This window comes from Alosa alosa, chromosome 3, assembly GCF_017589495.1.
Source record: "Alosa alosa isolate M-15738 ecotype Scorff River chromosome 3, AALO_Geno_1.1, whole genome shotgun sequence".
Lineage (NCBI taxonomy): Eukaryota > Metazoa > Chordata > Actinopteri > Clupeiformes > Clupeidae > Alosa > Alosa alosa.
In genome coordinates, this window is record NC_063191.1 from 9967684 (window position 1) to 10039067 (window position 71384).

General features: G+C 40.8%; 4 protein-coding genes and 1 pseudogene across 8 annotated transcripts; all 5 read right to left on the bottom strand.

Annotated features, from left to right (window-relative positions):
- Window positions 1-1968: 1968 nt before the first annotated feature.
- LOC125292389 (E3 ubiquitin/ISG15 ligase TRIM25-like) lies at window positions 1969-17721 on the bottom strand. 3 transcript variants are annotated; one of them, XM_048239651.1, is made up of 7 exons: window positions 17099-17721; window positions 16749-16844; window positions 11297-11530; window positions 10192-10336; window positions 9252-9392; window positions 9092-9109; window positions 1969-2447 (listed from the first exon to the last, which is right to left on the bottom strand). In XM_048239651.1, exons 1-7 carry the CDS (start codon window positions 17678-17680, stop codon window positions 2371-2373), a joined length of 1293 nt encoding a protein of 430 aa, XP_048095608.1. In that variant the 5' UTR covers window positions 17681-17721; the 3' UTR covers window positions 1969-2370. The 3 variants fall into 3 exon arrangements, with proteins under 3 accessions (XP_048095608.1, XP_048095609.1, XP_048095607.1); XM_048239652.1 differs by lacking the exons at window positions 9092-9109; window positions 9252-9392; window positions 10192-10336 and adding exons at window positions 2616-2769; window positions 3132-3276 and having other exon boundaries at window positions 1969-2468; XM_048239650.1 differs by lacking the exon at window positions 1969-2447 and having other exon boundaries at window positions 8506-9109.
- On the bottom strand, window positions 4348-7661 carry LOC125291829 (annotated as a pseudogene).
- Window positions 17722-22600: 4879 nt separating the features above from the next.
- LOC125292386 (E3 ubiquitin/ISG15 ligase TRIM25-like) lies at window positions 22601-28776 on the bottom strand. 3 transcript variants are annotated; one of them, XM_048239642.1, is made up of 7 exons: window positions 28105-28776; window positions 27616-27711; window positions 25859-26092; window positions 24665-24794; window positions 24035-24136; window positions 22979-23161; window positions 22601-22846 (listed from the first exon to the last, which is right to left on the bottom strand). In XM_048239642.1, the coding sequence occupies exons 1-7, from the start codon at window positions 28687-28689 to the stop codon at window positions 22758-22760; spliced, it is 1419 nt and encodes a 472-aa protein (XP_048095599.1). In that variant the 5' UTR covers window positions 28690-28776; the 3' UTR covers window positions 22601-22757. The 3 variants fall into 3 exon arrangements, 2 of the variants coding, with proteins under 2 accessions (XP_048095599.1, XP_048095600.1); XR_007193172.1 differs by lacking the exons at window positions 22601-22846; window positions 22979-23161 and adding an exon at window positions 24247-24420 and having other exon boundaries at window positions 24052-24136; XM_048239643.1 differs by lacking the exons at window positions 22601-22846; window positions 22979-23161 and having other exon boundaries at window positions 24046-24420.
- A 12965-nt stretch (window positions 28777-41741) lies between these two features.
- On the bottom strand, window positions 41742-44865 carry LOC125292390 (E3 ubiquitin/ISG15 ligase TRIM25-like). Its single transcript, XM_048239653.1, has 6 exons — window positions 44023-44865; window positions 43772-43867; window positions 43204-43437; window positions 42789-42939; window positions 42365-42490; window positions 41742-42184 (listed from the first exon to the last, which is right to left on the bottom strand). Exons 1-6 carry the CDS (start codon window positions 44602-44604, stop codon window positions 42087-42089), a joined length of 1287 nt encoding a protein of 428 aa, XP_048095610.1. The 5' UTR covers window positions 44605-44865; the 3' UTR covers window positions 41742-42086.
- An 8723-nt stretch (window positions 44866-53588) lies between these two features.
- LOC125292396 (E3 ubiquitin/ISG15 ligase TRIM25-like) lies at window positions 53589-57687 on the bottom strand. The gene is made up of 5 exons (XM_048239669.1): window positions 57072-57687; window positions 56651-56746; window positions 56189-56422; window positions 54000-54098; window positions 53589-53879 (listed from the first exon to the last, which is right to left on the bottom strand). Exons 1-4 carry the CDS (start codon window positions 57651-57653, stop codon window positions 54069-54071), a joined length of 942 nt encoding a protein of 313 aa, XP_048095626.1. The 5' UTR covers window positions 57654-57687; the 3' UTR covers window positions 53589-53879; window positions 54000-54068.
- Between the last annotated feature and the right edge of the window lie 13697 nt (window positions 57688-71384).

Here is a 71384-nt window from a genome sequence, read left to right on the forward strand (position 1 = left end):
ATTTATTTTACATGTCTTACAAACATATATACATGCATTCAGTTGAGTGAAATCAGATATAAGCACACAAAGGCGGATTTTAGAACTCACGTTAAGCCGATGGTAGCACACTGAATGCAAATGCGCCGATTTGATGCAGGCAAACTATTTGACTGTTACTAACGAAGGTTTTATAGCAATATTATAAATGTGGCGACAGAATAGCCTAGAACTTGGGTAAGCCTTTGCGTTTAGTAGCCCTAATTGTGGTGATAGCCTAAACTGATGTGAATCACGGACTATCCTACAACCAAAGAAAGTAAAAGGTGATTAGTAGGCCTACCTCGTTAGCAAAACAAAGGCGGGACTGCACCCTTCACAAACCGTAAAATAAAGTTTATTAGTTTTACAGTTGACTACAGTTGACAGTTCCCCATCAGTCCACACAAACAATTCTGGTTTCCTTTACACTAGCCATTTCGTCATAGCCTATTCTGTCTGTTTGTAAAGCACAAACTTTGGTCAATTTCTGTAAAAAGAAACAGTGCCACCTATAGGCCTGGGGTATGAAGTAACGCGGTTGAGTCGTGTTGAGATGGATCCGTTTGGACTAAAATATTCTTGATGCGGTTTCAGGGAAGACGGAGGAAAAAAAGATCGGTTTCGTATGTGTGGACTAGCCCTAAGATCAAATGAAGGATGGTTTCTACGCAACACTTTTATAAATGAGGCCCCAGGAACCTACTCTTTCTAGGCTCCCTGTTCAAACAAGGCGACCTTGTAACTTTGGACCTCACTTAATCCTTGCCTTGCAAGGTTAACTTTACACTTAAACAAACATTACACTCTACGACTTCCCTGATTTCTGGACCTCAAGCTCTTCTGTGTGTCTTCCTGGTTCTGCTGTTTCCTGTCTATCGTGTCTCTCTTGTGTGAAATAAGCCTGCCTTTTAAATAGACTAGGCAATTACCCCAATCAGTATGTTGGGCTAAACCATTGTAGAGGGATGAAGGTCTTATGCCCACACAGCTAAAATCTCCCAGTATAGACACATACATACACAGCAATAAAACAAACTGAGTGCAGGTGAGTGTGTTTCACTGCAGTCCACGTATGGCACAAGGCAGTTTTTCAAACGTTTGTCATAGGGGAAAAGGAGAGGACTACTTTTTCACAGTGCTATAATGTACTACATGTTGAATTATATTTGTAATCCTTCCTGGTTCTATGTGGTTAAGTTTAATACACTCTATCTAAGTCAGTTTCAGAAAACTATCGTGTCATAAAAAGAAAGAAAATGTGTCCACTGCCAGACCATTAAAAAAAAAAACTTCCAAAGTAAGAAGCCATGGTTAGTTATGCAAAGCACTACCAAGACCACTAATTGACTGGAGAAGTATTCTGTTAGTGGGCCTCTACCTCAGTATGTGCTGTAAGTCATGTGATGACTGATCCCTAACCACCACACTACATCCTGTTTAGGGTTGGATGGATGAGTTGACTAAAATGGCTGCTGGGGCTAACAGGATGAGCCAACAGTATGGAATCTATTGTCACAATTACTCCTCAGTGTGATCAGATACATTAAATCACTATAGTGCATATTAAGAATTTGGGATTTTATTATTGTAAATGTAAATGCAAAATCACCATTACAAGGGACTGTTTTGCATTCAATAATTTTATTAGGAATGTTTCATAAAGCAAGTAGCCTGGAAAATCCAGACCCTGATAATCTAGAAAGATTAAGGGTCTGGCAAAAAGCAATGTAATGGCCCAACTCGAGGGGCGGCAACAAGCATGCATTTAAAAATCTCACTGCACGCAATTGGATAACACTAGACCATGTTTACTCTGAATGATTTGGGACTTGACGCGAACCGATAACACTCGACCAATGTGTACTGTCCTCCACCGTTGCAGCGCTGTCTTCATCAGCTTAGCTGGTTCCCGAATGCAAGGGGAAAAAAAATGCGTGCATCATTGCTCTTTGCCAGAGTGTCTCGCAGAGACAATTCCATTGTGCTCTCGCGAGAACTCTGGATTTCCAGGGTATAAAGCAAGAGCAATAATATGGAAAGCCTATGCTTATTTGACTGATAAACACCAAGAATAGCAAATGGTTACATATACAGTAAAATGCATTCTTTTTTACCTTCCCTTGCAATACACATCACATGAAAATAAATTCAAGAGCAACTTAAACAAAATCAACTAAAAAAGACTAGAGATTTCTACAACTGTTTCACATTACATTAATAAATGAGGATGGTTTGTAACAAAAGGTACATAAAGTACTAGTAAAGCATTTGCCCAGGGATGCTGTGGTTTTGTCAAAAATAAATGTCATTGTAGAACATATGCAACTATACTGTAAGTGATTCTGATTTTTAATGTATTGCTAATACCAGTTCCAGCTCAGATGAACTTCCCTTCCAGCCAGAGTGGTCAGGGAAGTTAACAGTCATCGAATCTGTCCCTGTCAAATCTGAAAGGATCAATGAGTCATTGGAATTGCACATTATCTACTTCCTCTGCATTAAGATAACATATGGAATGTTAAAACGGAAGCCTTGTGGGGCCAACTATGATGCTGATAATGGAACTCTCTTGAAAGGGTCCATAAGGGCCTTACCTGATACCACACCCACACCACCAACACGCAACACCCATGTGACAACTGTGGCTGTACCCACATGTGCTTGTGAAAGAGCCGACATATGAACAATTCTTCATAATAGTCTCAGGAGTCTTCAGTTTGACCATGTCTCCCTTTATGAAGCCTGTGACTAAAAAAGGAACAGAGACATTCATGTGTGAATAAGGTCTGATTAACAGAGACCTTCTCTGCTGCTGTCTCCTGCTACTGGGACGTTGCTAATCCGCATGTCAAACAAGTTCCTCATCACCTGCAGTTACCTACAGTTACAAGCCATACCATGCTAAGCCATCCTGACCATACTATCTCTTCAGATACCTACAACTGAAGACACAAATTAATTTCAAGTGTAAACAGCCCCTGAGGGGCTAAACTGGATTGTTTTTGCTCATATCCTCCTCCTGCCAATACGTCAACCATCTGACCATGGATTACTTGCTCGTCTTTTTTTATAGTGCCTCTTGGGACCAGGAGGGCCTTGCCCACACCTACCTTTAAGTACTTCCTGGTGGAACTCTTTTCTTTTCTCCCTTAGAGATGGGATAACTGCTTTCATTATTTCACTGAAGGAGAACCCTGATTCAAAAGTGACCTCAGGAAAATCCTCAGATGTAGAAGCGAGATGTAATTTGAAACTCTGCAGGAAAACAAAGGGACAGAAATTAGACCATAAGGATCACACTCCCAGGCCAAATCTGATGTTTTTGACTTGATTTTTTGACTTGATCGAATGGTGTTAAAATAGTGTGAACAGTGAAAGTCACATGAAATCTGCCATTTTCAATTCTGATTTAGGCCACTTTCATATGTGGTTTGATGTTGGCAATACAACATGCAAACTGAACAATTATTGGAATTCATGCAACTTTAATTTTCTCGATTGACATTCATCAGAATTTTGCGCTGGTAGAATTCCAAACATTTCACTGGAGCACCAAAGAAGTTTGGAGCTCGCTCTACGATGCATGTTATCACTCTGTCAGTCAGTCATTTTTGGGGCAGCCGTGGCCTACTGGTTAGCGCTTCGGACTTGTAACCGGAGGGTTGCCGATTCGAACCCCGACCAGTAGGCACGGCTGAAGTGCCCTTGAGCAAGGCACCTAACCCCTCACTGCTCTCCGAGCACCGCTGTTGTTGCAGGCAGCTCGCTGCGCCGGGACAAGTGTGTGCTTCACCTCACTGTGTGCTGAGTGTGTTTCACTAATTCACGGATTGGAATAAATGCAGAGACCAAATTTCCCTAATGGGATCAAAAGAGTATATATACTTATACTTAGTTGGGTTGGGTGCATGTTGTATGTGTGTTAGTTTGTTATTGCTTTGCACATACGGATCAGTTCAGGATCTATCACCAGTCCTCACTGGGGTAGGAATCTGACATTCGCTAAATTTAATTAAAAAAATGTGAACCACAGCAAAAAATGGATTTGAGCAACAAAAAAATAAAAAACAGAATTGAGCGGTGTGAACCTAGCCTTATTGAGGACAGAGGGCGGTGGTAGCGTAGTGGTTAAGGAGCTGGGCTAGCCTATAGTAGCCTAAAAAGTTGTGGGTTCAATTCCCAGATCTCACCTGGGAAATCCTTGAGCGAGGCACTTTAACCCCAAGTTGCTCTGGGGACAATGGCTTTTGTAATATAATTGACAAATGTAAGTTCAGAAGAGAAGTGTCTGCTAAATTAATGAAATGTAAATATAAAAAGGTGCCGTCAACATCTGGGACTTTCGACCAGTGGTCCATCCATTGCAGCTACCTGTAGGAAATCAACGGGGTCCTCTATTGGCTGAAGTTTCTCCATCTCAGCATCTCTGCTCTTCAGTTTGCTCCAACTGCAGCTCCTGCAGCTGCTCCAGGAGTCCTTCAGCTCGACTCACCTCTGCCCTCTCCTGAGCTCTGATCGACTTCATCACCTCAGAGTGCTTTTGCTCCATGAAGCTGATCAGCTCAATGAACATCCTCTCAGTGTTCTTAACAGCTTTCTGTGCAGAGGCCTGATGGGGGATACAGAGACTTGTGTCAGCTAATTTCCAGTTATTTTCAAGGGGGGATGGGAGAATGCCTGCTTGAGGATGAATGTTTGTTCATCCACTCCTCCCGCACAGTTCGGGACTACTTCAAGAATCTCCATAGAGTGCTGCTGTTCACTGAGTGTTTGACTAGGATCCTTATCACTGAATTACACATTTTTGAAACTGGGAAAGTCTTTCAGCTAAAACTCTTATCTTTTTTCTGACCCATGGGTTATATGTAAGTGTGTCATGTCATCCTGGATGAGATTTTGAACTGCTTTGCAATTGTCTATTAAAGGCAATCTTTGTAAACATGTCTGAGTGCAGTTTGTGGAAAGATCCTCATTACTCTAGCCTGACGAGCCAGACCCACATTAAAATGTAGGGTCTGGGCACTCCACCGTTCGCAGTGCTCAGTCGAGGTAGGGATAATCGGTTGTCTTTCAAATTCCCTCTGCCGCAATAGGACAGCGCTATGAGTCCCATGCGTTTCCCACCAGCCGAGCTAGATGACTAGTTCAAACTTTTGCCAACTTAATAAAAGCTTAACTCGTGTCACACTGTTCGCCAACAGCAACATCCATCTTATTTGTTTTCAAGTAGCAGGGAATTCAAGCCAAACCGTTGCAACTCTGCCATCAATCATTATGTTTAGTCCACCTAACGACTCTATACACGATTTGATTGGCCTGATAGAAGTTTAATTTTTCGAGCTCACAAGCCAACGGAGAGTTGCTAGACTAGCCCTGGCAGCAAATGTAATTTGCTGCCGCTAGGGTGCGTCTAGATTTCTAGGCTATCATTACTCAGTTCACAGAGCACTCCTCGGGGTAAGTGCTATTGTTCCTCGTAATACTATTGCTGTCCTTAGTTGGGCAAAGGGGGATTCTGTGAAGTAGTTGTCCTGTCATTCTGACAGAATAGACAGATCAGGCATAGTCAGAGTGTAACAGCTTGTTCTTTACGGCTCGAGAGTTACATCTCTAGTGGGTTTCTCTGAAAAGGTGAATGTTAACTATATTTGGGTGTTAAATCGAGGGGGACTATCGAGCCCTGTGGTCGGGCATTTTGGCCCGGAAAGGAAATAAATGTGTGCGTGCAAAGTTTAGGACGAGGACAAGAATCTCCGCCATAGAGTGCTGCTGTTCACTGGGCGCTTGACTAGTATAATCATTCTACCTTAATTTCCCAACTAAGCCACCGCTTATACATTGATTTTGCAAAATTTCTTCAGCTACATGTATGAGGTTAATACACAGGGGCAGTTAATATGGCATTAATATGGTTTTGTTTCTTTGTGTTTTAATGTGTTAAAACACCTTTAGACTATTACCTTTTTTATGTGTTTTTATTGTTCTTTTTTAAACACTTTTAAACTATTGCCCTTTTATGCTTTTATGTAATACAATACAAATCCATTTTTTCTTGTGTGTTTTATGTTTTCTCTTTTTTAAACTTCACTTTGACTATCATCTATGCTTTTATTTGCTATTCCTGTTTCCTTGTGTTTATGTAATGCCCATTGAATGACCTTTGTGTATGAAATGCGCTATATAAATAGTTGCTTTGACCTAATTTTCTTTACCATAGTATAATGATTAAACAGCTCTTGCAAACAAATAAACACACTGCTAAACATTTAGCCATGTTGAACAACAGTTAATGAGCCATGTTGAAAAGTAAATAAGTGGTTGAACAGTAATGACCTTTAGAGTTAGCAGGGCCTGATGGACCTCTTGCAGCTCCTTCATTCTCTGCTGAATCTGTGTCTGATTCTCCACCTTCATCCCTAGCAACTCTGTCTATGGATAGAGGCACACAGACCAACACAATGTACTGTAGGTTATTGTGTTCTGCATTCATCATTTGGGTTATGGTCAATACAACTATCCAGAGGCATCAACCCTAAACTTTAATATTACTTTTAATTTATTCTCTGAATAAAGGTGTGTGTGTGTGTGTGGGGGACTTACCTGCTTCTCGGTCCGTTCAGCGGTAGCTGGGACAGTTTTATGCCCATTGTGGTCGTCCATCAAACACAGCAGACAGATTAACTGCTGGTCTGTACGACAAAACACCTCAATAATCCTGTCGTGCTGAGAGCAGATCTTCTCCTGTAGCTGTGAGGTGGCATTCACCAGCTTGTGCTTGCTAAAGCGAGACACTTCATAGTGAGGCTGAATATGAGCTTCACAATAGGAAACCAGGCATGTTAGACACGACTTGATGGCTTTATGTTTTCTCCCAGTGCAGAAATCACACTCCACATCGCCTGGTCCGGCATAGGTAGGAGCCTTAGCATCAGACTGCAGTTCAGACTTCTTCAGCTTCTCTATAACTTCAGTCAGCATTGTGTTTCTGCGTAGAACAGGCCTTGGAGTGAAGGTCTCTCTGCACTGGGGGCAGCTGTAAACACCCTTCTGGTCTTCTTGGTCCCAGCAGCCTGTAATGCAGTTCAAACAGAAACTGTGTCCACAGGGAACAGTTACCGGGTCCTTCAGTAGATCCAGGCAAATTGGGCAGCTTAACTCATCCTGAGACACTGAAGCAAAGATTGTTAAATGGAGCAAGATACTTCGTCGTAGTTCATGTCTATGGCGCCGAAATGGGGATCCCGAATCCTGTCTGCATAAAGAGGCGTGTCGATGGCGATTGATGGCGTGCGTTGCAACCGACCCAACAGCAGCTGCATAAATAACGGGCGCGACACCTGATATAAGGTTGATTTTCTCCAGACTGGAATGCTCAAAAATGCTAAAAATGTACCTGAAATGTTCAGAAGGGTTTGAGGATCATGAAAGCGTGCCGAAATTCACATTCCTAACTCTATAGAACCAAGACCTTAGCATATGTGGTGAAATTCTGAGCTATGCCCATAGACTTCAATGGAGCAGTCGCTGCCTCTGCTCTGCATAAAGGGGGATTTTGACCCCCCCTCGTGCGGTTCCCGGAAGTGGCTCCTGATGAAACATCTTGCTCCGCCTTAACAATCTTTGACTGAAGCACTCGCCATTTCTCCTTAGAAACACACACTTGTGCTGGCTACAAGCAAAGCTAAATAGATTTCGTTTCACCAGAAGTGGGAGTTAGTGTTTCATCCTTGCTCTGTGTGGGCACAAACCTTAAAGGTACAGAGCTAAATAGCAGAAGTCTACAGAGAAAAGATACATTTTTTAAATGAATCACAGTAAAAAAAAAAATCAGCATACATCAGTAGGAAACATTTTGAAATTCCTTTGAATATAACAACAAAAATAATACAGTGTTTCCATTTAATCATCTAGTGTTTTGTTGCTATTATGGTGCAAATTATTATTTTGCAAATGATGTCTGTGATTTTCCCTAGTTCTATGTAGTTGTTTGTTTTATCCAAGACCATTTCAGAAAGCTATTGTGTCATAAAAAGAAAAAAAATCCCTTGCCAGACCTTAAAAGCAACTGAATTAAAACAAGTAAGCAAACATCCAAATAATAATTCAAGTAGAATTCTGATAACTTGCCTTCAGGCACCCGTATAGCCGAGTATAAGAACTATGACAAGATTTTTAGGCTAAGCTCTGATGAATATGCTTCTTCTTCTGATATGCCTTTGGGTAGTCATGAGTAGAATGGAAAATCTTTTTTTTTTTTTCAAAAAACTTCCCAAGTAAGAAGCCATGGTTAGTCCTGTAAGTCATGTGATGACTGATCCCTAATCACCACACTACATCCAGTTTAGAGTTGAAAGGATGAGTTCACTCAAATGACACAGGATGCGCCAACAGTATGGAATCTATTGTCACAATTACTCCTCCATGTTATCTGACACAATAAAATCACTATAAATGTAAATGTAAAATCACCATTACAAGGGAAAATTTAGTGTTCAATAATTTATTAGGAATGTTTCATAAAGCAAGGAGATGTCCGTTTAGAGTTATATTGAAAGCTTTTGCTTACTTGACTGGTAAACACCAACAATAGCACTTAATAAACACTGGAACTAATAAATCTGTTACATATAAATGTATTATTTTTTACCTTCCCTTACAATACACATCACATAAAAATAAATTCCAGAGTCTTACTGATTTAGAAGCAAAGAGTCCACAAATACAACTCCATGACTAGGGTACAAGGACAATTAATTTCAACATTACAAATGTTAACAAACTGCAAAAATGGCATGCACTAAGACTATATTCAGATTGTTGTACTTTATGGGATGTAAGAGCAACACAATCAACTAAAAATTCTACAATGGTTTTACATTACATTAATAAATGAGGTACCAGTACCAGTAAGTAAAGCATTTACCAGGGATACTGTGGTTTGGTCAAAAATAAATGTCACTGTAAGTACACGTGATAAGGGTTTCTGAATTTTAATGTATTGCTAAAACCAGTTCCAACTTAGATGATAACCCCTTCCAGCCAGAGTGATCAGGGAAGTCAACAACAGTCAAACAAGTCCCGGTCAAAGCTGAAAGGATCAATGTGTCATTGGAAATGCACATTATTATAATATGTACACTTGGTAATGTTAACATTTTAAATAGTCACCACTTAATCATTTCCATCCATTATAGTGTAAAGTGATGTAAGGGTAAATATAAGGGCCTCACCTGATACCACACCCACACCACCAACAGTGATGTCATAACGGTGCTTGTACCCACAGGTGTTGTACGTAATGCGTGGACAAGTCTTGTTAATGGTCTCAGGAGTCTTCAGTTTGACCATGTCCCCCTTCATGAAGCCTGAGACTAGAAAAGGAGCAGAGACAGTCATGTGTGAATAATGTCTGACTGAATTCACACCAAGAACTATAACTATAACCATAATAATAACGATAAAAGCGTTCACACCGAACAACGATAAACAAAGTCTCTCCTTGTGTTAATGAATGTGACGGTTAAAATTTGGTGGGTTCTGATTGGCTATTAGCTTTTTATCGTTCTAAAAATCGCTCTGAAAGTGATCCCCGACGATATCGTTCTTAATGTCCTTATCGTTATCCTTATGTGTGAACGTCGTCATTCATAATAATGAGAACGATATTTGTTTATAGTTATCGTTGTCGTTCTTGGTGTGAATGGGCCTTAACAGAGACCTTATCTGCTGCTCTAGTTAGTTAGTTAGTTCGTTTTATTAGTTGTCCCCTTAGGGAAATTCTTTTTCATATTTTTCCATACCACTTTTCATCCTGCATGGTCCCAAGCACAGAATGGCACATACATGGTCACAGACATAGGAATGACACATACAGACATACACCTTACATACATCATAGGCATTTGACACAGACTTTTACATAAATTATTGGGGGTTTCATGGGAAAAACATACATTATTGCACTGCATATATTTATCTGTGGGGCTTTGTGTTGTTGAGTGTTTGGATTCCTAAGGGGATTAGGCTTCTGCTGAAGCGGGCTTTATTGCACCTTATCCTTCTTAAATGGTTAAAGTATGTGAAAGGTGCCTTCTCAAGAAAAGTGCCTTCTAGAGCCAAGCTTAGGTCTGGCCTTATGGGCCTATGATGCATCCTTCTGAAGACACCTACCTTCATGTATTTCCTGGAGGAACTCTATTGTTTTCTCCCTCAGATATGGGGAAACTTCTTTCAATATTTTACTGAAGGAGAACTCTGGTTCAAAAGTGACCTTGGGAAAATCCTCAGATGTAGAAGTGAGATGTAATTTGAAACTCTGCAGGAAAACAAAAGGGACAAGTAATAGACCATGAGGACTTCAAGGTTAGGTTCACACTCCCAGGCCAAATCCTATTTTTTTACTCGATGTGACACATATCTAATGGTGAAAAAAGTGAACCAAAAAAAAGCTAAAACAGCTAAAAACAGTGCAAGTCACATGAAATATGACATTTTCAATTCTGATTTAGGCCACTTTCATATGTGGTTTGATGTTTTGCAATAGAACATGCAAACTGGACAGTAGAGATGCACCGATATGGAATTTTAGGGCCGATAACGAAATTAGGGCTTTAAAAAATATCGGCGCAAATTATTGCCTGAAATTCTGTTATCGAAACAATAATATTTTATTTTTTTCACTTATCAGCCAATAACATATTGGCCACCTATATTTTGTGCATCCCTATTGGACAGTTATTGGAATTCATGCAACTTTCACGTCCTTGATTGACATTCATCAGAATTCTGGTGTAACATTTCACTGGAGCACCAAAGAGGTTTGGAGCTCATTCTATGATGTGTGTTATCCCATCACTAAGTCAGTTGGGTTTGGTCCATGCTGTGCGTTAGTTTGTTTGTTGTTGCTTTGCACATGCGAGTCAGTTAAGGATATATCACCAGTCCTCACTGGGGTAGGAATCTGATATTGGCTAAATTGACTAAAACAATGTGAACCACAGAAAAAAAAATGGATTTGAGCAACAACAAAAAAAATTAATTGAGCGGTGTGAACCTAGCCTTATTGAGGATAGGGGCTGGTGGTAGCATAGTGGTTAAGGAGCTGGGCTAGCATGTAGTAGCCTGAAAAGTTGTGGGTTCAATACACAGCTTTCACCATTGTGCCCCTTGAGCAAGGCACTTAACCCCAAGTTGCTCCAGGGATAATATATTTGACAAAGGTGCCATCAACATCTGGGACTTTCAACCAGTGGTCCATCTACAGTATTACAAATACCTGTAGGAAATCAACAGGGTCCTCTATTGGCTGAAGTTTCTCCATCTCAGCATCTCGGCTCTTCAGTTTAGTGATCTCCAGCTCCAGCTGCTCCAGGAGTCCTTCAGCTCGACTCACCTCTGCCCTCTCTTGAGCTCTGATCGACTCGGTCACCTCAGAGCGCTTTTGCTCCATGAAGCTGATCAGCTCAGTGAAGATCCTATCAGTCTCCTCAACAGCTGCCTGTGCGGAGACCTGTTAACAAGACATAAAGACTCATTGCATGTCAATTCAAAGCATTTCCTCAAATGCTTAGTGACGACAAAGTCCTTTTAGGCAAGTCCCTCCACTCGGTGGCCATATTGTAATGCTTTTTGGGCACTTATCGGGCATCTATTTCGGGCAGAACTGCGCATGCGCAAGGCTTCATGAATCACAAACCTCGCTCCAGCTGCAAGGTCACTACACATGACTGGCACGATGCATTCACAACACACCACATGATTGGCACAATGCATTCACAACACACCACATGATTGGCACAATGTATTAACATGGGAATTTTTGTCGGCGAAAGGGGCGGAATATGTGTAGACAACGGCCGTGTTTGTGTTACGAACTAACCCCATGCATTTCTAAGGGAGTGCGGTGTCTCCTCATTAGAAAGTAAAATGTAAATCAGGTTTATAGGCCAAGTGTACTTGCGTATACAAGGAATTTGCTCTCTGCATTTATCCCATCATTGAATTAGTGAACACACAGAGTACACAGTGAACACACAGTGAGGTGAAGCACACATTAAAGGAGAGTGTGAACGTACTGTATGTCTCCTAGCTCATCTCGGCTTGTCCCCTTCCAGTAACTGAAATTGATGTATTTCCACTGAATTATTTTTGGAATCTGATCCCTTATCATACCGGTGTTGTCCTTTAACCTGGAGCAGTGAGCTGCCTTGCTACAGTGGCGATCGGGGAGCAGTGAGGGGTTAGGTGCCTTGCTCAAGGACATTTCAGCCGTGGATGTGGACATGAGAGAGCAGTAAACAGAGTTCCCACTCTAAGAGAAATGTAAAATTCCATGACTTTTCCCTGAGTTTCCCTGACAAAAAACTGAATTTCCATGACCTACTATATATAATGAAAAGTATACCAACCAAAGATTTGAGAACTGTTGCGTAGCGTTCAAGAATCAGATGAATAAATGGGCATTGAACAGGGTTCATACTCTAAGTCAAATATAACATTCCATGACTTTTCCCTGACAAAAAAAACGAATTTCCATGACTTATTAAATAAGGACTGTTACAATGTACTCACCGCTGATTTCAGAGCAGTCGTGTAGCATTCAAGAATCTTTAACTTTTTTGGAGCGGGTATTGATTAAACAAAGTTAGGCTACTCAAGCAAGCAGCAATGCTAATATCCAGACATACATGCATGGAAATATTTGTATTCATATATTTTGTTAAGTACATTTTAAACAGTTACAACAATATTCCCTGATATTCCATGACTTTGACCCTAAAATTCTAAAATTCCCTGACTTTCCATGTCTGGAATAGATTTTCCAAAATTCCATGATATTCTAGAAATTCCATGACCCGTGGGAACCCTGATTGAATAAAAAAGTTGGACTAACCACAACTACTCAAGCAAGCAGTAAAGCTAATAATCATATATACACCAATTCTGAGTGGAAATATTTATTTGCATTAATGTATTTTGGCAAGTAGGCTACATATTAAACTGCTAGAACAAATTCCATGATATTCCATGACCCCAAAATGATAATATTCCCTGATTTTCCATGTCTGGAATCAGGGGCGCAGGAGGGGACGTGGGGGATGTGTCCCACACAGTGCTGAAGAGACAGCCGTCCCCCCCCCTCACTTTTGATAAGGAAAAAAAGCCTTATATACGCTAAATAAATAATAACCTATAGGGTTTGCGCTAACTATGTAAAACTCCCCATTAACAGCATCACATCACTAACCACAGCCATATACAGTACTGTAAGACTGCACAATCTCATATTCACTCTGTTGGATATCTGAAGCCAGTTTGTCTACTAACAACCATCATTAGAGATGCTTTTCGTTTGGAGCGGCATACTGGTAGGCCATCAAAAGCATAACATTTTCGGTTTGGTTTGGGATCTAATTTACTTTTGGACTGTTTGATTATATTGCTAAATGTTGGGACTGATGGGCACTGAACTCTGGGAGATATTTGACGGTTCACTGTTATGTTTCATGCAGTTGAAAAAGTGTCGGATTTCCACCGCTGTTTATTGCGAGATAAGGTAGCCATTCATTGAATAGGGTTGTGCTGTAATAGAAACCTTTTGCGTAGCCAAGTAGCCTAAATTGAGTTATTGTTTAATTATGCATGATTTAGTAGGCTACTTTTTATTAAATTCGTAGGCTGGAATGCCTTGAGTCATAACAATTAAATGTAGTAGGCTTCAGCCTCTGGCAATTAGCTCGAAGGGTGCAAGACAATGAGCTTGAGAACGCGTGTGTTGGAGACCCATGGTAGGAAAAACGACTTTATTAATCCAACCAACAATATAATAAAATATTAAGAAGAGGTGTTATTTCATTGACTTAAATCGAAGCAATGTCTTCTAGTGCTGGTGGACTGATGGCAATTGCTGGTATGGTATAGGCAAATATGGGAACCTGCCTTTATTTGTCCGCCAGGGGCTCGAATTACGTGGGAGCCAGAGGGAGCCGAGCTCCCATAGAGTGACGACTGGCACCCATGAAAGCAACAAAGTCAAAAACCTGAGGGGGTCTCTCATATCTGAAGGTGTCTGGCATTGTAATTTAATCTTAAACAACCGCTCATTATCCATCCCTGTGCGATGTCTTACCATTAAAGACGTTAAATTAAAATATAGGCTACTACGGGACCTACACTACGCTCTTGAACGCAGCATGACACTTCACCACCACACCACTAGACTATATGAGCAAATCGTATCGATTTGACAGCACTCGCAAATCTGAAGAAGTCACCCTGCTTTGATGTGAGTGTTTTGTCTATTTGCATAGGCGTTCATTGGGCTAGCCTACGTGGTTTGATACGTGCTGAAAAGTCCTGTTTGCTGTTGAACTTGCGCTTTACCTATTCTATGTTGATTGACAAAGCCATACATTATGGCCCATAATGCAGCCTATTGTGTTGTTGTCTGATGATCTAGCTATCCTCTGCCATTCAGAGCTCCGAAAGTTCCCATTTTGAAACACCTGTTAGCAATCTCTGATGTCGGAATATTCAATGGCTACCCGACAATATCTCAGTGCAAACTCCAAAATTGTTCGTCTATTCATTTTCCACGGTTCAACACATTAGCCTACTAGAACATAGTTTGGCTGGCTTTATTCATTTCTGCCAGTTAGTGCTTTTTCCCCTGTGTATAAGTTACACTACATGCATTATTGTGTTTGACACTGAGGATAGCCTATCTGAGACGGTGGTCTGGTTTAAATGAGTTACGTTGTGAAATTGACACAGTGGCACAGACTAAATCGTTTAGTCTATTTCTTTGTATTGTGAAATTTAATTGAGATATGGACTATTATAATCAATAATATGTTGAAATTAATTAAAAGTAATCAATTTCTATGAAAAATCTATGTCTGTTGTATGCTTGTGTCAAGGTAAAGCCTAGGCCTACCGATGCGATATACTGTACTGCGCCAAAAGCCACTTCTATGCTATTTCATTGTATCGCCTTTGTTAGGCTATCTTGGCGGGGTGTGTCTCTCTATCTCAAACTTTTTATGAGATAGAGAGACCCCTTTAAAGACAAAAAGATAATTAGAGCCCTGTGTCCGCTATAAATAGAATCAATCCGGGCATAATTTGAGGATTTATGGTAGCCTATCTCCTGCTCAACATGACATTAGCTGTTATGTTTATTGATAACAAACTCAACTAGCCTACTGATCAACTTCGTTTTTCACTAGCCTAACTATAAAATACAAGTATATAGGCCTACCCAAAGTTTTTGTTCTAAGACATTTATTTCAAACATAATTTCAAGACACAAATTGGATACTTCAGTTACCTTGGTGCATAAATCCCAGAGAGTAGGTGACCACACCCCAGAGTGATGGGCCTTTCTTTACGCTGTTCAGTGTGGGGTATAAACAAGCTGAGAATTTAGCGTGTTGTCGCCTGGCTGTCACAGACATGGGGAGCTCTTTAAAGCTTGGGATAATGTGGTACAGTTACTACAGTAACAGTATTTTATTTTACTTCTTATGTAATATTTTTTTTTTTTTTTTTTCAATTTTATAAATGCTTTCTTTAAATGCTGTTGGAACAAATAGTTGATTATAAAGGCAACTTTCTGTTGCAATTTTCTGTGTGTTCTAGACTGGTAACTTGTTAAGCCAACATGTTCTAACATTGCATAAATATTAACTGCAGACACATAGTGGAGAGTTGATTTGGTTTATACCAGACAATTTAGGTACTTTAGGCCTAACTAGGCTATTTGATCATGTAGTCTATGTTTGGATCATAGGCATGATGATTCATTCATGGCTTCATAAAATATCAACATCATGTTGCTTTTAGAGTATTCTACCATTGGCCCAAGTAGTGTAAAATAAATCTAAAAAAATTAGTAGAATTGCACATAGCACATATCAAGAAGCTGGTCTGAGGGCAGATCTGGCATTGTGCTCATCTCACAGTTTTGACAATTTTAATCAAACAATATTTTGAAAACAATCAATGGTATTATCTTAATATTCTGGCAAGTTTAACATATGATGGTCGAAAGTGGGCCAGAGGTGGCGATCCGATATCTGGAAATCTGATTTCACTATGGGTTTGTGTTCACAATTTGGTCCCCCTCACTTTCAAAATATCTCCCTGCGCCCCTGTCTGGAATAGACTTTCCAAAATTCTATGATATTCCAGAAATTCCATGACCCCTGAGAACCATGACTCAACCACTTCCCCCGCCCACATTTTTCCTACTGGTTCTATTCCAAGTCCGAACCCCAGTATGCCACTGCTGCCCTTGGTTGAGCTCCGCTCTCCCATGCACACATCCATGGCTGAAATGCCCTATAAGCCCTCATTGCTCCCCGAGCGCCGCAAGGTTGTTTGTTATTGTGTTTCCTTGCCTTCCTACTATGTAAAGCAACCTTGGGTTTGAGAAAGGCGCTATATAAAATAAACTTATTATTATTATTATTAATCTCACTCTGTGTTCACCGTTTGCTCTGTGCGTTCACTAATTCACTGATGGGATATGCAGAGACCAAATTCCTTGTATACGCAAGAAGGCCTAGGCCTACTTGGCCTACCTGATTTACTCTGGTTAAGAGCATTCTCACACTGGAGATGTTAGCAAAAACAGACACCAGACACCAGGCATCCGCGTACTCCGTCTCGCCTGTAGGATGCAGCCCAGAACAAGAAAAAAGTTCCGTGTCTGGCACAGTGTTCACCTGCAGTGACTCCAGAGCCTGTTTCACTTCCTCCACCTCCTCCTCCTTCTGCTGAATTAGACACCGGTTGTCCTCCTTCATCTCTAACAACGTTTTCTGTGGGTAGATTTACACAATGTATAAAATAGCTTAGGCAAAAAATTCCCATTAGCAAAACACAAATTTGACTTTCAGAAACAGTTCCTTACAGACCATCTTTAGCAAGCGAAAGCGACATTCCTGAGCTGTAACTTGCTGTTAAACTTTAACGAAGTTATAAGGCTGTTTTGTACACGAAAATACTGTTTGTTTTGTTTTGTTGCCAAGCACATGTTTAATCTGACTGAAAGGGTGAAACAGAGAACACTAACCTGCTTTTCAGTTCGTTCTGCTATCGCGGAGACGGTTTTATGCCCGTCGTGATCATCCATTGAGCAGAGCAAACAGATCAGCTCCTCATCTGTGCGGCAAAATACTTCAATGATTTTGTAATGTTGGGAGCATATCCTCTGTTGTATCTTTGTGACATTCACTAATATGTGCTTTTTTAAGCAGGCCACTTCATAGTGAGGCTGGATGTGAACTTCACAGTAAGATCCCATGCACGTAAGACACGACTTGCTGGCTTTCTCTTTTGTCTCAGTGCAAAAATCGCACTCCACATCATTTGCTCCAGTACAGCATACAACCTTATCGTCAGAATGGATTTCAGTTTTCTTCAGCTTCTCCACCACTTCGGTCAGCATTGTGTTTCTACCCAGTACAGGCCTTGGGGTGAAAGGCTCCCTGCACTGGGGGCAGCTGTAAACACCCTTCTGGTCTTCTTGATCCCAGCAGCCAGTAATGCAGGTCAAACAGAAACTGTGTCCACAGGGAACAGTCACTGGGTCCTTCAGTAGATCCAGACAGATTGGACAGCTGAACTCGTCCTGAAATACCGAAGCGCTGGCCATTTCACCTGCTCATAGACACACGTGTAGGCAGCTGGTTACAAAAGTCAGTAAGGTTTCGTTTCATCAAAAGTGGGAGTGTGTTTATTCTTCGTGGACGCAACTCTTAAAGGCACAGATCAAAAGATAGTCCAGATAGTCTAATAATGCAATGATATTATTATAGGCCTACAAATCTGCTCAACACAAAAATCTAGGTTAGTCTGATTTTATCTTCACATCTCACCCACAGCCTAGTGGTTCTCAAAGTGTGGAGGGGGAATAGCGACATGACAGGTGGGGCATGAAGCCGGGTTTTGTTTTGTTGACAGGTTTGTTTAATCTTTAAAAAAAAATCATCTTTTTGCCTATTGAAGATTGTAGATGATGTATGTAAATGTAAATGAAACAGCCACAAACAAACTAGAAACAGTCCAATATATACATTAAATTATAATTATTATGGCTATTAATTCTGACTATGGGTCACCTATGAAGTAGATCTGGTAAAAAAAAGTTTAATCACCATTCCATATCAATGCTTGTAACTATAGCAGAGCCGGACAGTAACGGAGTACATTTACTTGAGTACAGTACTTGAGTACAATTTTGAGGGATCTGTACTTTACTCAAGTAGGCCTATCATTTTTGGGGAGTACTCTAATGAGTAATGACTTTACTCAAGTACATTTGAGAGGCAAATATTGTACTCTTTACTCCACTACATTTCTATCCATAACTGTGAGTACCCGTTACTACTTCTAAAAAAAAGGAAAAAATAAAAATCTCGGAAACCCTCAATTTGTTGTTTCCCTCTCAAACGTGATTGGATTGTGCAGGTGCAACTGATCGGGACAGCCTATCAGCAATCACCTTCAGCTTTCCGCCAAAGTCAACTCCATGGTCAGACCATGGACGAAACAATGGATGAAGACGCAGCAGGTCCATCCCGAGAATGTGCCAACCTGTGGCCCCACCTCGCCAGACTATTTCAATTTTCTGAACAAGTTAATGATAGTTTTCGTTTTGAGTGTTTTAATTACAAAATAGTATTTTGTATTTGAAATATGTATTTCAAATAGGCTACATGTATTAGAAATACTGCCCATCCCTGGCAACATGGTAAAAAGATGAAAATGACTTGATTTTACTTCCAATTCATTTTACATTCTCCAAGGTATAAACACTAACATTTTTCATAACTCCATGTAGGACGTTTCTGTACATAAATGTAAGCACTGTGGCAGTAGTAATGCAATATTTAGAAAATGTAGGCTACTCTTGTACTCTTAATACTCAAGTACTTTTAAAAACAAGTACTTCAGTACTTTTACTTAAGTAGACATCTGACTGTTGTACTTTTACTTGTACTTGAGTAAAATTTAGCAAAGGGTATCTGTACTTTTACTCAAGTAATGATGCTGTATACTCTGTCCGCCTCTGAACTATAGCAACTATAGTAGGACGAAGGTTGAGCCTGGAAGCAGGCTTCGCAACAATGGAATCAACTGTAAACAAGCTAACTGTCCACAGGTATCACTGTTAGGGCCAAATAAAGGTGTACAACAAACTGAACTGAACAAACTGAAGTCGCCTAAAGCATGACTATTGCCTATAGTGGCAACCAGGTGAAAAGTGGGATAACGGACTTCGAAGTGTAGGCCTACCGTTAAGCCGGGTTCACATTATGCGTTATGCACTGCGCTCGCCGCTAGGTTAGGCTATATGGTTGACGTAACGTCCCAAAGATTTTTGTCGCCAGGCTCAAAATAAAATATCTGTGATTTACAGCCCGCCGTGGTCAAAGTTCATTATGGTTAAATTTCGACCATGGCACGCACAAGATGCAAAATGCTGCTTGCTTTGCTCAGTGGCAGGCCAGTTGTTACTCGCTCAAGCCATTGAAAACTAGATGTACCGCAGAGCGGTACAAAATATGACCACCACCCAGTCCAGCACATTTTTTCCACAAAAATAAATCACGCTGAAAGGCCTATATGATTCTAACTGTCTCACTAAATTGCATTATCCACACTCAATTCCCACTGGTATCTGCTAGACAACAAGTACCAAAACATGATTAGTTCATAGATTTCACATGTAAAATTCATTTTATACAACCCCACCCCCATCTTGCCTGTTCATAATTCTGAGAAATTCTTGGGTGCATGCGTGCGTGTACATGTTTATGTTTATGTGTGTGGGTGTGTGTGTGTGTGTGTGTGTGCGTGCTTGTGTTTGTGGGTGTGTGTGTGTGTGTGTGCGTGCTTGTGTTTGTGCATGCATGCGTACATATGTCTACTGTGTAAGTATGTGTCATACGTAGGATTACTGTGAATGTATGTGTGTGCGTGTGTATCTGTTTATGCACATGTGTGCACATGGAATGGGTTAAGATGACCCCTGGAGGCAAACATACGGAAAAAATTGGTCATCCTAGGCCCTACGGTTCTCAAGATATTCACAGAAAACTGTTTCTGCCCTACCCTCCTTTCGGGGGGTCCAGTCCAGCGGGGGGGCTACAGATCAAAATGAAAAACGATGGTTCCATGCTATCCATGTGGGGTTACATGCCCACCAAGTTTCGTGTACCCCGGTCTTTCAGTGTCCCGGGAATCCTTGTTGGTGTACGGTCACTAAATGTACACATAAATTATTTTATTGTAAGGCCCCCCCATGAACGAAAGTTCACGAAACTTGGCATGCATTCGGAGGGTGTCATAATGATCCTACACTTTCAATTTCGTGCAGTTTTGACCATGTCAGCCAGAGATATTGTGATGAAAACACCAAATTTTTTGCTTTTTAATTTTTAACTAGGTGGCGCTATACATGAAATAAGTGGTAATGGGATAGGTTGACATGTCCCCTTAAGACCAACATACAAAAAAACGGTGGACCTCCTAGGCCCTACGGTTCTCGAGATATTCACAGAAAACTGTCTCCGGCCGCCTACAGGCCAGGTGGGGTATAGTAACATAAATTAATTTATTGTGTAGCCCCCCATGAACGGAATTCCACGAAACTTGGCGTGCATTCAGAGGGTGTCATAATGATCCTACACTTCCAATTTCGTGCAGTTTTGACTATGTTAGGTCATAGATACCTGCGTTTTCAACACCTCATTTTTACTTTTTTGGTGGACTCGCTGGTATTTGGACTTGGACTTGTCTCCGCCTCTGCCTCTGGTCTTGCCAAATATGGCTTTTGGTCTCGACCAAGTCCAGGTGTCTTTATTATGTTTATAATAATATTGGAGGGAAAGGGGAATGGCTATACTTACAAATCCTGGGTGTTGTCAAACTGTTTTTGCTTTTAGATCAACAAATAATAACCCAAAATGATTTGTCTTGATACTATCATGCATAAGAAAAGTATGTCATAACGTTTTTATTTTTTTATTTGAACTTAATTTTGAATCTTTAGGTGTGAGTGCTTGTGTGTGCGGGATGGGGTTGGGGGGCAGCGTCCATAGTTACATGTGAAGGGGGGGTTCTTAGGGGAAAAAGGTTGGGAATCACTGGTCTATACAGTAGCTCTTTTCTATTTAATTTTTTTTGCTGGAGATTCAAATGGAATGCTGCCACTCAGTTCGCTTTTGCCACTCAGTGATAATAACCAAGATGACTTATGCTGCCACATGTGTGCATATTGAACATTATATCTTCAGAATGTCTTGCCATGGAAGTAAATTACACATTCACAATCAGACATTTGTTGTGGTTTGGCAGTTTTGCCCCAACAATGTCCCGACCTGCTACAGCAACTTGCTTAGTCTTACAAGCGATGCCACCTGCTCACAGTGTGGCAGAAGTATTGTTCACCCTATGAAGACTTTACTGTATGTGCCAATAAAATGATTTTGGAAATGTTATTTGAAGGTAAAAATAACTCTTTAGGGCTACTTTAAGCTTGGATATTGATGAGTCAGCTCAATGCTCCCACCTTCCACAAGGATAGTTCAAGCATGAGAACTTTCCTTGTTGACAGACTTCTGTGTCAAATCAGATAAGATTGTTGCTGCAGTCTCTGATTTTGTTCTAATCTTTTCTATATCATGAATAGCTCCCAAAACATAACTAATTATGTTCATATCCTGTCTTCATATTATTTTCAGTCCTTGAAATTACTTCAGTTTTACAACCTGAAATTACACATTATCTGGGAAGCAATGTTTGGACAATCGTTGGACAAACTGTCTGCGGCCTCCATTGAATTTAAGCCCCAGTAGCCTACACTGAAGACAGTAAAGCATGGTGGTGCTCAATTCATGTTGGGATGTTTCTCATACTGTTGGACCTATTTATTGCACACCAGAGATCATGGAAGTTTCAATACATCAAAATATTTGAAGAGGTCATGTTGTCTTATGCTGAAGAGGAAATGCCTTTGAAATGGGTGTTTCAACAAGACACTCCAGTAAGCGAGCAAAGTCTTGGTTCCAGACTAACAAGATTGACGTTATGGAGTGGCCAGCCCGATCCCCAGACCTCAATCCTATAGAAAACGTGTGGGGTGACATCAAAAATGCGGTTTCTGAGGCAAAACCCATGCAAAGGAATTGTGGAATGTAGTTCAATTGTCCTGGGCTGTTCACAGGTGCGAGTAGTTGGTCGACTCCATGCAACACAGATGTGAAGCAATTTTCAGAAATAATGGTAATGCAACTAGATATTCAGCCTGGAAGGATACTTAAACCCTAACTATTTCCTTGTCTAGTTAGAGCAGCTGATGGATCTTTAGGTGAAGTCATGCTGTCTCTCCCTTGATGCGCATCATTGTAAATAAACTTTGTTCCTGATTTTTCATACTATTGGTCTGACTGGGTCTCTATTAAATCTATGGTATCAAAATTACCATCACATATAACAACATAAAGTGCATTATTTTGATTATGTCATACCCAGTAGCCACCCATTTCCCTGTAGTGCTATTGATACTAAACAATTTCTCAAATATTTTATTATTCCAGAACAACTTTAGAAAACAAATGGAGATAAAGGACAACAAATATCTTTAAAACTGTCCAAAAAGCAAGATCTGCCTCATGATGCTTTTGAATGCATGTAACAGTTTGCTTTAGAATTTAGCATGTGATGCATTAGAGGACCAGCTCGATCTCATAGTGCTCTGCCATCCACTGATTCCACTCAGGAAAATCAACCAGTATGTATCCATGTGAGCTGAACGCTATGGGAACAGGGGAGAGATGTTCAACATGATTAGTACTAATCATAGTCACAATCAAATACCAGGATTAAAGCGTCACACTCAGACTGAAAACTTTCAAAAAATATCAAAAGAACACCATGAGGGACTCACATGTTATCACTCCCACACTTTTGTGAGTGACGCCTCCCCATCCCCCATGCGTTGGCTTTTGAACAGAAGCCTTCACTCGGACTCTGTCCCCAATCCTGAGGACCAGCTTGATTTCAAAGGGATCTGCCTTCCACTGTTTCCACTCAGGAAAATCAACCAGTATGTATCCATGTGAGCTGAACGCTATGGGAACAGGGGAGAGATGTTCAACATGATTAGTACTAATCATAGTCACAATCAAATACCAGGATTCGGCAGCACACTCGTTCATGCCTGTGGCCTGGCTTAGCCAGACTCAAATTCTCATCAGAATTTGAGTCTGGCATCACACCCTTTGGACTTGATTATGGGGCGTTTCACCCTATAGGGGGGAAAATCCCCCTGCATTTGATTGGCCCAAACTCCTGTGATTCAGTCATAGAGACGTCTCAATAAACTGACTCTAGATTGAATTTCCCAAACTCAAATTTTGATGGCAGGGTCAATTCGGGCTAGCTTCCGATCATGCTTCAAAAAACTCTAGACAAATATCAAAAGAACGTGGAGGAATGCACACCCAAATAGAGGTGCTGGCCAGGAAGTTATCAATTTAAAAAACAGAGCACACTCTGATCTTGATAAATGTACCCTACTGGTCAAACCTAGAAATGTCCATTCTACTCAATTATAGACAGAATACCAGCTGAGATCAGTTGCATTGTTTTTTTTAATCAGGGCAGCAGTTTTCAGATTACATTATGTGCTTACATAATTGCAAAAGGGTTCTTTTAAAATAGTATCAGATTAGTAAACAGAATGTGCCTTTGGAACTTTGGATGAATGGTTGCTGATAATGGGCAATGTAGATATTGCATTAAAGATAAGCCATTTCTTTCTACAACAGTTGAGGACCCCTTTCCCTTCTATAGCTGATATTCTGTCAATAATGGAGTGGAATGGAAATTTCTAAGTGTCCCCTAAGTGACTGAGGTCGGTCATTAATACATTTATCAAGATATCAGAGTGTGTGGCTACTCTGTTTTTTAAAATATAAAACGAACACCATGAGGGCCTCACATGTTATCACACCCAAACTTTTGTGAGTGACGCCTCCCCATCCCCCATTCTTTGGCTGTTGAACAGAAGCTCTCACTTGGACTCGATCCCCAATCCTGAAACCTATGACAGGAAGAGAAGCAGAAGTTGTTACCACTGACCAGCTCAGAGAATTATCTGCTGAAATACTGATAGAACATTATTATTAATTATTGTTGTTGTTTTATAAACACCATTGTAGTGTACAGAGGTTTAATTAAGGAGCATGAGGCTCAGGCAGTGAGTGTAGTGTAGACTATTCTGTCCCACTCCCGCATTAATGTGTCATTTTTAGTCCCACTCCCGTCCGCATCTGTAACATGATGTCCCGCTCCCGCCCGCTACAGCCCGCATGCAGGAGGGATAGCCTATTCAGGGGAGAGGGAGAGGGAGAAGGTTAACTGGAGCACATAGAGATTGCAGTGCACAGCAATAGACAAACGTTTTGACACGGTGTCTTCGTCAGAGTCCATCCAGTGGGTGATGTTACACCTCGTAAACCTCTCTCCTTCTGTGGTGTCAACTGCCCTATCAAGTGCCTGGCGGTGATGAAAGTGTGTTGTGTGAACATCACATTCATAATTTATGAATTTATTTACACAGATGCCTCACCTGGATTGAACTTCGACATCGTTTGTTTTATTTCCATGAGGGCTGGTCCCTTAATTTCAGTAAAGGACAAATGTGGCGTTGAAGTCACACTGGAGAGGATCTCGAACTGAGGTGAAGTGAGGGAAAAGCTCTGGAGGGAAAGACAAACCACTAAACACATGTGCAGTATGTGTATAAGGAATCTGTAAGGATTCAGTTGCATATCTTAAAGACATAGTATCTTAACTATGCACAGGGCCATGTACAAGCATTAGTGCTGGTATCTGCAGTTGATGAACACCATAAATGCGTTTTTTAGACTATACAAATGTGAAATTTAGAAATCAGGGCTCCGACTCTTTTCAAGAGATAATTTTTCAACAATGAAAGCTAGAAGCTGACAGAAATCACTAATATTTTCCTCCATGAGGCATGCCTCATGGCCCCACAAAAGGCCAACCATTTCTAATGTAGCAAAGGGGCAGAGAAGTCAACCAACCTAGCCTTGAACCTAGGTCTCCAAAGTAAAAGTATACTCGTTTGATCCTGCAAGGGAAATTTGGTCTCTGCATTTATCCCAACCCATGAATTAGTGAAACACACTCAGCACACAGTGAACACAGCGAGGTGAAGCACACACTAATCCTAAAGCAGTGAGCTGCCTGCTAGCTCGGGGAGCAGCGAGGAGTTAGGTGCCTTGCTCAAGGGCACTTCAGCCCTGGATGTGGGCATGGGAGAGCAGTGCTCAACCACTTCCCCCGCCCACATTTTTCCTACTGGTCGGGGATCGAACCGGCAACCCTTCGGTTACAAACCCGAAGCCCTAACCAGTAGGCCACGGCTGCCCCTTGTAGTACAGTTGAGAGGTCAGAGGTCAGAGTGAATGCTCTGCCACTCCGCTACACTCAACATAATGGAGTGCTGCCAATTCAAAAATATCCTGAACAATTGAGCCCTTTCAGATGGTTAATATTAGTCAACAGTTTTCCCGGTTAACCAGGACGTTGAGGGTTTCAACCACAAGATCACCCTCGGCCTTCACATAACAATTCTAATTGGTACTGAATCTGCAACCAATAATTTGTATTATGTATTCCATCATGAAGGCTTTCCCCCAAAAAAATCCATGATTATGTGGGCATGAAGAAATCATCATTATGATTTTCGCTTACAGGCCAACATTGTAGCTTATGATTTGAGGGTTGATGATTTTACCTGCAGAAAATCAATAGGATCCTCCTTCTGTAGAAGTTCCTCAATCTCAGCATTACTGCTCTTCAGTTTAGTGATCTCCAACTCCAGTTGCTCAAGCAGTTCTTCAGCTCGACTCACCTCTGCCCTCTCCTGAGCTCTGATCGACTCGGTCACCTCAGAGCGCTTTTGCTCCATGAAGCTGATCAGCTCAGTGAACATCCTCTCTGAGTCCTCAACAGCTTCTTGTGCAAAGGCCTGTTAACAAGACAGACAGAAATAGACAATCAGCTAGTTTTCTAGTAATTTTATAGTGCAGTCATTCTGGATCTTTTTTTGAGATTGAGAACCACTCACTCATCCCATGAGGGTCATTCTGTGTCAAATCACCCAGTGGCTGACAGTTGACCCTCTCCAAAAACAGGTGTTTGTAGACCAAATCTATGCATAGATCTTAAATAGTATATCTGTATAACTAATCGTTGGAAAACTACAGCCCTTTGAAACTTCAAGTCATTATAAGTATCGTGGTGAACAATCACTTTTTGTTCAACACACATTAGTGAAACTATGTGAATAGAAGTACATTTTCCTGTTGAATTAAAAAAATCCAATCGGATCAGACGTATCTTGTGTAATTTCCCCTCTGCAAAGCTCTGAAAATGGCTATAACATTCATTATGTGAAAAGACATCATCACCTCTGAGGGCTTCTCATTCAAAAAGTATGTGACACAAATTCATCAGATTTTTTTCCCACTTATATTTAGGATTATAAGGTCCATGCATTAACTTTGGTTGTTATCATTATCATATTTTCAGAGCATTTTTTTTTTTAAATTGGGCTTGATTTTCAAAAAGCCCGTTTTCATCTTCTCATTTCACCACGTGGACAGTTAGCAGGATTCTTTGCTGCACATATCCAATCTAAACACACAGTTTATGGTTCATAGTTGAATTGCTTCAAATAATTATTGCAGCATGAACAACATACTACACATAAATAAATCTTATTTAGAGAAAATAAACTGACCAAGTAAATTATACACATGGACTGACTGGTCAGCATAATTGCCATCTTTGTAACGAGTTTTCTACACCAGACAGTTGGCTCCAGCCCAGGTTTCTGCTCCTCTCTAACCAGTCTATACCCTGGAAATCCAGAGTTCTCGCGAGAGCACAATGGAATTGTCTCTGCGAGACACTCTGGCAAAGAGCAATGATGCACATTACTTTTTCCCCTTGCATTCCGGGGAACCAGCTAAACTGATGAAGACAGCGCTGCAACGTTGGAGGACAGTACACACTGGTCGTAGTGTTATTCGATTGTGTCGAGGTCCGAAATCATTCAGAGTAAACATGGTCTAGTGTTATCCAATTGCGTGCAGTGAGATTTTTAAATGCATGCTTGTTGCCGCCCCTCGAGTTGGGCCATTACATTGCTCTTTGCCAGACCCTTAATCTTTCTAGATTATCAGGGTCTGTATTTTCCAGGCTAATCAGTCTACAGCAGTGGTTCTCAAACTTTTTCTGTCACTACCCAGTTTGAAGGTGGGGAACTTTCAAGCCCCACCTGACCCCATCAACCTGGTAAAATGGTAACGTCAAAATACTATCATTACTATCAATACAACGTTATATTTGTTTTGTTTCTTTATATGTTCTTCCCATGTCTGTGTGGTTTTGTTTGTTCGGTGGGAGATGCTGTGAAGTTGAACCACAAGCATTTGCAAGGTGACTAAACAGCTTATATGCTATGTTGAAGTTAAACAGTATCATTACCTTTAGAGTTTGCAGGGCCTGTTTGACCTCTTGCAGCTCCTTCTCTCTCTGCTGGATGTGTGTCTTGTTTTTCATCTTCGTTCCATGCAACTTTGTCTATGGATAGAGGCACACACACCAACACAAAGTAATTTGTCCATAAATATTTTATTTATAGCGTATTCCTAATTTGAGTCAGTTAATCATTCAATGATTTACACTAGCAGCACTGTTAATTTCTCCCCTTAATATTATAATATCAAAGGGAGAAATGAACAGTGCTGCTAGTGTGTGTAGCCTACCACAGTTGTTGGGTTGGCAGTTTACTCTAGCCTAGACTAGTTTATCACTGATTAAAGTAGGCTATCAATTCCTTGAATGTGTATACAAATAAGAATGCAAGAGTATACGTCAGGTTCATTCTTTTTAAAACTGTTTCTTGAGTTACTTAGCAAATGATAAGATGGTACATTTGTATCCTGTGAATAAAGAAAAAGCAAGAGAATTAACCTGATTTTCAGCCCATTCTGCTGCAGCTGAGACAGTTTTATGTCCATTGTGATCGTTCAATAAACACAGCATACAGATTAACTTCTTATCTGTACGGCAAAACACCTCAATGATCCTGTCATGTTGAGAGCAAATCTTCCCCTGTAGCTGTGAGATGGCGTTAACCAGCTTGTGCTTCTTCAGACAGGTAACTTCATAGTGAGGCTGGATGTGAACCTCACAGTAAGATCCCATGCATGTTAGACACGACTTGGTGGCTTTATGTTTTCTCCCAATGCAAAAGTCACACTCCACATCGCCTGGTCCGGCGTAGAAAGGAGCCTTACCATCAGACTGCAGTTCGGTCTTCTTCAGTTTCTCTATAACTTCAGTCAGCATTGTGTTTCTGCGTAGAACAGGCCTTGGAGTGAAGGTCTCCCTGCACTGGGGGCAGCTGTAAACACCCTTCTGGTCTTCTTGATTCCAGCAGCCTGTAATGCAGTTCAAACAGAAACTGTGTCCACAGGAAACAGTCACCGGGTCCCTCAGCAAGTCCAGACAAACACAACAGTTGAACTCATCCTGAGACACAGGAATAAAGGCCATTTCTTCTTCACATACAGGCACACAAGCTAAAAGCTAAATGGGCTGCTAAATGCTAATGTTTTGGTTTCATTTCACCAGAAGTGGGCGTCCGTGCTTCTTCTTCCCTTTTAATGGCATTTCGCAAACAACTTTTGGAAGCATTACCGCCACCTATCCAAATGGAGTGAGAGTCTGGATCTTTAATAAAGATTTAAAAAAATAGGCTACTCTAAATTATTCTAATCAGACCAGTTTCCTCCAAACAATGGTGACTTTCCCCCACTCCCCCTAGCATCCAACCAGCAATATTGGGACCACCATCCCGGTAAGAGAAGTGAGAAACAAAAAAAAAACTCACTTTTAAATCTGTTTCTAACATTGTTCTCCTGCCAAACGTAGCTAATATCTAACTCTTTCGCTAAGGAAGAGGGAAATTCATGTGCTTTATCGTTAATTTTTTTCCACCGTTTGAAATAGCATAATGCACAACTTCTCCTGCAGAGAGAGAAATATAGCTAATCATTTCCTACGGTAATTCATGCATGTGTTTGCAATATTTTTAGAATTTATGTAGCCTAGGCTATTTCATCAGTCAATATTCCAGATATTAATGTAATATCTTGTCTTGGATTATTACAAATCATAACTTTTAACTTGATCTTTTTTCATAGTTTTTTCATTAGTCCTACTTCATCCAGTTTTCAGACATGGGTCAAAAACGACCCACATTTCCTATGCTTTTTCACATGGCTGCATATTCCTTTGCTATCTTTTGAAAATAATTTATGTATCATTGGATATTGCCGTTAATATTGCAGTTATTCAGCAAAAAATATTTTTGATTACTTCATATAATTACAAACATTCATATAATTACAATATTTCATCTATCACTTTGTCACAAATGACATCATTGATAACCAATCACACGTATTGAACAATTAGTATGTCTACTCATCTATGCTGAGAACATAAATATGGCTCACAGTTTTTTTCCTCACTCATTTTCAATTCTTAAAGGTCTAAGTCAATTACATGGTTTCTCAATATCCACAATGAAAATGCTGGATAAGACACTGATGAACACACAAGCATGAAGGCCCATCTCACTTGCCTTCTGAGATATAATCCACCCAAAGCTTCTGAATTGAATGGGCGTCTGTGTTTGTTTCTTCCTGGTTTTGTGTGAACTCAAACCTTAGGGGCACAGTGCAAGATAGTGTAGACTCTAAACATTCCCAGTACATACACTATTGTCATAAAGAGTCATGGACATGGAGACATTCCAGTGAACCGCATTTAACAATAGTCCTAAATAAGAATGTGCTCTATAATAGTCATCAGAATGAAGCAAAATCACTATTGGTAGGTTTGCAGCAAATTATAATGTATTCTGTTGACATTCTACTCTTAGGCTAAATTTTATCCAACTCCAATGTTTTCCAGTATAGGCTAAACTCTTCCCCAACTCTGATCCAGAATAGTCCAGATAAGATGTAGATCAGTACCTTTTCACTTACACCAATCTATCAAATCAGATAGCTTAGAATAGATCTTCTGTTAGAGCAGCAGATAATTGCTTGAGTAGGGAGTTATTTATAATTTGGCCGGATTGTTTCACTTCCCTATCCCACAACCCCCACCCCTGAAGCAGCTACGTGGGCCTGTCAACAGAAACAAGAAGTGGTGGTAGGTGTTAAGTGGAGGTGTTATAAGGCCCATAACCCCACTGCTTGCAACGCTGTTGTCACACTCATCTAGTATGACTATCGCAAGAAGATAACACACATTTTATCGCATTGCATCAGTTTTATTTTTTATTTTATGCATCGTTGCAATGGAAACTCAGCTTCCGCTTTAGAAACTGGCTGCTGGCAAGACCCCCAAACTCAAATCCTGGATTAAGGAGAATATCAAGAAGAAGGAATGCTGCTTCTACGTACAGACTGAGAGGTGGGTCCGTCTGGTCTGGAGGCTTTGATCTTTGTGTATGTTTTGGTGGAACAATGTCAGGGACTGGTACAGTTACATGTGTGTGTGTGTGGGTCAGTGACAGATAAGGGTCAGCCTGTTAAACTATCAAATGGTGTAACCACAAAAACTGACATATTTCACACCTCCTAGAGTTCATGCAATTGCTCTTATGAAATTATAGTTTATTTATTAATATCCTATGAGAATATGTTTTATTATATGTATTTCTAAATTTAAATTATATGGGTTTTTCATTGTACTGAGCAAGACCATATGCTGTAAACATTTGTTTTATGTCTATTGTCCATTTGAGTAAAAATGGTTTAAACACCCATTATTGCAGTGTAGTAGAGTTGTAAATGTTATAAAATCATTATCCATATTAACTTTTTTGTACAATATTAGTCTTTTAGACAAAATACTGGTTACTTACACCAATTGACATTAATCGGTTTCACCAACTGACCATATAATGTCTACAGCAATAGGACAAGAAATTGACACAGAAAATGGATATTTTAATATATATTCATGTAATTAATCATATTCCATATCAATAAACAACTTATAACATCAATGAAGAAACAGGATTAACTATGTTCCATTAACTTGATTTCAACTCAGTTCTCATACAATTTTAGATACCCATTGTTTTTAAAGAGAGTGCGATAAAGTGTGTGTGTGAGAGAATAAGAGTGAGTGAAGAGTGGGTATGATCATTTCTTAACAACCATGAACAAACAGGATTGACTTGTGTTGTAATTTCAGTTACGTTCTCATACAATTTCCTTTTGTAAAATAACAGCCATTGTTTTCAAAGAGTGACTGAGTGAGTGTGTGTGTGTGAGAGAGAGAGAGATAGAGTGTGTGGAGAGTATATTTTTTTCCATTTCTTTCATCACTAAACTGTTTTGATTACATTTTTAATAACTGACAACCATCAGTGTGAGTTCATGCCCTCTGATGAGATCTGAACAAATTATTTCACACATAACAATAAATGAAACAGCGTCTCAGAAACTTAAGACTTGAAATATTCCTGACCAGATAAGTTGAGACTGTGGAAAAAAACATTAACCTTTTAGGCTGTTTAGGATGAGGCCAGGTAAAAGACTTTCTTCCTGACTAGCTGTTGCATGCAGCTTACCTCTACTTCATCCCAAACCACCTGAATGATCTGCCCCACATGGTTTGTCCTCATATCTGACAAGAGCAAACTTTCCCTGCTTACTTTCCTGATCTTACACGCTGTCAGATGTTGAGGTGGTGGCTGGTGGGTCCCGGAAATCGACTACAGATGGCCCATGACAGTTGCAGATATTGGGTCTTTTGCAAAAGCATGAAATTTCCCTGTACTGGATCACAGCTGGCTTTTCACAGGTCACCTGGTGAATCTTTAGTGTACCTTTCACAGTTGGAATGAAGGCCGGGACTTTCTCATCCTACCTTTCAATTTCTTATTCTGAGATCCAGTAGCAACGGACACTGGACTCCTCTTTCAGGAAGTTGAAGACATCTAGCCTAGAAAGCTAGACTCACCCTATAGCGGCAGCACAGGGCTAGTCTAGCAACTCTCCGTTGGCTTGTGAGCTCGAAAAATTAAACTTCTATCAGGCCAATCAAATCGTGTAAAAAGTCGTTAGGCGGGCTTGACACGAGTTAAGCTTTTATTAAAGTTGGCAAAAGTTTGAACTAGCCAACTAGCTCCGCTGGTGGAAAACGCATGGGACTCATAGCGCTGTCCTATTGCGTGCAGTGGGAATTTGAAAGACAACCGATTATCCCGCCCCTCGGACTGAGCACTGTGAACGGTGAGTGCCCAGACCCTATATTTTAATGTGGGTCTGGCCCGTCAGGCTAGAAGACATCCTCTGCAGTCTGCAAATCCTTCCCCCTCAGGACTGCTGTATCAGCAAGCCGCTTTACGGCCCCACCAACGCCATCAGGGGCGCCCTTTCCATGGGCCTTTTCACTAAAATGTCCACGAAACATTCTTGTATCCATAAAGAAATATAACTTGGCCTACGTTGTCCCAAATTATCTCAATCTTTTTCCGATGGGCTGCATGTGGTGAGCTTATACAACAGGGCTATGGGTCAGTTACTACTGGTTAGCACTTCGGACTTGTTACCGGAGGGTTGCCGTTCAATCCCCGACCAGTAGGCACGGCTGAAGTGCCCTTGAGCAAGGCACCTAACCCCTCACTGCCATCTTCAAGTGAGTTCACTCTTCTCATCATAAACATCTGCTCCCCACTTCTTGACCTGTCACCTGAACCACAGTGCACACACACACACTACACACTTTCTCTGTTGGCAGGCTCTGCGCAGCCTCTGATATTATTTCCTTGGGAGATTTAATTAAAACATTTAATTAAAACATTTAATTAAAACGTTGTATTGATAGATGTAATGATTGATATTTCTGTAAGTCAAGTCACGTTTATTTATAAAGCACTTTAAAAACAACAACAGCTGACCAAAGTGCTGGACAGGCAAATTAGTACGACTTGGTAGACAACAAAAAAGACAACAAAAAGTGAGGATAACAATATTTACAGGCAAACAAACAAATAAATAAATACATAAGACAATCAGACTGTGTTAAACGCCAGGGCATAAAAATGGGTTTTTAGGTGAGATTTAAAAACACTCAAGGAGGGAGCCAGGCGTATATGTTGGGGCAGCTCGTTCCAGAGCTTTGGTGCAATCACCGCAAAAGCCCGGTCCCCTCTGCTCTTTAGCCTAGAACGAGGCACAACCAGCCGGAGTTGGTCAGCAGACCTAGAAGCCCTAGAGGATGTCTGCACCTTCAGGAGATCTGCTATGTACAGTAGGGCCAGACCATGTAAAGATTTAAAAACAAATAAAAGAACTTTAAAATGTATTCTAAAACGGACAGGGAGCCAGTGAAGGGCTGCAAGCACTAGTGTAATATGCTCACACCTTCGTGTTTTGGTTAGAAGGCGGGCTGCAGCGTTCTGAACAAGTTGAAGGCGGGACAAAGAGACAGCTAATGCCCACATATAGGGCGTTGCAGTAATCTAGGCGGGAAGAAATAAAAGCATGAATAGCCATCTCAAAGTTTTTGAGGGATAAGAAAGGCTTAACCTTGGATAAAAGCCTTAACTGGAAGAAGCTAGATCTTACTACTGTGTTTATCTGTTTCTCCATTTTAAGTAAATTCTCCATGTAAGTAAATTTCATGCCTTGCTGCCCATCTCCAGGGGTGTTACTTTGTCTTCAGTATTGAGTTCAAAACATTCAGGCTTAGCCTAAAACTCAGTAGGGGTTCGGGTGTGTTACCCCCAGGAACATTTCGTAAATACTGTCAAGTAAATGTGAAATTTCGGCACACTTTCTGTCAGAGAATAGGGGCTACATTATGACTAAAACACACATGCACGATCAATTACCTCATCTATTATCCGGACATCTGCATGAAAACATTTAACCCACGGGGAAATGGACATGGCCATAATTTGCCCAAAACACTTTGCTATGTTTATGAACAAAAATGGTATTTCCTGTGGACATCAGTCTTAAAAAACAGAGATTTAGGGCTATCCGACCAGCTTTCCAGCCTAGTGCATTAGCTAACAGTGCATGGAGACAGTCAGGTTCTGCTACTGCCATGCTCACACACAGGTGTGCTTGAGCCAGGTGTGTGTAGTGTTAGTAGTATTTACGATGATTTACAGCGGTCATATTTTGTAAAGGTCTGCCAGGGAAAGTTCTGCTTTCATAAATGGCGTGCTGTCTCACAAAAGCATAGAATTACTGCTTAACTAGCTGGCTACGATTAAGCATTCTCCTTCACCTACGTATGAGCCTAGCCAAGTCAGTGGCACGCTGAGGCCCTTCTCATCTGCTGATACAGCAACAGGAGAGTCTTCCACTGCTATCCTGCTCCTCATTGCCTTGATCAATAGCGGAGTGATAATCAGGAGAGTCGGGAGAATTCACGAATTCCCGGTGGGCCGGTGGCGTTTTGGGGCCACTCTAAGCTAAAAAGCACATGATATTGCTGTTTGAATATTTTTCTTTGCTGTATCTTCTGAGTAGCCTGCCCTGTGCGACTGAAGTTCCTTTCGTTTTCAGAATGTTCATTATATCCATAACCTTTAAGTATTTCTTCAGTGATTAGCAAGCTAATGGAACTTTGGAGCTTTGACTGTTTCTGCTTCAACAGCTACACATTTCAGGAGGTGCAGGACAACACCGACAAAATCTGGAAGTTCCAGAGGTACGACCTGATTAAGGAGTATCACAGTCGCCCAGCTCTGCCCCCTCCCTTCATCCTCCTCAGCCACCTCCTCCTCCTGTTCAGGCGCTTTGTCATGCGCCAGCACCCCCAGAAGCACAAGCAGTTCAGTGAGTGCAACGCTCACCTGATAACTTTATCAGCCAATCAGATGCTTTTATGCACAGCTACGTATAGTGATGTACTTCAGCTAAAACAAACAAGAAAAACGTTATTTTGGCAAGTCAAGCTAATTTATCTCATTACATTTAACTTGTGGCTCAAGAACTCGCTTTTTTATGACCCAACCTACTATGGAAGTAATTTTTCTACTTGAATTTAGCATCTATGTATACCTAAAATCAAGTTATCAATGGTTTTGGTGTAGACGTACAGTGAGGCTCATAATATAATTTGAACCCATGCTAAAGTTGACTAAAAAGAGGAATATAAAATCATCTTTTGGAAATTGATCCAAAGTAAGAAAATTAGGAAATATCCAACCTTATTTCCAACTTTAGCATGGGTTCAAAAATGACATTTTACTGTGACTCAAAGAGCTGTAAACAGTGTTGTAAGGCTGCGTGTACAAATCCGCTTGGAGCTCCAGTGGAATTTTGATTTGCGACGAGAATTCTCGGTTTAACTATTGATGTGCTGTGTGGAAGGGTGGAAATAGGTCCCACCAGCCCACCACTAAACTCTGAGTGTGGTAAACAAAATCGGATATTTCAGGCAGTAAAAGCCCCGGTGAGAACCAAACCAGATTTTGTTAAAATCTACACACCTAAAAACTATATATATATATATATATATAAATAAATAACTGTCAATATTTAATCAGCATGGCAGCTATTTGAACACACACGGCATAACACCAGAGTTTAAAAGACGGATCTCGAAAAAGCTAACAAACTGCATGTTTTCCTTAAATGTTGATGAAGCCACCAACACGAACATGGACAAAGTCCTCAATGTCCTCGTTCGTTTTTTTTGATGAAGATGAGAATGCAGTAAAAACACAACACCTGGCGAGCAGGAAAATTAATATAGCCAATGCCTCAGCACTTATGCTAGAATTAAAATATGTCCTGCAGTCCTGTGGTTTGGGGCTGCCACAGGATGACCCACCACCCACATAAAAAAAAAAGTTCAGGCTCAGGATTTTTTTTTACTTTAATCCCTGGGCGTAACGACGCCCCTGCTTTTAAGATATTCTAATTAGTCATATTTGATAAATGATTCATGGCACTTGGTCAAAACATCAAACACCAGACAGGTGTGTGTGTGTATGTATGTGTGTGTGTGTGTGTGTGTGTGTGCGCGTGCACATCGTTTCAGGGAAAGGAGAATGAGAAAGTGTGTATGGGTGTGTTTGTAAGCCTGTATGTCTATCTGTCTGTCTAACAACATGTGACAAATCTGACAGACATTACAGAAGGACCTACTTGATGACAGCATTTTAATGTGTACTAACTTTGTACAAGAACACTAGGATAACTAACTCGGTCTTTTAGTAAACACCCAGTGGCCCTCAGGTGAATTGTTGTGGCTTGCTCCACAGGGTGGCCTCCATGGAGGAACTGGTTCAGAGCAGTTGATTCTCTTCCCTTTTCCTTAGAATAAATAAACAAGCAAACAAAAGGGTTAAATAATGTACATGTATGTACCCAGAGGCATGAATTGTGCACTTCCATTTTCCCCCCTCAACTTTCCAATGTTCCTTGTATTGCAGGTCTCCCAGTCCGCTAAAGCATTGCAATGGATCATGGACACCCTAAAAGCCCAAGGTTACCAATCCAAAGAGGAGCCTCCTTCCATGTGTGAGTGAGGTGGCTTTAGACTGCCTCCCTCCTAAATCAGGGGTCTTCAACCTCCCCCCCCCACACACACACACTCTGCCCCACCCCAAATTTAGGCCTGATATTCATATGTTATATTTGGAACTACTGTAAGTGTCAGTCAAATTCACACCAAACACACACACACACACACACACACACTGTAACAGGAGTGATTTCTAGAACTCGTTTAAATTTATTCTGTTTATTGTTTATTGAATATGGCTAGATGTTACGATAGTGAAGCAAGGGAAAACAGAGGCTTCTTATGTCTTTTACTCCATTAAGTGTTTATGTTGAAATCCAAAATGGACATTTTACTTCATCAGTTGCTCAAAAAACCAACTAACATCTATTTTTATGTGCTGAGGCTAAGAAGACATCGTTTTTTTCCCCCATAGTATAAGTACCGGTATAAGTATATATACTCTTTTGATCCCGTGAGGGAAATTTGGTCTCTGCATTTATCCCAATCTGTGAATTAGTGAAACACACAGGACACAGTGAACACACAGTGAGGTGAAGCACACACTAATCCCGGCACAGTGAGCTGCCTGCAACAACAGCAGCACTCGGGGAGCAGTGAGGGGTTAGGTGCCTTGCTCAAGGGCACTTCAGCCGTGCCTACTGGTCGGGGTTCGAACCGGCAACCCTCCGGTTACAAGTCCGAAGTGCTAACCAGTAGGCCCCGGCTGCCCTTAACCCTCCCTTCTCACTGTTTTGCACTGACAAATGAACATGCTTTGAATCGTGTTACCCGCGAGAGTGGGAGAGAGACTTTAGACATACGCACGCTCCCATGTTCAAACAGACTTACGCTCATTGCATTGTTATTTGAATGTGTACGGACTGCTTGTTGACACAGGGGTGTTGTATTTAGAGGGAAGGATGGCGCGGGGCTATGCGCCATTAACACATTCACGTTGATTTGTTTGTAATACCCCATCCCCCAGACCACAGCTTATGTCTGTTTCTACATTAAAACCAAAAGTTATTAATGCTGGCAATCAGCAAACCTATTGTGAGCGAATAAAAACAGTTTACTGAAGCCGACCAATATTTGTCATCATTTGTGTCTATCAAATATCTAAGTGTCAAAAAAGTATATATAGCCTACCTACAGATATTTCAAGTTGTCACTCATGTTATCTCCCAGGTCAAAAAGTTGTATACTTTAGTTTAGTATGTTAGAAATATGATTAAAGTACATTAAGTATAAAACAAGTATGCTTAAATGTACTGACTTGTACATTTATATGTTGAGTATGTTTAATGTGTACTTTTAAAAATGTATACTACAAAATGGATGTTATAACTTCAACTGCAGTGTACTAAAGCTACTAATACTAATTCTGCAATACTGAAAGTGGTATTTTATGTACTTTTAAAAAGTGTCCTTTGTTGTTAGTGTATTTTAAATTGTATAGAACTTGTTTTAAGTGTATTAAATTGCAAATACTTAGAGTGGTAATTAAATGTACTAATTGGAAGTACAGTTACTGACAAAAGTGTAGTCACCCCTTTAGAAATAGGCCTATAGCATCACCTGGCCATGGCTATGCTTCACTTCACTAAACATGGTGCACCTTTCATGCTCCAGACATAACCACTGGTCAGGAGGCCCACAAAGTTCTAGTTTTATTCCGTTGCTCCATAGAATTAACAGCCAAACCTATTGTAACTCATGTATATGGTTTTGGTTCATTATTCAGTTTTTTTCATGTTTATAGAACAGTAGTATGTTTGGATGAAGTATACCCTTTCAAACTGTTCCTAGAGGATTTACGAAAGTCGACTTTACGTAAAACTTGTCTTTTGTCCCCACGTTAACATTGTTTTCTGTACCTCCGGAAATGCCTTAGGAATGCACATGTTTGATTCTGCAGTTGAAAGGGTCTATATTAGGCCTAAGAATATACATGCCCCCCAATAAACACAGTAATATATAGCATATCAAAGTAATTTGATAGTAATCAGTCATTTCTTTCTTTGGAAATACAGTAATTTCTGTCTTTGGCAAAATCTGTACATGTTGCACATACACATGCACATCTGTACATGTTGTTCATACATTGATCATATTACAATGCCATATTTATTTCGCTCTTATAAGGTAACTGCTAATACACTGCACATAATTTAATTTATAGTCTAAACCACCTTCTGAAAACAACTGTATACTACTGTCTACACTGCACTATATATTTTGTCCTGTCTATGCACCACCTACTTTGTATATCACTTTTCACTTTTCTGCACCTCTGGTTAGACACAAACTGCATTTCATTGTCTCTGTAATTGTACTCTGCACAATGACAATAAAGTTGAATCTAATCTAATTTAATGACTATCTATTTAAAAGAATGGGCCAATATCACACCTGAACACTATTATATTATATGCGCATTCCCGTTAACTTTGTGAGGGCTGTCCCACTAAAGTGCTTGAGGGCTTGCTCGCTCCTTTTCTGAAGCCTTACAAGTCAGCATATGGACACTTTCCTCAACAATTCATAGTGTTGTGACGTGAAACACAGGGTTACCCAAAGGGAGGCTGGAAGCTTGAAAAACATCAGTAAACAACTGCCATAAAACGGAAACGTGTCAACACATTTTTTTGTGCTGTCAATTTAATGATAGGTCACAGCAGGTGCTGTCCCATTCTTGGGGTTCATCTCATTTCTTTATTTGTCCATCCTCCTTTTCCTCCTTCTCTCCTAAGGCCTCTTTCCTCTACATTTTTTGAAGGAAACAAAGAAAGGAATGTGAGGAGGATGAGGAAATCAAGGAAAGGCAGATAGGAGAAATGAGATGAGATGTCCTGCTCACTCAGAGATGTCAATTACTGATGATTTGGCAATGCATCACCGCTTAGGCTAGAACAGGGGTCGGCAACCCGCGGCTCTTTGATCCCTCTGATGCGGCTCAGCTTTTGAAAATAATTAATGAGTATTTAATTAAAATATATTTTAGTTAGTTCATTTTCAAAATGTAATATTGTAGGTCTATCTGAGTAATTTAGCCTATATAACTTTCCACCTCACTTGACTCCGTAACCGTAGCCTGCACAATATAGTTACATTCGCGGTTTGTTGCCAAGTCAATCAAACAAAATCACCGATTTCCCTCCATTTCAGTCAACGAGAACACTTTGTTATTGTTGATGTGTGCGCTTGCTGTAGGCTAGATAATGAAAATGTCAAAAAGGAAACGTCAGCGACCACAGCTTGCGAGCGCGAACACAAGCGGGCTGAAATGGGAAAGTTTCCATCCGAAGACTGATTCTGAAAACGCGAAATGAACTGCCCGTTATATCACACACTGCAACGAGTTAGTAGTATTGCTGTGTTAACCCTGTTCGGTTCCACTTGCATGTGAGAAATCTCTCACATATGAAAAATATAAAGACAAACCTGCGCTCACGTTTAAGGGCAATTTCGCGCAAAACTGTCACATCCATAACGCCAACACAATGCCATGGTATTTAGTTGCCGTTATGGATATGACAGTTTTGAGTGGAGTTGCCCTTAAATGGTGACAACCTCAATTCTTGCATGAAACTTCACCTCACTGAATATGAGCCATGACTCCAAGGCCATCACCAAATCTAATATCTGGTATGCCTAATGTTCAATTTCGCCAATGACATGTCAACGAAAATTGAGTGTTGTTAACTATGATGTTACTTTGCATACCAAAGGACACTGGAAAAATAGGGGGTGGTGTTTAGCCTACAGTACATGGGAAGAATAAGGCCTATACTTCTGTCATTCCACTTCATATTTAAAGTTACTTGCACATTAGGCCTACTTTTAAAACGAGTAGAACATGTATTTATAAAAAATCCTCTGTTGAATGAAAGTAACTGTACGTTAAATATCCAAACTTTTTTTTGTAACCGTCTTTATGTGGCTCTTCTGAGATTAAAAAAAAAAAATGGTAAAAGTGGCTCTCCAGGCAAAAAGGTTGCCGACCCCTGGGCTAGAATAAACAGACTACTGTCACACCCAAATTGCAGAGAATTGACTTGAGAATGAACTTTGCCAAAGCCTACAAATATGACATGAACATGGAAAATCACTTACTGACCCTGATAATGAGGGAACGTTTGATTGTTCTCGATACACAAATGAATACTTAAATACAACACGTAAATAAAACAGGCATCAATTTTTTTAAGTTGCATGGTAGTTCATGATAATTCCAGCACAAAGATATTTTCTTGGTTTATCTACTGTACTCATTGATTGTCGTTGACCTTGGCAGCTTATGGCCTCCTTACATCAAAAAACTTCGACACGATTTTGGGAAAGATTCTTGGTAGATTGGAGTCTTTTAACTAATGTCACCCATTCAACCTTTACTCAAAAGACTACAATCTTTAAAGAATCTTTCCCAAATCTTATCAAAGTCGTTTGGTGTAAGGAGGCCACTAGTTAGACCAATGGTCACACAATTCCGACTGGAAACGCTTCCGCGTATGCTCCTGTTTCCTTACGTATCGGCTCTTCCACCCATATTGGAACACTAGATACCGCATTGTGCTCCAGAACGTATGCAAATAGCGGCGCCATCTTCGTGGGAGCAACAATCACTGGAGGCCAATGGAGAAACAGACGTCTCTTATCAGAAATCAGACAGGTGTCTCTAATTGCCGGCAAGTTTTGTCCATATAGACAGTAAAGGTGTTGCCCCCAGCAATATGGCGGCCACGTTTACGTGTGCCACCTAATAGAACTTGACGGACAATGTCTAGGTTTCTATCTTTGCTTCCGCCTCTCTCGTCTCTCCTCATTCTCACCATAGATATATATAGAATGGCTAGATGTCTCGTCCGCGCTGCTTGCCAATGGAGGCCGCCGTTGGAGACTCCGCCATAAGACATCTAGCCATTCTATTCTCACCTCCTCTGGTTGACAAATGAGACATCCTCGATGACGCCGAGCTTTGAACAATATCCTGTCTACAATAATTACTCCTCAGTGTGACTCAGCAAAATAACCATTGCAAGGGAACATTCAGGATTGAAGACATTTATTAGGAATAAACAATCAAGCTAGAGCAAGGAGATGTCCATTTAAATTATCTCCTATTAAGCTTCCACATATTACACTGGTCAACAACAATATATAAATTAGCTCTCTTACAATACACATAAATCTTGACTTGAAATACAACTCCATGACCAAGGAACAAGGTCATTTCATTCATCACAAATGTTAAAAAGTTTCCTTTTACTATACAACTGCAAAACTGACATGCACTGTAGGATTAAATACAGGTTGCAAAACATTTAGCATTCTGCCCAGAAGGATATTGTGGTTTGGTTGGTCAAAAATAAATGTCAAAGTGATTCTGAATTTTAATTTATTGCGAATACCAGTTCCAGCCTAGATGAACTCCCCAACCAGCCAGGGTGGTCAGGGAAGATAACAGTCATGTAATCTCTCCCTATCAAATCTGAAAGGATCAATCAGTTATTGGAATTGCACAGTATTATAATATTTTAAGATTTGTAATAATGTTATGGCAAAATATTCTCATGGAAAATTAATGATAATTTATTCAATTTTAAATAGTCACCACTGAATGATTTCCATCTATTATAGCATGAAGTGATGAATCTATAAATGGCCTTACCTGAGACCACACCCACACCACCAACAGTGATTTTATATGTGTGGCTGCTGTACCCACAGAGAAGGGTCTTGGAAATGGTCTCAGGAGTCTTCAGTTTGACCATGTCTCCCTTTATGAAGCCTGTGACTAGAAAAGGAGCGGAGACAGTCATGTGTGAATAATGTCTGACTAACGGAGACCTTCCCTGCTGCTAGCTGCCTCCTGCTACTTGGACACTGCTTCTGGAATTTGCTTGTGATCTTGACCTTGACCTGTGATCTTTGACCTTTACCTGACAAGTCCAGGGATCTGGTTTTTATCTGAGACAGTTTGTACTTTTGGCCTGTCATTTCTGTACATCCACCCTCAGTCTCCGCTTCTAGGTCCAAGTTTACCTCTGGACTCCTTGTTTGGTAACACATACTTACTAAGAAAAACAACCTACCTTTGAATACTGCCTGGTGGAACCGTTTTGTCTTGTCTCTCAGAGATGGGGACACTGATTTCATCACTTCACTGAAGGAGAACTGTGGCTTAAAAGTGACCTTGGGAAGGGTCTTAGTCACAGATGAGGAAGTGAAGTGTGATTGGAAACTCTACAGGGAAACAAAGGGACAGGTCAGAGAACTTAAGGACACCGAAGAAGATGTTCTATCGAGAACTCTGAAAATACTTTGACACATCAACATTGTTAGGTTAGGTGCACCTAACCTCTGTCAAAGGTCTGCAAGCCCCTGCTTTTACAAGTGTAAGTAGGAGCCATTTTATTCTGGTGAGCCTGTACATCAGGGATTCTGCTGAGGAAACATTGAATTATGTAGAGTTGAGAGTCTCCATATAGACAGTGCTGGTTACATTACCTGGAGGAAATCAATGGGGTCCTCTATTGGCTGAAGTTTCTCCATCTCCGCATCTCTGCTCTTCAGTTTAGTGATCTCCAACTCCAGCTGGTCCAGGAGTCCTTCAGCTCGACTCACCTCTGCCCTCTCCTGAGCTCTGATCGACTCAGTCACCTCAGAGCGCTTTTGCTCCATGAAGCTGATCAGCTCAGTGAAGATCCCATCAGTCTCCTCAACAGCTTCCTGTGTGGTGGCCTGATAGGAGATTCAAATGCAAAATATTCTAGCCAGGCCATGCCCACCTAGATCTCCTTTAAGGAGGATGTGAATGAGTCTGGTTTCAACCAGGCTAAAAGAAAGATTCAAAGAAAAATTATGCATATTCAAAGAATTGAAAATGCTTATCCATGATGGGATGAGTGATCATTGTCCATCATTTCTGCACAGAACATCAGAACCAAAAAAGCCAAAAAATAAAGAAAATAACAGAAAAATGGAAATGAATTCTAAAGGCCCCCCAAGTCTTCCCCCACAGACGTCAGCCATACTTTGGGGTTGTTGGGGGGAAGAAAAAAAAGACATCAGTCACCTGCAGAGACTTCACAGCCTGTTTGACCTCCTCCACCTCCTTCTCTTTCTGCTGGAGTTGCTTCTGGTTATACCCCTTCATCTGCAATAATGTTTTCTGTGTGGATAGATGTACACAGAACAGTTACAAGAAATTACAATTACAAGCACAGCCAATGGTAGAATAGTGACGGAAAAACCTATACAGGTGTACAATTCAATAAACCATACAGTTTGTTTGAGAGAGAGAGAGAGAGAGAGAGAGAGAGAAACCTGCTTCTCGGTTCGTTCTGCCAGAGCTGATACAGTCTCATGTCCGTTATGGTCATCCATCAAACACAGCAGACAGATTAACTTCTGATCTTTGCGACAAAACACCTCAATAATCCTGTCATGCTGAGAACAGATCTTCTCATGTAGCTGCGAGGTGGCATTCACCAGCTTGTGCTTGCTAAAGCGAGGCACTTCATAGTGAGGCTGAATATGAACTTCACAATAGGAAACCAGACATGTTAGACATGACTTGATGGCTTTATGTTTCCTCCCAGTGCAGAAATCACACTCCACATCACCTGGGCCGGCGTAGAAAGGAGTCTTAGCATCAGACTGCAGTTCAGTTTTCTTCAGCTTCTCTATAACTTCAGTCAGCATTGTGTTTCTGCGTAGAACAGGCCTTGGAGTGAAGGTCTCCCTGCACTGGGGGCAGCTGTAAACACCCTTCTGGTCTTCTTGATTCCAGCAGCCTGTAATACAGTTCAAACAGAAACTGTGTCCACAGGGAACAGTCACTGGGTCCTTCATCAGATCAAGACAAATTGAACAGCTTAACTCTTCCAACACTGAAGCACTGGCCATTTTCCCCTTTCTCACACACGTGCTGCTAGCCTGGAAGCCGGCCCTCAAATTTGAGGGCAGGAAATTCAGTCTTGAGTCAGTCCATTGGGCGGGCTTTGTATGATGGACAGGTAAGCAGTGTAGCAGTCATCTATGTCACCTGAGCATGCTTTAGTTGATTTTCCTGAATGCTACTGGAGAAGCAACATGATTTGTTTCCGCTATGGCATCTTTTTAATAAGATATTGACAACACAATGACTTTAACAGATGAACAGAAACCGCGGTTAAGGCATTTGACATCCTCTAATTTTGTGGGCGGGATAAATTCGGGTTGGCTTTCAGACTAGGTTGAAACACGCCCCATAATGAAATCCAAATGACGTCTAATCTGATGCAAATTCTTTTCACCTGATGTGGGGGTGTGTTTAGGAGTCTACCTGTTTTTTATGGACATAACTCTTAAAGGCACAGCGCAAAATTCATGCATTGCCTACTCTTGCTCCCTTACTTGTAGGTGATTAGAGAGGAATATACACTCACCTAGGTATGATAACGAGGCTTCTTGGGTATAAATTGTGTGGGGTAATATGTGCCTGACCCAAAGGTCAGAGGTCAAGCTTTTATCAGCTACAGGAGGAGAAGGCAAGGAACAACTGGGAACAATCAAGACTAGAACACTCACTGACCGAGAGGAGCAGGTTAGGAACTGTCTGGGGTGCAGTAGTGTTCTATGTGCAGATCAGGTCTACCTGCTTAGTCTATGAGTATGTACAGATAGTGATTATAAAATATGTACTTATAAGCCTCTAAAACTGTAACTGGGGAATATCCCAATACTCTTTCAGTAAATATTGAAACAATAGAGTGATTCAATGAAATGTGTGCAGTGTCAAATGTTTTGAGCAAATTGTCACATGACCAGAGCTGTTTACTTACTGGTTGCACCTTGAGAAGAGGATGACTGCCTCACAGCTCCCAAATAAAAGGTTTTTAAAGTATGTTAAAATAAACATAGGAAAAATATTTTTTGTACACATGGTCTTTAAGGTGTCTAGTTATGATATATACATTTATAATTATGATAATAATTATTTATAATAGTGTATGCAGAATGAGTAAACATGTAGACGGTCACAATAGTGACCGGTGGGATAGAATGTTGTATCTAGATGCACACATACTTCTTTACCTACTGTACAAACACACATACACATACTCATACATACACACACGCAAGAGACATACACACACACATACACACTTACACACACATACTGTACACACAGATATACACACTCACACACACACACACACACAGACATACACTCACACACATACACATATTCAGACACACACACTCACAGACATACACACTCACACACATATTCACACAGATATACACATACACACACACACACATACACATATTCACACACAAAGATACACACACACACACACACACACACACATACACAACGACATACAAACTCACACACACAGATATACACACTCACAAACACACACACACACGCATACACACAGACATACACACTCACACACACACAAAATACACACACACACACAGATATACACTCACACACACAGATATACACACTCAGACACACACACACACTCTGTGACGGGTGCATATCCATCGTCACGGTAGCGAGGCGCTACCTTTATCATGTAAACTAGGGATGGGCAAAGCGAGGCTTTATGAAACACTGAAACGTTCGAAGCAATTGTGCCGAATTGTTCCGAAGCTTTGAAACAATTCCGACACCTCAGAGCTGTTTAGGGTGAAACAAATCTGTCAAATGCTTCATATTGGAGATGTAGTCTTTAAAGTTTGTGGCTTGCTGTGTTACCTGTGTTCAGTCTTTGTCAAACGCTAAGCAGCATGCCCTTAGTCAATTACTGGATGGGAGACCACATGAAGTCACACTAAAGAGAATCTTATTGCTGCCACTATGTGTTCTCTAAATCACTTTCTTCTCATAAAAACTCTCGATTTTTGACCATAGAAAACATCTACAGATACTATCTGAAACAATACCTTACAAATCAAACGGGGATCGAACCACATTTGAGTAGCCTGGGCTACCATGCAAAAAACACCCTCACTAACCACTACACCATCATGGTTATTGCTTAAGAGAAAGTTCACTTAACTTTGGTCACATGACATGAGGATTTTGAACGATGTTTCGAAGCAGTGGTCACATGACATGGCTGTTTTGAACCACGTTTCGAAGCAGTGTTTCGAAACACTTGTGCTTCGAAGCCTCGACACTGATTCGAGACGTCGGTTTCGAAAGTCACACCCCTATCCATTGGAGTGTTGCTTCAGAAGGCTGGGCCTAATCAAAAAATGCTTGCATATGATTGAATAAGCCACTTGTCCGTCATCTGTTGACGTGCTACTTCAACCACTCACATCGAAGCCAACCCGTGATGCTGATAACAGTCTCACAGTCGCTTCTACGCAATGTCACATCTATAAAACTCCCGCCCTGCATCCTGATTGGCTCTAGCATAAAATCTGGTGCAGAAATCACTCTCAATGGAAGAGGTCCCAGATGGATGTGAGTGAAGCTAGGTGGAGCTAAGCGGAACGAAATTCATCTGGCGAGAGTCAGGTTAGTAAGTGACAGGACATGAGTCCTATTTGCTCTATGGTGATTTGGTAAAGTCTGACGTTATTGCCGGCTACAATTATTGTATTGTTTTTTGACTATCATGTCAATTTTTTTGTTTCATTTATTGAAAGTATTTTTTTTCTATTTTTTCTTTTCTTTTGTTTGTATTTTTTATTAACCTAATTGCAGAATATTGGCCTTATTTGGGAAAAAATAAAAATCCCATCATCAAACCTACTCCTCTGCGTCCTCCTGAGTGTGACAACTTGCTCAAGACTGCACTTCCTCACTTTACCCTTCAACACAATCACACACACACAGACACAAACACATACACACACACAGACATACACACTCAAGGGGACTTCACATTGCAGGCGGCATGTGCTTTGCCTGCTGCTCTCACACACCCACCTGCAGATACACACATACACACACTATACACACACACACATACACACTCAAGGGGACTTCACATTGCAGGCGGCATGTGCTTTGCCTGCTGCTCTCACACCCACCTGCAGATACACACATACACACACACATATACACACACATACATACACACACAGACAAACACACACATTCATATATATATATATATATAACTCTCACAACTACATGCAGACACACACTCACACGCACAGACATACACATTCAGGGTTCTATTTTAACGAGCCAAAGCTCCTGGTAAATAAATAATGTTAACATATTTTTCATATTTATTATTGCCATTGGTCTCAGTGTTCATATCAGTTTGAAAAGTCCTGTCAGAATACCTTTATTTTAACAAAAACTTATTTACTATTTGAGCAACCTTTAATTGAGTATACACATATATTATCCATACAATTGTGACCGGTAATAAAACTCACTTTTTCATCTACTTTTCTACATTAAAACATGGTTTAACTGTTGCCAAGATGTATATATTGTAATATATTTCAAATAAACATTTTATTTTCCAATTATTGTCTTTATTTTCCAATTATTGTCTTCATCACAGTCATACATGTGTTTAAAGATCTTTACTAAGTTCAAATAGCTGAAAAAATATGGCAAATACATTTTAAAAGGCCTAACCATGTGGCTGGAAAACATACACAGGCATTTTCGGCATGTTTATCTTGTTCTTCAAATTAAAGCTCATAAAATCTCAGGTCATGATCAGTACAACACTCCATGGGATGCATTAGACCAGCTCCAGCTCAGAGGGGTCAACACCACAGTTATTCTGCCGGGGAAAGTCGACCCTGATGCAGTATGAATCCAGAGCTATGAGAACAGAAGAGAGTACTTTGTCAGTGATGTTAAACTACATCAGAGTTACTCATAGTAACATTCATTCATGAGAATTTTGGACAAAAATCAATATTAACACCAGAAGAGTCTCACATTTGACTACACCCACACTTTGGCGATTGATGCCTACCCAGCCGTACGTTGCATTTTTAACAGAAGCCTTCAAACGGACTTCGTCCCCAATCCTGAAACCTGTGACAGGAGAAGGAGCAGAAGTCGTTACTCTGTTTTCTCTACCGCTCCAGTGCCAATGGATTAGATGGACATGTTGCATAATTGAAGCAAAATATGAAAACATGTATTGCAAAGGTTGGTATGTTGAACTGAAGGTTGTTTTCATTTATTTCATGCTGCACAGATTACAGGTCACTTTCTCTTCGTTTATTGTAGTAGTGGAACTGCACTATTCCTTGTCCTACACTGCCACCTACTGGTTACAAAAGGCAGCAACCTGAGTAATTAACACAAGGCTACAATGTCTTGGAATATGAATATTGTTGTTGTATACAATAGATTGAGTATTGTTGCTGAACATGTCCGTGTCTCCAGCTAACCTATCTTCTGATGGCTACTTCCAGCAGGATAACGCGCCATGTAATGAAACTTCAATCATCTCACAGTAGTTTCTTGAACATGACAATGGGTCCTATTTTAACAGTCTGAAGTCAATGGTTTATATATACATTTAGGGTTTGTCCAGTTCCAAAATTGCTATCTTGACCGTGAAATAAGTTCGCCAGACGCCAGATGCATTGTTCAAAAGGGTTGTTCTTATGTTTCGTAATCAGTCATAGGTGTGTTTAAGAGTGACATCTTTCATTCCCTTTAAGAGCAATCAGTACATCTGAAGGAATCTGCTTGCATACGAGACCGTGTATACAACACCAGAATTTCACTATACCTTGCTTTACTAAAACTAGCAGAGTGGCCTACCTACATGCATCTTATTTGAACTTGGAGGCAAACTGAAACTAACTTCACCATGATCTCAGCAACGACAAAACAGTTTTACACCCAGTTATTTGCTTTCCCAATTGACTGACAAGGTATTACAATCAAAAACATAGCCTTAGACTCATGTTCATGAGCCTCCATTCATGCACCAAGGTGTAGCTACCTGGGTGCATGAATGATAGATGTTGAACCTAGATGTTGGCTGCAGCAACTCGAGCTTTTTCATACCCACAGTACTTGGATCAAACAGAGATCTATGTGAAAAATCACTGTAATTCTCCTGTAAGGTACCCAATAAAGTGCCCAGTGCACAATATAAACTTATTCTAAAACTGAAAATTCCGGTCCTTGATTGTGATTGGCTGAATCATGATCGATGCCGTTGTAAATTTCAGCATAAACATACACCTTGACCTCATTTTGTTCCATATTACTGCGTAAGACTTGAGAAAGGCCACAGGCTGAAACGTTGTTTGCATTAAACTACTGGCATATGTGTGCGGTCTCCCTCTGTTCATCATATTACTGCACTACCATAACTTGATACAAAAGTTAAAGTATAAAATCGTCATTTTCCATTGTTGTGCCTTTATTTTATGAAATCTTGCCAGATATGTAGTAACTGTTTTAGAAAAAGAATAAGCCTAGGCATGCAATAGGCCGTGTCCGATTCGTAAAAGCGGGGAGGTTACACTGAATTTAGAACAGCTAAGTTAGCCATAGCCACCTTCCTTGTTGTTCACAGTCGCAGGACTGTTATCCTGTTAAGCCCGCCTTAAGACTCTCTAATAAAAACGTCATTAGAAATCCCTGGTTTTACTAGGCCACAGCTAGCAGCTACGGCCTCTTGGGGCTTATTGCTGAAATAACTCACATGGTATTAAACTCAACACCATTTGCTCTAATTCCATTAGGACTGCTAACGTGTTCATCACTTGTAGGCTACTCGCTTACAGTTACAGGCCATGTGCGGTCATCCACCATCCTTCAGATTCTCTTCAAATTCTCACGCCACATTCAAGTTTTTGTGTGTTTTCATTTTAGTGACCTTGACCTTTATTGATCTTTAGTGCTTATTTTGTGCTGTGTGAACTTGTTGCTGTGTGTCATGTTGCTGTTTACTGCTGCCCCTGACAACCCTGTTAGGTTCCTGACTGTTCTGCCTCTTTTGTACATTAGCCTGTGCCTGACTGAACATTTTCAAAATGGCAACAATGTGACAGCATTTTAGCTAGTATTTAAAATGATCATTTAATTAGATAATCATTACCTGTAAATACATTGCTGTATTTTCCTTAGCTTATGAGCCCTTTATACATGTGATTGGGCATTTTGCCCCACCATCTTGATACAGAATTCCAATAAGGACAAACTAAACCACTGGCTACACCCTGTAGATTTAAAGCCTGATCTGGTCTCCGCTAGTAGGTAGGTTCTAGGCCTTTGACATAACAAAAACAACAACAACAAAAACTAGATGTACCGCAGAGCGGTACAAAATATGACCGCCGCCCAGTCCAGCACATGTTTTCCACAAAAATAAGTCACGCTGAAAGGCATATATGATTCTAACTGTCTCACTGAATTGCATTATGCGCACTCAATTCTCACTGGTATCTGCTAGACAACAAGTACCAAAACATGATTAGTTCATAGATTTCACATGTAAAATACATTTTATACAACCCCACCCCCATCTTTCCTGTTCATAATTCTGAGAAATTCTTGAATTGTGTGCATGTGTGCGTGTACATGTTTATGTTTATGTGTGTGTGTGGGTGGGTGGGTTGTGTGTTTGCCTTTGCTTATATGTCTACTGTGTGAGTATGTGTCATTCGTAGGATTACTGTGAATGTATGTGTGTGCGTGTGTATCTGTTTATGCACATGTGTGCATATGGAATGGGTTTACATGAAATTAAAAACTGTGTCTGCCCTACCCTCCTTTCGGGGGGTCCAGTCCAGCGGGGGCTACAGATCAAAATGAAAAATGATGGTTCCATGCTATCCATGTGGGGTTACATGCCCACCAAGTTTCGTGGTACCCGGTCTTTCAGTGTCCCGGGAATCCTTGTTGGTGTATGGGTCACTAAATGTACACATAAATTATTTTATTGTAAGGCCCCCATGAACAAAAGTCCAATAAACTTGGCATGCATTCGGAGGGTGTCATAATGATCCTACACTTTCAATTTTGTGCAGTTTTGACCTTGTCAGCCAGAGATATTGTGATGAAAACACCTAATGTTTTGCTTTTTAATTTTTAACTAGGTGGCGCTATACATGAAATAAGTGGTAATGGGATAGGTTGACATGCCCCCTTAAGACCAACATACAAAAAAGGTGGACCTCCTAGGCCCTACGGTTCTCGAGATATTCACAGAAAACTGTCTCCGCCACCTACATGCCAGTTGGTGTATAGTAACATAAATTAATTTATTGTGTGGCCCCCATGAGCGGAATTCCACTTAAACTTGGCGTGCATTCAGAGGGTGTCATAATGATCCTACACTTCCAATTTCGTGCAGTTTTGACTATGTTAGGTCACAGATACCTGCGATTACAACACCTCATTTTTACTTTTTGTGTTTAACTAGGTGGCTATACATGAAATGAGTGGTTATGGAATGGGTTGACATGGCCCTTTGAGATCAACATACAAAAAAATGGTCCTCCTAAACCCCACGGTTCTCGAGATATTCACAGAAAACTGTGTCTGTCCTACCCTCCTTTCGGGGGTCCAGTCCAGCGGGGGGCTACAGATCAAAACGAAAAACGATGGTTCCATGCTATCCATGTGGGGTTACATGCCCACCAAGTTTTGTGTACCCGGTCTTACAGTGTCCCGGGAATCCTTGTCGGAAATTTGGACATGCAAAACACACTTGTGGTCATAATAATAATAATAATAATAATAATAGTAATATTATTAATATAATACCTTTATTTATTGCCAAGAGGAACTCTTTTGTTTTCTCTTTCAGAGATGGAACCACTGGTGTTATCATTTCACTGAAGGAGAACTGTGGTTTAAAAGTGACCTGGGGAAGGGTCTCAGCCACATATGGGTGGGAGAAGTGTGCCTGGAAACCCTAAAGGGAAACGAAGGAAGAGATCAGAGACCATAAGGAAGTTACCTCTGCTGTCTACAAATAGAGTGATAAGATCCAGCAGGTGTGTCAGGTAAAGTGCATCTACACTCTGTATGTGTGTGTGCTCCTGGTGAGCTCACTGCTCCAAGTGTGTGTCCATGTATATACTACCCCCGTATGGGTAAAATTCAGAAGACACATTTCCTACAGGACAAATAAAGTAACTTAAGTTACCTGAATGAAATCAACAGGGTCCTCTGTTGGCTGAAGTTTCTCCATCTCAGCATCTCTGCTCTTCAGTTTAGTGATCTCCAACTCCAGCTGCTCCAGGAGTCCTTCAGCTTGACTCACCTCTGCCCTCTCCTGGGCTCTGATCGACTCAGTCACCTCAGAGCGCTTTTGCTCCATGAAGCTGATCAGCTCAGTGAAGATCCTCTTAGCGTCCTCAACAGCTGCCTGTGCAGAGGCCTGATGGAAGATCAGATCATGTTCAATCTGCAAAAGATTCTCCAGCCCACAGAAATCCAAAGATGCATAATAGATAATAGATACATCAAAGATACATATCAAAGTATATGTCCATGATAGATACGGTACATGTCTAGCCTGGCGAGCCAGACCCACATTAAAATGTAGGGTCTGGGCACTCACCGCTCAGAAGTGCTCAGTCCGAGGGCGGATAATCAGTTGCCTTTCAAATTCCCTCTGCACGCAATGGGGACTTAATAGGATATTTGTTTTCAAGTAGCAGGGAATTCAAGCCAAACCGTTGCAACTCTGCCATCAATCATTATGTTAAGACCACCAAACGACTCTATACACGATTTCAATGACCTGATTAAGTTTCGATTTCTGGAGCTCACAAGCCAACGGAGAGTTGCTTATTCAATGCAGTGTTCAATGTGCAGATCAGGTCTACCTGCTCAGTCTATGAGTATAGATAGTGATTATTTTTAATGGTTTAACTGTTGTGAATTAGTACATTTTGTAATATATTTCACATAAACATTTTATTTTCCAATTATTGTCTTTTCATCACGGTCATACATGTGTTTAAAGATCTTTAATGAGTGCAAATAGCTGAAAAAATATGGCAAATACATTTTAAAAGGCCTAACCATGTGGCTGGAAAACATACACAGGCATTTTCGGCATGTTTATCTTGTTCTTCAAATTAAAGCTCATAAAATCTCAGGTCATGATCAGTACAACACCATGGCATGCATTAGACCAGCTCCATCTGAGAGGGGTCTGCATGCCAGTTACTGTTGCCAGGAAAGTTGACAAAGATGGACTCTGAATCCAGAGCTGTGAGAACAGAAGAGAGTACTGAGTCAGTGATGTTAAACTACATCAGCGTTACTCAAAGTAACATTCATGCATGAGAATTTTGGACACAAATCAATATTAACACCAGAAGAGTCTCACATTTGACTACACCCACACTTTGGCGATTGAGGCCTCCCCAGCCGTACGTTGCATTTTTAACAGAAGCCTTCACTCGGACTTTGTCCCCAATCCTGAAACCTGTGACAGGAGAAGGAGCAGAAGTTGTTACTCTGTTTTCTCTACCGCTCCAGTGCCAATGAATTAGATGGACATGTTGCATAATTGAAGCAAAATATGATTGCAACATAAGTATTTTGGAAGGTTGGTCATTTACTTCATGAACTGCACTGATTACAGGTCACTTCCGCACATTACATGTTGCTTTCTTTTCTTCTTTTCCCTCTCACAGTCTCTTTTCTCTTCCTTTATTGAAGTAGTTGAACTGCGCTGTTCCTTGTCCTACACTGCCACCTACTGGTTACTCCAAGTCATGAAGCTTGAATCAGCTCACACTGGTTTGTTGAACATGACAATGGGTCCTATTTTTACTGTCTGAAGCCGATTGTTTAAATACATTTAGGGTGTGTCCAGTCCAACATCGCCATCTTGACGCTGAAATAAGTTCGCCAGACGGCAGGCGCATTGTTCAAAAGGGTTGTGCGTATGTTTCGTAATCAGCCATGGGTGTGTTTAACCAATGAGAGTGACATCTTTCATTCCCTTTCAGAGCAATCGGCACATCTGAAGGAATCTGGTTGCATACAAGACCGTGTATACAACACCAGAATTCCACTATACCTTGCTTTACTAAAACTAGCATCTGCACTACATGCATCTGCACTTTCTTTTTATTTGAACTCAGTGGCAAACTGAAACTAACTTCACCGTGGTCTCAGCAACGACAAAACAGTTTTACACCCAATTATTTAAGTTCCCCATTAACTGACAAGGAGTTATAGTCAAAAACAGCCTGTTACACTCTGGGGTCATGTTCATGAGCGTCCATGTTCATGCACTCAGCGTGTAGCACTGTAGCTACCTGGTAGCTCTAGATGTTGGCTGCAGCAACTCAAGCTAGGTAAAACCAATACCGTTTTTTTTTATATACCCACAGTACTCGTGACCGAGATCAAACAGAGATCTATTATTTCTTAAATAACTCATATGGTATTAAACGCAACACCATTTGCTCTAATTCCATTAGGACTGCTAAAGTGTTCATCACTTCAGCTACTCGCCTACAGTTACAGGCCATGTGCGGTCATCCACCATCCTTCAGATTCTCTTCAAATGATCATGCCATATTCAAGTTTTTGTCTGTTTTCATTTTAGTGACCTTGACCTTTATTGATCTTTAGTGTTTATTTTGTGCTGTGTGATCTTTGTCATGTTGCTGTTTACTGCTGCCCCTGACAACCCTGCCAGGTTCCTGACCGTTCTGCCTCTTTTGTACATTAGCCTGTGCCTAACTGAACATTTTCAAAATGGCAACAACGTGACCGCATTTTAGCTAGTATTTAACATGATCATTTAATTAGATAATCATTACCTGTAAATACATCGTTGTGTTCTCCTTAGCTTAGAGTGAGGCCTTTATACATGTGAGTGGGCATTTTGCCCTGCCATCTTGATGCAGAATCCCAATAAGGACAAACTAAACCACTGGCTACACCCTGTAGATTTAAAGCCTGATCTGGACTCCGCTTGTTGTGGCCTTTGACATAACAACAATAACAAGAACAACAACAATACTAATAATAACAATAATACCTTTATTATTGCCAAGTGGAACTTTTCTGTTTTCTCTTTCAGAGATGGAGCAACTGGTTTTATCATTTCACTGAAGGAGAACTGTGGTTCAAAAGTGACCTGGGGAAGGGCCTTAGCCACATATGGGTGGGTGAAGTGTGACTGGAAACCCTAAAGGGAAACAAAGGACGGGATCAGAGACCATAAGGATGTCACCTCTGCTGTCTCCAAATAGAGTGATAAGATCCAGCAGGTGTGTTAGATAAAGTGCATCTAAACTCTGTAGGAAAAGCACTGTAGATCACAGAGAGTGGAATTAGAGAGAGAAACCCCTACTTCAAGAAAGTAGGCCTGGAAGCCCCTAGTTTTTGCTGTGATACGAGAGGTTCTTAATAGTAATCCAAACAAAAATAATATCTTAATAGTACCCATCTTATTATGGTGAGTCACAATACTTCAAGGGCTTTGCTCTGCTGTAATAAAATTGAGCAAGCCAATCTAATGCGAGTCTCCATAGTTGCCCAAAGAGCTAGTGTTACCTGGAGGTAATCAACAGGGTCCTCTATTGGCTGAAGTTTCTCCATCTCAGCATTACTGCTCTTCAGTTTAGTGATCTCCAACTCCAGCTGCTCCAGGAGTCCTTCAGCTCGACTCACCTCTGCCCTCTCCTGGGCTCTGATCGACTCGGTCACCTCAGAGCGCTTTTGCTCCATGAAGCTGATCAGCTCAGTGAACAACCACTCAGAGTCCTCAACAGCTTCCTGTGCAGAGGCCTGATGGGAGATTCATATCAGATCATGTTCAATCTGCAAAGGATTACCCAGCCCACAGAAATCCAAAGATACATAATGGCTACAACAAATACTGTACATGTCCATGATAGATAAGGCATCATCTCTGCTCTGAAAATCGGAACAAAAAAAGCACACAAATGGGAGTCTTACTCCACAGACTGTACTGAGTAAGAGCAAAGGGTCACAGCAGCCATGTTTATCAGTCACCTGCAGAGTCTCCAGAGCCCGTTTCATCTCCTCCATCTCCTTCTCCTTCTGATGGAGTTGCTTCCGGTTATTCCCCTTCATCTTCAACAATGTTTTCTGTGTGGATAGATGTACACTCAAGTCTATAATAGCTTCAGAGATCATTACCAAGAAATTAGTGAGTACTGGGTAAAGTACTTTAGTTATGTTTTGCTTTTGCATTGTTGACGTGATTTTGACCTGACTGTATTGGGGTGTAATCTTTGTCTTTTAGCTGCTGCAGAACAGGAACCTGTTATAAACAAGGCAGGCCTGTTAAACAGTAACTGATGTTAGTTTTATTCTCCGCAAGTCCGATTTAAGTCCAAGACTGGGCTTAATCCACATATGGGAAACAGGCCCAAGTTGTTTCTGATGGAGACAAAGAGACAGTATCACTAACCTGCTTCTCAGTCCGTTCTGCTGCTGCCGAGACGGTTTTATGTCCATTATGATCATCCATAGAACACATCATATAGATTAACTGCTGGTCTGTACGACAAAACCCCTCAATGATCCTGTTGTGCTGAGAGCAGATCTTCTCCTGTAGCTGTGAGGTGGCATTCACCAGTTTGTGCTTGCTAAAGCGAGGCACTTCATAGTGAGGCTGAATATGAACCTCACAATAGGAAACCAGACATGTTAGACACGACTTGATGGCTTTATGTTTTCTCCCAGTGCAGAAATCACACTCCACATCACCTGGTTTAGCATTAGAAGAAACTTTGATATCAGATCGGAGTTCGGTCTTCTTCAGCTTCTCTATAACTTCAGTCAGCATTGTGTTTCTGCGTAGAACAGGCCTTGGAGTGAAGGTCTGTCTGCACTGGGGGCAGCTGTAAACACCCTTCTGCTCTTCTTGATCCCAGCAGCCTGTAATGCAGTTCAAACAGAAACTGTGTCCACAGGAAACAGTCACTGGGTCCTTCAGTAGATCCAGACATATAGAACAGCTTAACTCCTCCAACACTGACGCACTAGCCATTTTTCCCTCTCAGAGACACCCACAACTCCTGCCTGCAAGGAACGTTAGAAAAGTTTCATTTCACCAGAAGAAGTGGGAGGGTGTTAAATATTCTTCCTAATTTTGTGTGGACACATATTTTAAAGGCACAGCGCAACATTCCAGAAAGCCTAAAAATTCCCAGTACATGCAATCATGTAGACAACTCGTGTCATGAACATACATGGTGGTTCCCTATTGCAGTTCATTCAAGTCAAATCAACCCCATCTAACAAGCAAAAGAAATTCCAACAGACTATACAATGTATGCAACCTAAACAAAAATGCAAATATTACAACAGACTACAATGCATGCAACCTAAACAAAAATGCAAATATTACAACAGACTATACAATGCATACAACCTGCCTTAGTTATGGCTCCTGTAGTTTATAACACTCCTGCACCCTTGAGGGTCAAGTCCAAAGAACAGGGCTATAACCTCACATAGGTATGATAATAATGCTTCATGGGTATGGATTGTCTAGGTTGATTTATTCTTTACCAAAAGGTCAGCGGTCAAGATATGGGAGGAGCAGGTCAGAAACAATAAAGATTAAGGGCCCTATCATGACAGTCAAAAGTGCATCATCACTCGTCAAAAGCTTATTCAAATTTAGTAGGACGTGTCCAGTCCACATTGGGAGGGTTTTCGTTATCAAACGTCGAGCGCATGCATGGTGCAACAAGGTGTTCCTAGGTTTTTTAATCAGTCATGGGTGTGTTTGGGGCGTAACATCATTTAAACCAATGTGAATGACATCTGTCAGTCCCTTTAACGGCGCAAAGCGCCAATGTCAAATAAATGCATCGGTATTTTGACATTCAACGGCGATTTGAAGGAGGCTGCTTTATGAGACCGTGATGGAATAGTCATTCCACTAAACCATGCTTTACTAAATCCTAGCATAGCCTTCACGCATTTGCACTCGTCTATTATTTGAACTCATTGGCAAAGTGAAACTAACTTCACCATGGAGTCAGTCAATGACAAGACAGTTATATGCAGTTACTTTTACTCTTGACTGACAATGGGTTACCATCAAAAACATAGGCTGGAAAAAGCAACACTTACCCTAATATTGCTCAAATGACTGAATAAAAAAAACTAGGGCTGTCAAAATAACTGATTAATTTTGATTAATTAATCTGAATTAATCACATATATAATTTTTGTTGAGAAAGTATTTTAAATATTTAAATTCAAATGAATCATTGAATAATCAGCATTAGTGACATTAAAGTTCAAAAACTTTATTATTATTATTTTCACTGTTCAAATAATGGCCATAATAATCTTTTATATGACCTAATATGCTGAGGAAATAAATTCCAAAGTGCTTCGGGGAGAAGTTTTTTTCACATACAAGGCATTTCAGGCCACAGATATAACCTAGGGGACACAATGGAAATAAATGAACACTCCCCTCAATGTCAACACTATTTCTTTCCATTGATGTGCGACTTTAGAGTTGACAAACTCCGGTGATATGCAAATTCCTTATTGCAGACATTGCAGAGGACTTTATTTTAATCAACGCTTTATTTTTGTCAACACCATCAGGCTGTTTTTTAAAAGTAAATGTTCCGATCAATGATCTAGGCAGCACATTTTTTCTCTCTCCTTCATTTTACAGCAATAGTTATTAACTAGAACGGCTCGGGGTCAACGGTCATACGGAATCGATTAATCTGCGCTATTTTTTTTAATCAGTTATTTTTTCTCAAATTAATTAATCACAGAGTATGTAATTAATTAGATTCATTTTTTTAATCGATGGACAGCCCTAAAAAAAACATTTATCCTGCTGTGGAGTTGCTTATATCTCTTGACAGTGCGTCTTTAACTGTGTTCCATACATGTCTCTCGCCTCTCCCCTAATCACTTTTAGCCGTCATTACCAATTTGCAAATGATGGTGAATAACTACTCATCATGAGATGTACAGTATTTCATAATATCTTTATTCTAATTATATTTCCCATTGTAATCGTGCAATTTGTAATGCTTTGCATGGACATGCGCTGGTGTGCGTTCATGGATGATAGTAGGATGGTGCGTTGTGCACCCGCCAATATGACTGTTCGCTCTTAAAATAAACAACTCGCCATAGACTTCTGACCAGGTGTACAATAGCGATTTTTAGATAATGCGCCAAGCCACTCCCTAAGTTGTTAATTGCCACAACCTTGGGCGCATTGTTTAAAAAATAAACATGAAAAATAAGGAATTAAACTTTGCTCGGGTGGAAACGAGTTTTACGCCATGCACCAGGGTGCAAAATACAGCCCTAGAGCTAACTGACCGAGAGGAGCAGGTAAGGAACAATGAAGACTAGATAGACCTCTTTCTGACCGAGAGGAGCAGGTTAGGAGCTGACTGGGGTGCATTAGTGTTCAATGTGCAGATCTGGTCTACCTACTCGGTCTATGAGTATGTATAGATAGTGATTATGTTTAATGGCTTATAGTCTACCTGCCAGCAAGGTGAGCCCGTACATGAAACAAAAGTTTTCTGTTAGAAATGTATAGTATCGGCCCCCAACCTGTAGAAATGGCGAGCAGTGTGAAGGTTTACTGTAGTGTATTTCAAGGAAACATTGTGTTTTATTTTCCATGTTAAAGGAGAATTCCGGTGTGATATTGACCTAAAGTGTATTGAAACATGATACAGAGTGTGAACGTATGTCTCATAGCCCATCTCGGCTTGTCCCCTGCACTCCAAAATCTGGCGCTAGTTAGCCGATTCCAGTTTCTTCCAGTAGCAGCAACTGGAATCCATGCATTTCCACTGAATTATTTTTGGAATCTGATCCCTTATCATACCTGTTCATTCTTACTGCTGTTTTGACTTATCATTGACTAAATTCAAGATGGCTGCAAACGCTAAACTGTCTGTATAAATCGTCTTGTAAGTAAACTACCAGTATTTTTTTCAAAGTTCTCAATGTCTCGCTTTTAAATGTCAGGGCCCTCGGAAGTCTACCAATGAAGTGTGGAGATACATTGAGCCCTCGTAAATGGGTGTAAAACAGTGATTTATTTGCATGGCTAGCCCGATGCGAAGCACCACTATTGAAAAAAGCTGTTGGTAGCATCGGCTAACTAGTTACCAGATTTTGGAGTGCAGGGGACAAGCCGAGATGGGCTATGAGACATACGTTCAGACTCGGTATCATGTTTCAATACACTTTAGGTCAATATCACACCGGAATTCTCCTTTAAGTCAGGTTGTCTTTTCATCACAGTCATAATGATGATTGATGCATGAAAACATCAGGCTTCATTGTACATATCTAAGGCCACCATAAACAAAAATCAGAAGGCATTAAACATGTTTAATGTAATTTCAAAATTATTGAATTATTTATTAAAAAAAATATATTTTTTTGGGGCTTTTTATGCCTTTAATTTGATAGGACAATAATTTTATAGTTTAAAGCCCTTGATCCGTAGATTATTTTAAAATGTTGTCACAACTATTGAGAATCAATGCCAACTGAAAACTGCACTTAGTGGCCAAGTTAAAGGAAGTTATAAAATGCACTTTAGATCAATTTACGGATGATTTTACAAGCGTTGAGTTGACATACCGTTTTTAGTCAAAACTTGTTAGCCTGGAAGTGACCAGGGCAAGTCATTTGGCAAACTGAATACCTCTTCCCCTATTCCCTTAAAGCGCCAGCTGCAGCAGCAACATTTCGAAAGGTACTGGCGTTGATGAAATTCATTCATTAGGGACCCTCTACTCCACTACCACGTAAGTGTAATGTTGTTTGGAACTGTAGAAGAGGTATAAAAATAGCGTTTTGTAGCGGTGAAATGACTTGCCCTGGTCACTTCCAGGCTAACGAGTTTTGACTAAAAACGGTAAAATCGAACTTTCTCAAAACACATCCGAATGACATGATTTTGATGTCAACTCAACGTATGTACTCCCAATCATCCGTAAATTGATCTAAAGTGTTTTTTACTCCGGATAATTCCTTTAATATAGGCATAAAAGAGGTTTTGGAGAGGTGTTGAATTCACAGGGAAATACTGTAATTCCACAGGTGTCCACACGAGGGAGTCAGAGAATTACAATTTTGTACCATATCAAAATGAATCATATAATAACTCCTCTTATAATAACAATAAACACAAATTCCCAGTGTGCAAGACACATGATTCTGTGTGTGTATGTTTGACATTCTGATCAGATGATAATGACATCGGATGTGTTAGTCTGTTTATAATAGTCTGTGTGTGTGTCTGTGTGTGTGTGTGTGTGTGTGTGTGTGTGTGTGTGTGTGTGTGTGTGTGTGTGTGTGTGTGTGTGTGTGTGTGCATACACTGGCACCTCACTATCAGCTACCAGAGTCCTGTATCCTACCTGTCTGAGTTCAGACAGAGACTTTCTAATGAGGAGACACAGCACTCCAAAAATATCCGATATAATGTGGTTAGTTTGTAACGCAAACAGTCATCTAAATATGTAAGTAGGAGCAGTGAGGGGTTAGGTGCATTGCTCAAGGGCACTTCAGCCATGCCTACTGGTCAGGGTTTGAACCGGCAACCCTCCAGTAACAAGTCCAAAGCACTAACCAGTAGGCCACGGCTGCCCCATGTCATGTCTGTCATAAAGTGAATGCACATAGACAAATATTAGGTCACATCTTCAGTAGACATAAGCAGTCGACAAAATAAATATTTCCGGCACACATGGAACACCATAACACAACGAACAATCATATGCCGTTCCATGTGTATCATAAATATTGCTTTTGGTCCTATAGCAGAGTCCAAAGAACACTACATCCAGTTTAGGGTCGAATGGATGAGTTCACAAAAAAATACACAGGGTCTAACAGGATGAATTAGATCCATGGCTTCTGTTGTTCACTATTACTCCTGATTATCATCAAAATCAATAAAATTACCATTACAAGGAAATATTTAGGATTCAACAACTTTATTAGGAAAGTTCAATAATGCAAGAGCCAGGAGATGACCATTTAAACTAATCATCAGAAAAGTTAACACCAACAACAGGCATTGAAACTAAGAAAACTGTTACATATTTGGTAAAACGCATTAGTTCTCTTACAAAACAAAGCAATTCAAAGAATAATGTGCAGTGAGTACTTGAAATGAAGCTCCCCCATCAAGGAACAAGGTATTTTAATTTCAACATTACAACTGTTAACAAGTTTCCTTTTACTATATAACTGTAAAGCTGACATGCACTACTGCAAGATTAAGATTAAGATTTGTGATTTTTGCAGCTGTTTTATAACATTAAATTAATGAATGGGTATGAATTGTAGTAAGAAGTACATTTAGGCGTACATAAAGTACCAGCAATGCCTTTGCCATGATACTGTGATATGTTTAAGTACACATGAAAGTCATTCGCACACCTAGAACACCAGTTCTAGATCAGATGAATTCCAATTGACGCCGGGATAGTCAGGGAAGTAAACAATCATGTAATCTGTCCCTTCCATAGCTGAAAGGATCAATGCATCATTGGCATTTGCACAGTTACATAATATTTATGAGTTGTAAAAATGTTTTTTTTGCACAACAGCTCATGGAAAATGAATGACAATGTATTCAGTTTCAAAGAGTCACCACTGAGTAATTTCCATCCATTATAGTGTAAAGTGATGTAAGTGTAAATCTATAAGGGCCTCACCTGATACCACACCCACACCTCCAATAGTGATGTTATACTGGTGGTTGTACTGATAACAACGGCCGTACTGCTGTACGTTACTGTATTCACAATTCTTGGAAATGGTCTGAGGAGTCTTCAGTTTGACTGTGTCCTCAACCATGAAGCCTGTGACTAGAAAAGGAGCAGAGACAGTCATGTGTGAATAATGTCTGACTAACAGAGACCTTCTCTGTTGCTCTAGTGCTGTCACTGCTGTTACTGAGATGCTGGCTTTCAACCTGCTCTATCCCCTGCACTCGCCTACAGCAACAAGCCATCCAACATTATTCTCTTCAAATGATCACGCCACATTCAAGCTTTTGTCTGTTTCCGTTTAAGTGACCTTGACCTTTATTAATTGTTTGTGTTTATTTTGTGCTGTGTGATGTTTATCATGTTGTTTACTGCTGCCCCTGATTTCTGACTGTTCTGCCTCTTTTGTACTACAGCCTGTGTCTGATTGCTCATAGGATCCTGCTTGCCTGTGCAACAAGGCCTGTCCAATAAGGACAAACTAAACCACTGACTACACCCTGTAGCTTTAATAATAATAATAATAATAATAATAATAATAATCATAATAATAATAATAATAATAATAATAATAATAATAATAATAATAATAATAATAATACCTTCATTTATTGCCAAGAGGAACTCTTTTGTTTTCTCTTTCAGAGATGGAGCCACTGGTTTTATCATTTCACTGAAGGAGAACTGTGGTTTAAAAGTGACCTGGGGAAGGGTCACATAAGGGTGGGTGAAGTGTGGTTTAAAAGTGACCTTGGGAAGGGCCACATAAGGGTGGGTGAAGTGTGCCTGGAAACACTAAAGGGAAACGAAGGAAGAGATCAGAAACCATCAGGGGGGTATTTCAGAAAGGAGGTTTAACAAACACTGAGATAAAACAATCAACCCTGTGTTAGTTAACATAGAGTTGTGCGCGTTCACGGCGAACTTATAAAGGCATCATTTATTGAGAGTCCAAACCATAGTGAAACTGGCGAAATGAAGAGCGCCATATTTTTCAGAGGCGGAGTAGCAAGTGAAGACAGTAGGCACTTCAAGGGTTCTGTTCTGCTGTAAAAAGCTGACAAGCTGTAATTTCAGAAAGCCAATCCAATTTGAGTCTCCATAGTTAGTTCTCCATATTAAGAGCTAGTAGTGGGGCTTTGTGGCCTTCTGGTTAGGGGATCGGACTTGTGGCTGGTTTAATCTAACCTGACTCTCTCCAGATAAATTTCGTTCCGCTTAGCTCCGCCTAGCTTAACTCACATCCATCTGGGACCTCTTCCGTTGAGAGTGATTTCAGCACGAGATTGTATGGTAGAGCCAATCAGGGCGCGGGGGGGGAGTTTCATAGATGTGACATAGCGTAGAAGCGACTGTGAGACTGTTATCAGCGTCCGCGGGTTGGCCGATGTGAGTGGTTGAAGTAGCACGATCAATAGATGACGGACAAGTAGCTTATCCAATCATATGCAAGCATTTTTTGATTAGGCCCAGCCGTCTGAAGCAACACTTCAATGGATTGATCCCAGATGGATGAGTGGAGCTAGGCGGAACGAAATTCATCTGGCGAGAGTCAGGTTAGGTTTAATCCATGACTGGTAGGGAATATGTGAGTGGGGGGCACTCTCCCACATCCAAAGACGAGGTGCCCTAGGTACCTAATCCCCAACTGCTGCCCAGGCACCGGAGCAAAGGCTGCTCACTGATCCAGGTGCTAGGTGTGTATGTGTGCTCCTAGTGTGTGTGCATGTATACACTACCCCCGGAAGACACATTTCCTACAGGTCAAATAAAGTAACTTAACTTACCTGAATGAAATCAATGGGGTCCTCTATTGGCTGAAGTTTCTCCATCTCAGCATCTCGGCTCTTCAGTTTAGTGATCTCCAACTCCAGCTGCTCCAGGAGTCCTTCAGCTCGACTCACCTCTGCCCTCTCCTGAGCTCTGATCGACTCGGTCACCTCAGGTTTGCTCCATGAAACTGATCAGCTCAGTGAAGATCCTCTCTGAGTCCTCAACAGCTTTCTGTGTGGTGGTCTGATGGGAGATTCATATCCGATCATGTTAAATCTGCAGGATTCCCCTGCCTTCAGAAATCTGAAGATACATCATGGCTACAACAAGGATACATAAAGATCCAGAGATACAGTACATGTCCATGCTGAATGTATGTCCATAGGAAAAAAGACAGACGTACTGGGGTGTGTGAGTGTGGGGAGTAGGTGCAAAACCTGTTACAGCAGCCATGTTTATGTCACCTGCAGAGACTTCAGAGCTTGTTTCACATTCTCCACCTCAGACTTTTTCCGCGAATAAAACGGCTTGTAATATTCTCACATGACTCCCCATAAAGTTGGAGAGTACAAAGTAAGGGATTTATATGGAAGCGTATTGCTGCCACACTAAAATAAATATGCTCAGTATTATCTAATTACATGAAGTTTCTTGTTATAACGATATCATTTTCACATTTTAACAAGATATGTATCACGTAATTACATGAAATTATCACATTATTTCATGATAATGATATTTTCACGTTATAACGTGAAAATATGTTATTTCAAGATATGATTTTTTTTCACGTTTTTACAAGATATTTATCATGTTTTTACATGAAATTATCACGTTATTATAACTAGTCGTGTCTATGAACTTGCACCCTGACTGCTATTACAGAGTGCTTCTTGATGAGTGTTTTTGTGCATGTGTGTATGTGTGTGTAGGCTGTGTGTGTGGTCAATTCCCAGCTGACTGAGGAGCAGTGAAGAGGGATGTGTGTGTATCGGCAGAGAGCTGCTGAAAAGGAGGCCGATAGAGAGGTTCTGTGCCGGATAGCCTACTCACACCATAGACTGTATATATATGGCTCACACAGCCTGATAGTTCTGCTTTATCTTCTTATCAACCCAATAAATAAAACTTTTGCTAACTTGATGCAAGAGGGAGAAAGGGCTTTGATAAATATGCGAATCTTCACGCAGTGTGGGTGAATGTATAGAGCGCTCTGGCTCGGTAGCCTGTCAGGTCATCGCTGTCATTTCTAAGGCTGTGGGGAAGGGACGCAGAGAGTGAGCAGTGAAGCGCTGCAGTCGCACAGTGCAGGCTGCTGGAGAGCACAGCAAAGAAAATATTTAAACAGCAATAGCATGCGCTTTTTTGAGATCACACTACAGTAATCAGCCCGGCCCCACCGGGAATCCTCCCGACTCTCCCGATTGCCACTCCGCTAGCCTACTGCACACAGGTGCAGACTATTCTGGACAATGCTTGGGTGTTCGCATAGGCTATAGGCCTATAAATATTGTGGGGATGTGGGGATTTCTGGTTTATGTGCCCACCTGCACTGGCAACCAGTGTGGCTTGTGTGACTGCAAGCGTGGTCACATGGGGCAGGTCACATGACTAACGGAAGTTATAAAGTTTGGTTTGTTGAGAGCTCACATTCTCTTGCTGCTTCCACCACTTGCTCTTTGTGACTGTTAAGGTCCCCTGTCATGCAGGTAATGAATATGATGTTCCATGCAGTGTGTGTGTGTGTGTGTTTGTAGAACTCACTTCTCATGACTTGTTTTAACTTATCAGGGTGAATGCTAGAACCATGTGTTTCACTCTTCATGGAGGACACTGAGGTGACTGTCTGATTTTAAGATTTATGAGTGCTGGGCTACAGACACTGATGCTCTGGTAATTTGTTTTATATTTATGATCTTAGTTGTTTGTTTACATTGGTAGTTATAAATCAATTAACTATGTTTCTTTAAATCTGTAACACTGGAATGTTCCTTTCTTCCTGTGTCACTGTGCTGTGGGGAGTAGTGAACGCTCTTGCAAAGTAGGCTTATATTTACTACATATGTCCATTGTGTAATTGTGCTGTGGAATGTACATGGTAACTAATATGTACCATTTCTTTTAAAAGGGACCAGGCCAGCCACTGTTTTACTGTTAGTTTTTGGGTTTGTTTGTTTGCTTTCATTTTGTTTGTCTCTTTGTTTGCATTGTCTCTCTATAACTGCTTGTGCTGGGAGCTGGCTGTTCCTCTTTTGTCCTATCATAGGCTGTCTTTGTACAAGGCCGGATCCGCAACTCAGTACTGCTCCTTTCGGGTTGGGTGCCACATGGAGGGAGATATTTTCTCGGTGTGTACTGGTAAACAACACAGTGTGGTATTTTGTAGTGGCATCCTGTAGTGGTATTTACTTCTTGTGTTTGCAGTGCTTACCGTGTTGCATTCTTTTGTGGTGCTGGGTTTGCTGTCTCTCTCTCCCTCTCTCACCAGGGCCCCTCTCCAAGATGGGAGCTGTGTGTGCTGACCCGACCTTATTAGCCTGAGGAGTCTCAGCCAGTTATCCCATGCAGTCTTTCTTACTTACATTCTGGATTGTATTTATACTATTTGTAATAAATTTGAGTATTTAGATATGCCTTTTTTGTTAACTGTTCCTTTGTGGGGAAGGCCGAGAACCAGCCACGTTAGAGATCTTATAGGTTTCTCCCGCCTGGGTTTAGGGGGTGGCGTAGTCAGAGTAGGTATTCTGCATGTCAGGTACCACAATATCATCCACTTTGTTCAATAACGAGAATGTCTTGCGAGCTTAAAATAGAATTTGATTGAGTCGTGTAAACGAGCATATCCTATTCTTGCCTCTCATTTAGTTTAATTTCATTATCTTGAATAACGTGATAATTTCATGTAATAACGTGATATATATCTTGTAAAAAGTTAAAAATATCATATCTTGAAATAAATAACGGAAAATATAATCATGAAATAACATGATGAATAATAACGTGATAAATATCTTGTTAAAAAATTGTTATAACAAGAAAGTAATTACATAATACTGAGCCTTTTATTTATTTTAGTGTGGCAGCAATACGCTTCCGTAGATTTAAGACCATTCGTCTTTACAAAATCTCAATAGATCGTCCAGATTCTTAGGTCCACACTTGTGCATTCTCCTCTTTGACTCACCCCACTGTTTTTCTATGGAGTTTAGATCAGAGGACTGAGATGGCAATGGCCGAAGCTTGATTTTGTGTTCAGAAAACCATATTTGATTTGATCTTGACATTTGTTTTGGTTCACTGTCCTGATGAATGATCCAATCAAAGTCAAAGTCAAAGTCAAAGTCAGCTTTATTGTCAATTTCTTCACATGTTCCAGACATACAAAGAGATCGAAATTACGTTTCTCACTATCCCACGGTGAAGACAAGACATATTTTACCAATTTTAAGTCCACAGACAAACATAACATTCAAGTAAACAAAAAGTAAGTAAATAAGTAAATAAGAGGGCACATATAATAATGAAAAATAAGAGCAGCAAAATTTTGTTGAAATTGTGCATAGACAGTCAATAAAATACTAGTGCAAAGTCAGGCCAATAAGAGGCTTGGGTAGTTCTGTTTGACCTAAGTAATAAAGAAAGTGGCATAGTGGTGCAAGTTATGTAAGAGCAGCAGAAGTGTTGTGTTTTCAGGACAACAACACCAAGTTGTAAAAGTGTACAAGTGTGCAAGTGTTCAAGTGTGCAAGTGGAGTAGGCAGGCGGCCATTGTGGGTCCAATGTCCAGGATGTTATGTAGCTGAGGGTGGAGGGGGAGAGGAGGGAGAGAGTTCAGCATCCTTACAGCTTGGTGTATGAAGCTGTTGGTGAGTCTGGTAGTCGCGGGAGCCAGGCTTCTGTACCTCTTCCCAGAGGGCAGTAGATCAAACAGATTGTGAGCGGGTGACTTGCATCACTCACAATTTTGGTGCCTTCTAGCGGGTGAGGTGGGTGGTGTAAATGTCCTTCAGGGAGGGGAGTGAAGCACCAATGATCCTTCCAGCTGTGTTCATCATGCGCTGCAGGGCTTTCCTGTTGTATTCAGTGCAGCTTCCGCCCCACACAGCCATACAGCTGGAGAGGATGGTCTCAATGGTGCCTCGGTAGAATGTGGTCATGATGGCTGGTGGAGCACATCATGACCAATGTTTAGTGTCTTGGCAGAGATTGACAGATTTCTTTGAACATGTTCAGGTTTTTCTTGGTGTTCATTATACCATGCACCTTAATTAGGTTCCCAAGGCCTTTAGGCATAAAAAAACAGCCCCATAATAGCACAGCCCCTCCACCATAATTCTCATTAGGCATGGGGTTCTTTTCAGTAAAGTCATTCTTCTATGTACGCCAAGTACACCTAAAGTGTTTCTAGACAAAGAGCGCAATTTTCATTTCATCGACCACACTTCCAGACAAAGTCACTGTACCATTCGGTAACTCCTGCCGTTTACATTGATAATTAAATGACTGGACAGGCTTTTACCTGGCATGCCCTCTAAATAATCTATTAACAGTGATGTCACTTTTGAAGTTTTTTTGGGGGACTTGATGACACCAACATGATACCTTTTTCTGTAACTCTCCAACAGTGGTTCTTATGGATTTTTTTGCCTCTTACAATCCTCCATATTGTACATGGGGGCAAGATAACCATGGGTCTTTGTCACATTTCCTATTGATTAGAATCTTTTAAATTAAAGGCAGCCGTGGTCTACTGGTTAGCGCTTCGGACTCGTAACCGGAGGGTTGCCGGTTTGAACCCCGACCAGTAGGCACGGCTGAAGGCAAGGCACGGCACCTAACCCCTCACTGCTCCCCGAAACATGGCCCATGGTTTTTTTGGGGGTTGCCAGACAAAAAGTTTAAAAACCACTGATGTAGACAACTCTGGTGTCATAAACAGACATGGTTCCCCACTACAGGACACCCATTTAACAAGTGAACAAGAATAATAAGTATTACATCAGTTTAAACAATGCATGCAACCTGCCAGACGGCTCCTTTAGAGTGTAACAAATAGCCTACTCCTACTCCCTTGTGGGTCAAAGACTATAGACTCACCTAGATTTGTGGGTATGGAATGTGGGGGGTTATTTGTTCCTTACCAAAAGGTCAAAGCTCAAGCTTCTATCAGTTAAAGGATAATTCCGGTATTTAGCACTTTGAGTCCCATTTCTGGTTTGTTTTGGATGAACTAGAGTGGTGGACACCGAAATTTTGACGATTGGTCCTGTCTCGACTTTTCTGACTCGTTTTGAATCGCCTTTACTGCTTCAGAGTGGCTGCCTACAGGCATGCACAAACATGTCCTTAAAACAACCCTTAGCGTTTTCAAACTGTGCAACTCACTGAGTGGTTAATGGTGTTCGTTGATTATTAAAATCAAATATATCGGCGCAATGTATGATTTCCAGCCGTGTTATTTGCTATTGTGGAATAATTTTTTCAGACACCTCACAACCACGTATAAACTTCCGCTCAATGTTTGAGCCTGAAGCATAGACAGTGGCACAGTAATATCAACGTGCAATGAGTCTTCCAACAGAAATCAATTATTTTACAAAATGCCAAATAAAACACGACAGAAACTGTATTTCGCTATGCTACTTGTTTTGGAACATTAACAAACACCACTAACCACTTGGTGAGTTGCACAGCCCGCCACTAAATGAAAATGGGATGCTTTTTAGCCAAAGTGTTAATGTAGGCTGTAGGCTAGCCCACATTAGGATTGGGGGCTGGGACAGAATGCTCACAATTGGTGTTGAATCCAGAGGAGAATTGCGTAGTTCCACACGAGGGAGTTTGAGAATTATAATTCTGTACCACCCCCATTCTGTGCATAGAAATATACACACACTATAAGATTCTGTCGAGGTGTGTGTGCGTGTGTGAGTGAGTGAGACACATTATCACTGGATGATAATAGTACTAAAGTTCACTAGCTCCAAATATTTAAACAGAACTTGCACCTCACCATGAGCCACCTGAGAGGTCCCATCTTACCTGTCTGAGAGGATATAGTCCTGTATCCTACCAGCCTGTGAAGTCAGAGTCCTGTATCCTACCTGTCTGAGATAAAAGAGAGCCCTGTAGACTACCTGTCTGAGAGAACAGAGTCCTGTATCCTACCTGTCTGAGATAAAACAGAGCCCTGTAGACTACCTGGC

Excerpts from the sequence above, each read along its gene's own strand:
- LOC125292389 (XM_048239650.1), bottom strand. The coding sequence starts at position 17,680 with ATGGCCAGCGCTTCGGTATTTCAGGACGAGTTCAGCTGTCCAATCTGT. Across the intron at positions 11,531-16,748 it reads AGGCTCTGGAGTCACTGCAG|GTCTCCGCACAGGCAGCTGT; the intron begins GTGAACACTGTG and ends TCTTGTTAACAG. Across the intron at positions 9,393-10,191 it reads CCTCCAGGAAATACATGAAG|TCTCAGGCTTCATGAAGGGG; the intron begins GTAGGTGTCTTC and ends CTCCTTTTCTAG.
- LOC125292386 (XM_048239642.1), bottom strand. The coding sequence starts at position 28,689 with ATGGCCTTTATTCCTGTGTCTCAGGATGAGTTCAACTGTTGTGTTTGT. Across the intron at positions 27,712-28,104 it reads CAGAATGGGCTGAAAATCAG|ACAAAGTTGCATGGAACGAA; the intron begins GTTAATTCTCTT and ends CTCTATCCATAG. Across the intron at positions 23,162-24,034 it reads AAGTTTGGGTGTGATAACAT|CGTTCAGCTCACATGGATAC; the intron begins GTGAGGCCCTCA and ends CTGTTCCCATAG.
- LOC125292390 (XM_048239653.1), bottom strand. The coding sequence starts at position 44,604 with ATGGCCAGTGCTTCAGTGTTGGAAGAGTTAAGCTGTTCAATTTGTCTT. Across the intron at positions 43,868-44,022 it reads CAGAACGAACCGAGAAGCAG|AAAACATTATTGCAGATGAA; the intron begins GTTTCTCTCTCT and ends CTATCCACACAG. Across the intron at positions 42,185-42,364 it reads TGGTGTGGGTGTGGTCTCAG|ATTTGATAGGGAGAGATTAC; the intron begins GTAAGGCCATTT and ends TGATCCTTTCAG.
- LOC125292396 (XM_048239669.1), bottom strand. The coding sequence starts at position 57,653 with ATGGCTAGTGCGTCAGTGTTGGAGGAGTTAAGCTGTTCTATATGTCTG. Across the intron at positions 56,747-57,071 it reads CAGAACGGACTGAGAAGCAG|AAAACATTGTTGAAGATGAA; the intron begins GTTAGTGATACT and ends CTATCCACACAG. Across the intron at positions 56,423-56,650 it reads GGGCTCTGGAGACTCTGCAG|GCCTCTGCACAGGAAGCTGT; the intron begins GTGACTGATAAA and ends ATCTCCCATCAG.